Raw genomic sequence first — 71,543 nt, forward strand, 5'->3', positions numbered from 1 at the left:
AGGCCGGGCAAGAAGTTATTATCGATAAAGACGAAACTTATTGCGAAAACTGCCCCAGTGAGATTATAACAGACGATTTACTACAGCAGAATTCAATGTTTTGTAGTGGCTGCAAAGCACTAATCGCTGATATGTCCAAGTCGCTGTGCGCTTTGGAGGGTAACTGGCACCCACAATGTCTGAAATGCCACGCATGTCAAAATCTTCTCACCAAAGGTAAATTTTATATCTAAAATATCCTCCTCTAATATAAAACGTCTGTTGTTTAACATATTTTGTCTGGCTACTTTATTACCTATAAATAACTCTGTGCTCGTAAATAACCCAGATAGCATACGGCGAAGTATTTACTTATAACCGCCAAGATTATAACCCGGTTGTTACCTGTGTTGGTTTCTGTGTTTAGAATACTTTGTTCATGGTCGTAACATTTACTGCGAGAAGGATTATCTCAAACAATTCGGAGTGAAGTGTAACAATTGTGGCGAGTATATTGTTGGAAAAGTTATCGAAGCAGGAAGTAAACGCTACCATCCCACCTGTGCAGTATGTTCGGTCTGCAGCGGAATATTTGCCGAAGGCCAGGATATGTTAGTACATGGAGACGAAGTCTGGCATCCCGGCTGCAATTCTAGACATAGCAACAAATCCAGAAGTACAGTTAACGATTCCTCATTCCACGATTCTTCAATATACACGACTGACGATCTCAATATAAGCGACGATTTGAACTCGATAAACGTCGTCACTTTAGACTACTCAGTTCCAGACGAATTGCTCTCGCATTTTGAGACTCCCACAACCGAGCGCAATTCATCAATTTCAAACCGAAATCCCTCTTTTGACCAACTTAGTAAGAGTCCGGCGCCCAAAACGCCTCCCGTGATTAAACCGAAACCGAGCAAAACTCCTGACCTATACGAAAACATTGAGATACCGTACTTGAAGTTCCCAAACAGATCCGCTTCATCTGCTATTCCACAAAACTCTGGCTCTAGTCAGTTCATATCGCTTTCACCGGAATTAAGACCTCCACTTCACCATAAATCTCAGCCTTTTCCGACCACTGCAAGTTTGTATGATATTCCCTACGGAGATGACGCACCTGATTTTATTCCAGAAACACCAGCGACTACCCCGTATAGCAATGTCACCCTTGAAACTGCAGACTCGATTCTCAATATGCCGCGATCTAGAAGTTTTGACAGAAACAAGCAATCGGCAATTCCTTTCGCGGCTCCTGTAATGTCCGAAAATATGTTTCGATCAAAATCAAACGACAGATTGAGAGTGTTCCAGCCGAAAGGGTCTGATGCATATATTGGCGGTTACCTCAATCCAGCAGATCCATCTGATTTAGCTCCTGGACTCTTTCATCGATTTCCTAGTTTGAAGAAACAACAATCCTACGATAAGCACCGACAGAGGCAGTCTTCCTTTTCCCAACCTCCAAAGGCTCCTGAAAACGTTTTCACTCGTCCGGGCAATTTAAACAATCGAGGAAGCTATCAACGAAGCGGATCTCTGGTCTCGCAACCCGAACCCTTCAAATATCAACGAAGCATTTCACAAGCTTCAAGGCTTAAAGATGAAGTCATGCAAACGGCAACGTATGAGGCACCGAGATCTAAATCCTCATTTGACCTCGGAAACAGAGCCAGACGAGTTAATTCTGACGATTATACAGAGAACAGCGCAAAGTGTTTCTATGACAAAGAGAGAGCCAGCAAGAGTTCCAGACTTGGCCTGGCTTTTCCGACCACACCAGAAGAAGATACAGTGGCGTCCAAGTTTGACCAGCATCTTCAGAAATCGTCAATTGGCAAAGAGTATCTTCAGAAAACTAAAGAGAAAACTGCAAAAGAGAAGTTTGAGGACAATCTGAAAGTGTCGGATGATCCGAGGAGCGCGTCGCGTGATCCAAGTGCCCTTTTGCCTCCCCAAAATCCTCTCAGATACAGGAACCCCTACCAAGCCTCTCCCTCTCGCATTTTGGGTTACCTCGAGATTGATGACGAAAGCGATGAAGCTGAACATACCTCGGAGCTTGCCGAAGTATTCCGATCGCGTAACAAGAAACAAACTGTGAAGCCCCACCGAGAGAGACAAGTATCAGCAGGCGCTACTACAACCGATGACTCGGGTCTTGATTGCTTTTCAGAACCAGAAGGGAATCGCAAATCCACGTCAACCTCTCGACTCTTGGATTCACACAAAGGTTACAGATCAGACTTCGAACCCGCCGAAACTTCCAGAAAACAGCGAAAGAGCAACGAACGTCGAGCGAAGCTGCTCCATAATAATTTTATCAACTACATGAAAGCAGTGAAACATGGGCATGTCACTGGCTATGCAAGTGAAGATAATTTAGACGATGCAGACACGCTGAGCGCACTTTCAGAAGCTCCCTTTCCGAGTACTACATCAGCACGAGAAGTCAAAGTTTACAGATTGAATCAAATTCAGACTACTAACAGACGTCTTCCTAGAGATGTGAAAAGAAAGCACTTAGAAGTGCATTTATCAGAGCAAGAATTCTACGTGACTTTTCAAATGAGTCGAGGCGCGTTCTATCAATTGCCGATATGGAAAAGGAATATCTTAAAGAAATTCAACTATCTTTTCTAGTTTTATCCTATCATTTATTGGGGTTAAAATTTTTTATGCTACTGAAGTCAGCTCTTTTTGCTGTACGTTTAGTTCTCGAGATTTAAGATCACCCGTCTAACATCACACATGAATTTGAAGTTGCAATAATTACCACAATTTATTAATGCTGTAACAATTGAAGTTTTATTTACTGTGTTTTCATATTCACTCAATATTGATTTATCGTATGATCATCTAATGTCATTCGTTGATGACTTGATTGCGACCATTGGTTTAGAAATCATTGTTCAAAAATTCATCAAGCGAAGCAGATTCTTTGTTAAAATGAGTTTATTGCCAAATGAAATACATCTTTTCTAGTACTCGAAAAACATATTTAAGCCATTTGCTTTCTAGAGCTTTTTTCTGTTACCGGAAAATATTTTGGCTGTACGCGGCTTAAATATTAAATTGAAGCACTCAAACTCACGAATCCATTGTCAGAGTAACCAAATTGTTGAAAAAATTGCTTCAGTTGACGGAAAATAAGGAGAAAGTAATTGATGAAATTAACGAATAGGAGGGGGACGCTTAACTCAATTAGTGGACTGTTGATTCAAATTAGAACCATAGCAGCAATGAGCCAAGTAATATATTTACATCATTGGAAAAACCACTGTAACAATACTAGTTATAGTCGTGTTGAATTACGAAGATTGCTCCGAGTGATGAGACGCCACCATGCACAATTAAGCAAAATTATCGGTAAACTTGCCGGTGCGCAATATTTTCTGAATTTGCTTTGCTCATTTGTGCCCATCTGATCTTCTAGTGTCATATCAGTAGACATTGGCGATCATGAGTTTTCCGCGCACTCTTTCAAAAAAAAACTCGGAGCCCGTCCATCTCTGGATTTGATTCATCAGCATTTGTCTCTGCCTTCCATGAGTTCGCTTTCCAATGATTTTGCCTGTCATCGCCAGATGTTCTAGCTCTTCTTTTCTCATGGGATGTTCGAAAAACTTCACTGGTCGATTCTCTAGCCATTGTAGTAACAGTCTGTTCCTGATCGTCTTATTAAAAAATTATTGTTTTTGTTGTCAAGCCAATTCTCTCCCTTCTCCTGAGGAACATTTCCGCAGCTTCAACTTTCGCTGTGCCAGCTTTTGATTGTCCTTGATTGCGAGCCATACAGAAGGATTGTAGAAACACAGCAAAAGAGGACGCGATAAAGGAGTGTGAAAGGCATCTTGATGTTGCATAGAACTCTTTTCATGGCCATGAAGGCTTGTTTAGCAATCGTGGTTCAAGTAAAATGTATTTTGTGCATCGTTCATCCGAAATCATATTTAATCTTAGATATTCTAAGTAATCCTCCTTCTCGAGTTGCGCACCATCACTAGAGACTTCAAGTTTGTCGGGACTCCTGTTGCCTTCGGATTTTTTTATTTTAGTTTTCTTTGTTTTTTTTTTCATTTCAAATTTATTGCAGTTGTCATTGACTGATATTACGATATTTTGTAAATCTCCCTGGGAGCTCGCAAGATTAAGATGGTGTCATCAGCATACCGAATATCCTAAGTGTCAATATTTCAGTGCGGTTTTAAAATTATGTTTTGAATATGCGGTATTTTTGTACTGTTAGTGAATGTACTGTTAACGTCGTGTGACGCCCTCTTTTTCGGTTCTACATTTCTTCACGCCGCAAAGTTGAAACAGTGAAATTTTCTCAATGACTGCTTCCTCTCACTAACGGCATTTTCTTGCGTGAAGTCACTTATCACTCTCTTCAGCCTACCACTCTCTGGTCATTTGCGTGATTAGATTTTGATCATACGTGACTTGCCTCACTCAAGAAAATGACTTTTACACTTTAAAACTTAAGTATAATTTCATTTAGTGTAAGTAACTCGTATATGTAATATAGTTCCTAATGAAAAGGCTTTGTGGAGTATTTTTTATAAAGCATGATTAATTCTGCTTTTTAATGTTAAATAGTTTTTGGAGCGCCGTCGATAGGTTTTTCAACTTATATCTGTATCTGTATTATTACGGTACGCAAGTCGATATTTTTCGCAGCTAATCCGGCAATCTGCCGGCTATGTTTAACGATGGGGTGGTAGTTAGCCATTGAAGATCGCCAGTTCTAAGATAATTTCGATCATTTTTTGTTTCCGTCTGTTGAATTGCTTAGTTTTTTTTGTAAAGCTAATATTAATCTGTATTTTTCTGCAAACTGACTATTGCGAGAAACTTTTTTGATTAGCATGGGCGAAAAATTTTTCGTGGCAATACAAATGCTTGAGTTCATTTGAAATAAATTATCCGTTGACTAATTTGTGAGTTGTGCCTCTTTTTTTCATTTAAATTTTGCTTCCTTATTTAAAAAATCTTAGTGATTTTGTTTGATGTTTTCAAGATGTTCCTGACGAATGCAAGCGGAAGCTTTTTCCGGAGAAGTTTCGAATCATTAAATTTAATGTTCTGTCTTTGGGATTTTTGGTCTTAAAGGTTTACCTCCTATCTATTTACCTCCTACCTCCTAACTGAATTTTTAGGCTAGTTTTTCAAATTAAATCTAGTGAGAATAATGCTCAAAATAGAATTTAGTTACTAGATTTTCTCATATAGGTTTCTGACGGATGATTTTGTTTTTAAAATTGCTTGCTGAAATTTTGGTTTTGTAGAAAATAAAACAGCTCGGTTCATTTGATTTTTGCTGCTGAAAATCTGTCTGAGAACTTTAAAAATATAAGACATAGAATTTTTAACATGCAATTTAATATTCCATTCAAGTTTTTTAGTTTCATGATACCCTGTTTTTCAATTCAAAATGACAAACTGGTTTAAACAGTGGAAACGACAAACTAAAATGAAGAGTTGATGATAATGGTTACGCTATCAGCAGTTCTGATTCCTACAAGAATTGTTTCCTCGTAATTTCACCAGAAGTGCGAGGCTGGGAAATGGTGACCGTTAATTTTTTAGGCCGCGAGAATGGGCAAAATTCGGAAAGAAGTCATCTCTTTATTCCGTTTAAAAATGTATATTTTAACATCTGATTTTTGCCTGAATGCATTTGACAAGCTGTATTTATCTTAATAATTGTTTTTTTTCTTATCAACAAATCGGAAGATGATTTTTATCTGCTCACGATTATACTTTGACGCATCACTGTGGCGTGTGTCTTTCAGAATTTTTGCATGATTGTTTTCTAGAATATTTTTCTCTCGCTTGAGGAATGTGACTTTTTGTCGAAATGAAGGACATAAACTGGTAAAGCCCGATGGCTTTAAGTTGCTGTGTAGTTCTTTCAGACCCTTAGACTCTAAGTGGACGATTCACCGAGGAAACAAAACACAAATTGAGAATCCGGTATGTTTTTGGACCCCGCCACCGCACGTAGCCTGTGCGGTTGACCTTCCTTAACTTCAACCTTGACAAAGCTTTATCATTTCAAGCATAATGAATTTGAGAAACACTTTGATGTCCAAAAAATGTTTTGAAAAAATTTTGTTCAGTATGTTTGTTCAAATTTTTTTATTGTTTTACTGGGCTTTTTTATGTGATGTCATTATTTTTTTAATAAATGCTATGCTGACATAATCTTCTTCGAGAGGGCAATCTCGAAGATTTTTTTATGACTAGTCGCCGAATCGTACTAAATTTTCTTTGCAATGGTATCATTTGATCAACATTTTTATTGCCTACATTTTGTTGACATTCCAAATTTAAAAATTCTGTAAGTTTTCTCAATCTTGCCAAAGCACATAATTATTCAACTTTGGCTGACGTTTGCGGTATTCTGGCCATTTAGTTTCCGATGTACGGCCAGATTTAGTTTGTAGATGAGTGCTGGCTCTGTTGGGGGACATTTTGTTCTGCAGTCAACTTTTAGTTTGGGTTTTTCAGTTTAACCGAAAACTTTGAGTTGAATGGTTAATTCATTTTCGATCTAGACAATTCTTGTTAGTTGAATATATTTTGCCCCCACTCTTCTTTTTACATAAGTAAAATTTATTCACACTGCAGTCATTTTTTATCATTCCGTTTTTAAACATCGGCTCTTTGGCTTCAAGAAAGCAAGTTGGTACAGTATATTCTCAACATACGCTGATTTGAGTAGAACTTTTTTAACAGCTAAAAGTATACGTCATCAATGAAGCTTGAATTGGTATGTTTGTGGCTAAGAGAAACTTAGAAAGAGCCAGTTTTTAACAGACGACGCTTTGAATGGAGGAAACATTCATTTCTCTATTGCGGCCCTGTGGATTTCCTACAATGATTCTACATATCAGATCGCACTGCTGGATTTGTTTTCTACTTATCCCGATAATTAAAAATTGCGGTCTGTAGACCATTAAAATAGTAATCGGACTTACCTTTTCTTAAGGTGTTTTTTTCATGAACGGCATGTATGTGTATGTTCTACATTTTTGCCTGATTATCTTGTGGTGTTGCCTAATTGATCTTGTTGTGGTTGGATTCACATGGAAGGCAAAAAAAGAGTAATGTCAAAATAGTTATGCGGTCATTATTAACAGTTATGGAAAAATGATTTTTTTTTTGGGGGGGGGGGGGGGCTCTGATTTCTGTTGATATTAATAAGAAATTTAGTTGATTTTTCTGCTGACAGCGAGGTGTGAATACTCAAACTCGAGGAATCAATCCAATATGCAAATAAATCTGCAAAAAAAAAATTGACACAAAACCACAATAACAAGCATACCAATGATTTTATTTTGTTACTAGTTTCTGCTAAAATAAGCAAATTTGAAATTTGCATACAGCGTTTTGCATTTGACGGGTTGGAGCATAATGAGTGAACGCTCATTAACGATCCTTGTTCCCTCTATGAGACCTACTGTTCATATCATCTATCGCTGTAAAATGTTTAATGACCTTCATTAGCTTCCTGTTATGCCGGATATTTTCCGTGCGTCATTTTGTCCTACTGATATTCAAGTTACTCTCACTGTTTGTTTTGGCTCTGGTGATAGATGCGCGATCTGAAATTCTGCTTCACGCTGGCATCAATTAAATCACTTGACTAATTTTTGAATGTGCCCTATAATATAAATTGAAGGATAGATAATCCTATTAGAATATACTACATGAAACTTGCATAATGAACTCCAATTATGTCAAATAGAATTTCTGGAAGGATAATAAACGGGCCTATAGCTCTTCAAACATTGCCCTTACTTAATCTACTGACGTATGTAACTTCAATAATGCCCCTAATATTGTTTCACCAATCAGTGTTCATTATGCAAATTTTCTGAAGCCTCAATTCGATAATTTTGATTTGTGATTAGTCAATATGTGATCAAATTGCTGAATGGTTATTTGTATTATTTAATTGCTAAGAACCAGCTCTAGACTGAGAGCAATTAGTCCTCCCTGTCGATTATATTTGCATTAATTTTTGCATATTTCCAACGTCCCTTCTACTTATCTTTGGGGCTCTGAACTTTTTGAAAGGGGACTGTTTAATGTACAAAATTGATAATTATGAAGGTTGCATATGATTTTACAGGATTTAAAATGTCATTAATTCGACTAGTTCTGCAAAGTATCGAGGAGACAATACTGAAGTCTCTGGCACCGTCATCAGCTCCTGTTTTTGCATCAGTACCCGATTCTCACAGGAGCAGTCTAATTGACGATGTTTGGTCAAGTCTTCGAGATCCCTTCATCCTAATGGCTGCTCCCAAAAGTCGCAAATCAGCTTATACAGTTCGACAGAGAAGGAGAGCTCCTTCGAAGTTGATTCCAAGACGACCTGACTTGGAACCGTGTTCTGTTTGTGGAAATACTAAGGTCAAATTCTACCTATGTACCCATTGTTACACTCGAATTATGCAAGAAACTAGAGAAATACAGGCAAAAATGGCTGAAGTGTACTCCAATCCCTTGAAGGCGGTTACGGAGGAAGTCACGTTGTTGTATGACGAAATTCAAAAATCTACTGACAATCGGAAAAAATTAAGCGGCAATGATGAGAAAACGTCGGGCTCTAATGACGAAACGGTGCTTCAAGATGACCAAGCTAGTTCAAATGAAATTTCAATTCGCATGCAGAAGAAACGACCATCGTGGTTTTTCTAAATTTTCATTCAGTCTGCTTTGTTGCGTCAATTTATTTTTGGAGTACTGCTACCGTTTTTAGATTAGATAGCCAAATACAGGAAATGGGTGTAGGTGCTACAGTCTGTATTGATGCTTTAGTTTTTGCTCAAATAACGCCGATAGTTATGTCTCATTGCTTACGTACTTCACTTGCGTAATAAGCTTTCTCTCCTTCAGCAGAGACGGACTAAGTGTCGTGTCAAATGATTTCTGTTATAACTAATATGCCACGTTCACAACACAAACGTTTTGTCATGTTTAAAGCATGGGGTTAAAAAATTGAATGAGGTACGTTGTGAAATCTTAGTTTTGAGAGAGAGAACTAAAAAATTTAATCCTTTTAGGTAAAGTATGGATGACAAAACGATTGAGTTGCTGGTAGTTCCAAATCTGATTTCTGCTTATGAAGACGCAAACAAATCTGAACAAATTTTAAAGCACAGAGAAACGTCAATTGTGCAGCTAGAAAGCCTGCTTCAGTTGTTCGAAATCGAGAGCACACAATTTGATCGTGTATTGACGTCCGCTCAGCAAACAGCCAAGCTAATTTCTGTTCTGTTGCAGTTCTATGAAGCATCAGAGTGGTCTACGAAAGATCATGAACAAATGTCTCGAAAGATTTTGAACCTTATCTGTAATAGCTACCGAGTTGAAAATTTAGAAGAGCTTTTTTCCATGCAACATGAATCGAATGCGCTATCGTCTGCCAAAATGGCCGCTAATAGTTTCAAATTTTTCCTGAAAAAGGTTGGTAAAGATAATTTCGACTCAAACCCGGCCGCTTGTAGTGCATGTATCACGATAATTTTGTCAACTCACGGAAGGAAAGTTGAGTCTTGTTTATCAATGTTTATGCCTTTTACCCTAAATCATCTAGACCATTATTTACCAGGTAATAAAATCAAAGGAATGAAACTGCTCACTCATATCTTGAAATGTATTACCAGTTCTGAGCTGCTTTTCACTGGACTTGGCGATGTATTTTATGAAACGCTGCATAGACTTGTGTTTTCAAACGAAGTTGAAGTTCTTGAAGTATTATACCCGTGTATGTTTCAACTATTGAGTAAAATATGTCGAAATCCTTCATTTAAAGAGACCTTCTGTGAGTGGAACAAATATGATGAATTAGTTACACTAACATTGCAACATATGCGTTATGAATCAGAACAAAGAAAACAACTTGTATTCTTACAGTCGATTTTGACCGCCTTACAAGTAATGACGGTTTCTATGAGTAAACATGTTAAATTACTGCTGCAGGTTGTAAGCGAGTATTTTGACGGAAGTTTTGTTGTTTCAAATGAGAGCGCACTGCGATCTCTTCACGTTTTGGAAGAACTTGTTTTCATACTTGGCGGGAAATTGGATCCAAGCTCATGTGAAGAACTAGTGAAGTGTTTATTCCAAGTGGTTGTTGAGCTGGAGAACAGTTTACAAGTGCGTGAAAAGTGTACTGAACTGTTGAACACTTTGTACAGAGAGAATGTGTGTGTGAAGAAGGCGTTGGAGGGTCTGAATGTTGGGAGAGAGGAGGATAAAGAGGGAAGTTTGAGTAATGTTTGTCCGCATTTGGCACAAGTTGTGTTGGAGGTTGTCAACTCTAACCGCGAAAAGTAGTTTGACGTTCATAATCCTGTGGAATGCGTCAATTTATTTTGAGCTGTGTTATGCGTATCGAAACGAATTACTCTTCCATGGGAGAACGGCATCAGGTTAAAATCCTGACGGGGAAGTTTTTGGTGAAGACATAGCAATTTGAGTTTGGTGTTTTTGGGGACCATTGCCTAAATTTACCTAATTTTTGTATTGAAGTGTTTGATTGTTCATGAGAACAACTGATTGTATGTTTTGAGGCTCCAGAATTATTGTACCACTGATTATTCATGAGAACAACTGATTGTATGTTTTGAGGCTCCAGAAGGCACCAGTCCCTGCGCTTTCTCAGAGCCTCCAAAAATTTCTTGAAAAACTTGAGCTGATGAAAAATTGTAGGGATAGAATTTATAATTGTTTTCACACTAAATTAGTTGCAAATTAAATTAGAAACTGCTGAAAACTCCTGATTTTTGCCCGAACAAGCTTTAAGTTTCTGAATTTGCACCTTGTCAGTGAGTAGTCCTGTCCAAATGGTCGTAGGTATTGACTTATTGACTTTTAGGGTAATCATTTCAGATAAGTTGGATGCTGTCAGCAGGACACGGTCTGTATGGGACATCAGAGTGTGACTTAACAGTAGTCGTGTCTCTCTTGTGAGCAGAGCAGCTTAGGACAAAAACTATCAGGCGCAACATTACTGCAATCGACCTCCGTCCTTAATTCTGTGCAAAATCTGCCCTAACGTGCACTGGGGAGGGAGGAGGCGATTCAGCTGCAGTCAAGGGTAAGATTCATACCTCTTCTCTAAGTCAATTTTCTTTAACTAAAGTGATAACTGACTGTAATACATGCTGCTCGAGGAAAAAATTGAATTGTTGATTTTTTTCAGTTGCAAACTGATAATAAAAGTTGAACTCATTGTCAATTTTTTTGCAACGAAAAAGACTTCCTGATGTCCATTGACCTACTGGAGCTGTCAGCAGAAGGCATGTCGTTTACTCAGAGGGTGTTTAAATTTGGCCAATTTTCAAGTGCGAAAAAATGATTGTATTGGATATTGTACTCCCGGTCTTAGGTATTTTTGCTCCCTCCTATCATCCCTCCAGATAGAAAAACAGATAATAAGGATATACATAACAAGGAGGCTCGATAATCTACGTCCACACATAATGTTCTACCGCGCTTATCCACAATTGTGGCTGAATTGTCACCAAATGAGGAATATATAGAAAACTATCAAAAAATCTCACATATTGATCAAACATAATTGGTGGATGAATAGAAAATAGAACTCAAATCACTTAGAAAGGTAAATAATGCTACATTAATGGGCCGATGAGATCTGCCAATATCAAGGCTACGAGATAAGACAAACAAAAAATCAAATAACAACAACAAACATACATTCCAAACCCAATGTCTGTTTAAAAAAAATTACAAAGTAGCGTCAAAGTAAACTTAATCTAAGAAAATAAGTTTGTACTTCAGTAGAAAAAACAGAGGACGAATCCTTTTATGAAATCAAATAATGAAAACCATTAAATATCAATTGAAACCTTTCAATAGGTTTATGTTCATTCATTCCTCCTGTCTTCCTCATTCATCCTATGTCGCATGTCTACAAAACAACCGATAAATTAGACAAAAAACACAAAAAATCCGTTAGTTTTGCATGAAAACGGTGTCGAAGCTGTTCCGTAAAGAATACGATATAATAAATTCCTGGTCCATTGAACACTAAGAATGAGACATGTGACCTCTGAAAAATGAGACAAAGTAACAAGTTTTGAAAACAAGAAAATGGGAAAATTTATAAATACATTTCTTCAGGATATGTCATACGTCTACAAAATTATCGATGAAATACGTTCAGGATGTCAAACGTTGACAACTTGAAGTCATGAAGAACTTTAGCTTTTATCTGACAGCAGTAAAGAAGGTTCTTTTTTATCCATGTGAAGCCATTAAGACCTGCTATTATCCAGAATTTGACTTACAGCTACAAAAAGATTGGCTAATAAAGAGAAAGATAAAAAATCCATCAAATTCTGCTGGAAGACTAATATCTATTCACTGAGAAACTGATATGTTCAGTTGTGCTCGCTTTTTAGGCACCAACGCACCCGTAACGTTTATATGAAACCGAACTTCAAAGACAAAAATTACCAAAACCGAAAAAAAGTTTTGTGCAAACTCGTATCACAGCAGAAAAACCTTTATTTAAAGTGTACAACCACAATGGATATTCAATTTTAACGCATTAGAAGGAGGATGCTAACGGGCTTTGCTATCCTTAAGCTTCAAGTTGACAAAAAGTCAAAAAAATATCGCAAAGCCCAATAATCCATATTGCTTATTTTGAAAAGTCCTCAAGCTTCCTTGAAACTCCCTAGGAAACCACTTGGACTTGCCATAAGTACGCCCTAATTCGAATTGTTCTTTTCTGCAATTCACGAAAAATTGCGAAAAGAATTTTAAAATCAACTGGTTACAATGAGAATTTTTTGGGCTTCAAGATTGATCAGACCAAAACAAGCTTCACTTTTGCCGCTCGTTTATTGGGAACAATCGTGATTGTTTCGAATATTATAGATGTAAATAGTTTGAGAAAAAAAGCCTACATATCAAAAATAAATATATGTTTTGAATAATTATCGAGTTAGGTTAGCAAAAACAGGCTAATAATTTTAAATCAAGAACATTCCAAGAATGCAAAAGTAGAACACCAGCCTTCTTTGGAGTTAACGGAGATTGTTTTTGCAGTTTTTATGCATGTTAATATGGAAAATTTAAACAAAATGGACTGAATTTTGAAAAAACTTTGCTAAGTTTTCAAAGGTTATCAAAAAAGTTTTAGCCAAAAAATTTGATCAAACAGTTCAACAACAGTCTTCTTTTTTATGTAAAACCAACTTTTGTTACAAATTTTAACATGTTTTTTCTTGAAATTGGCAGGAAATTGCGTAACAATGCGGAAAATATGAACAATAACAACAAAAATCAGTCAAATGTTCAGAGAAGTTTAATTCTCGATGACTCCCTGGCAGAAGCGAAATTCAAAAAATCTCGGTTATTTAATCTACGCTGGACGGGCTTCCTAATGATACCACCCAGAACCATCTACGATGAATATATCGATCGGCCAAACTTGACTGAACAAAAAAACATTTGAGTATTTGGTTCCTTCACCACTAAAGTGGGTCAGAACAAAGATTGAAACATGAATTCAATTTGAGATCGATTAAAATTAAAAGCGGGGAAAGGGAGGAATTAAAAGCGGAGAAAGCAAGCATTGCAAGTCAATTAAGTTAAATCAAGTCAAGGTCCTAGCGGAGAAGTTAAATCGAAAAAGCAAAAGGGAAATGCGATTCATGATATACACGTGAAAGATTTACGTTTCATGGATTGGGCAAATTTTATTTTACATCCTATAAAATATTTTACTTAACACAATTTCACTTCTAATTATATAGAGGTCATTTATATACTTTTGTTTACACTGGCTCCTTGAGTTGAATATCCATTCCTGATTTCTGCTAGAAGTTTTATGTTTTACACGATTTCTGCTCTTGTTGGTTTCGTTTTTTATGTTTTCGTTGTTAGATTGTATGTGGACTGATTGTCAATGGAATAATTATTAGATTGTAGGTTTCAGCGAGTAATTGTTGCCTCGACAGAAATGAAAAGAATTCGGACTTTCTAGTTTTTTTCGTTATATAACTTTCCCTTTATCAAATCTCAAATCTTTTTGTTTGCACAGTTTTACAAGCCAATTCTATTGAATATTAGAACCACAGGTAGCATACACTGATTTTATTTGCAAAATGTAATTTTGCAGTTTTTCCTCGAAAATGGACATAACAGGGAAAAAAGAAGTATGAATTGTTCCATGTTTCGCCATTTTGCTGGAAAAATTACCCAATTTTAGTCGAATTGTTTCCTCTATTGAATATAAATACTATTGACAACAGTTATACGTAGAATCTGATAGTATGCAGCTGTTTATTTAAATACTGCTCATATATTCGATTGAAAAACAGTTTTCACAAAAAAGTGAAAATCTGGGTAAAGTGAGATAGTTTTCACTTTGGATTAATTTTTCGTCTTTGCTATTATATAGTTTATTTCGGAGGAAGTTAGGTTTTCCAAAGAAGATTTTTCTAAAGAAGAAAAAAAGCTACCTTGATTAGTACCGGTCTTATAATATCAACAAAAGGAATTCTGTTTTGTTCAGAGCTCTAATTCTTTTTATCTGCCTATTTCAATATGATTTTTTTTGGAGTAATAACTAATGCTTGAAGCTGGAGAATGCCCACAATCAAAATGAAGAAAAAGGAGTTTGTTCCCAAAACGTCCCCGAGTTTATCCTCTGAGACAAACGCATGGACGTTTTGGGGGCTTCTCTCTCCAATGTACCGTTTTCCTGATGCAGACGGAGTAAAATTAGCTCGGATCTCCTCCGGAGTTTTTAAAAATTTCTCTGTGCACAATAACATTGTATTGGGTTTTTTATGGTACTCTCAAGTTTAAATAGAATAATGAAAGTATATATCTTTTACAATTATTATAATTGAATATAGGGAAAACAAACAGTAGCAAAAATGACTAAAATCGACATCATTCTGCAGAACATCACATCTTTTGGAAAGAATTCCGATAAACAAGAAATTTTCAGAAGAAAGTCTTTATTTTCAGTCATCTATTTTATGCCTGACTAAAACCTGGCTGTCAGATCACCAAATCCTTGAGATTTGAAAAATTGATGGCCATCGAACACCCCTGACCCGCAATAGTGCACAAAAGTAGGCGGATATGCTGTTTATGCCCGAACGGGTTTGAGATGCTAGGTTATGAAAACGCAAAATAATGAAATAAAACTTTTTGTAACAGTGGTTTACATGCTACCCAAAGCCTTGACACTAATTGGAAACCACCTTTAACTTTTTTTGAATCATAATGATATTAATATTTTTCGTGGAGATCTAATATTGAGCACTTGAAAAACAAAGCCGTGCTTTAATAGATATTATTTACTGTAACAACAACTTCTATCTAAAAGTTAAGGACACAGCCACCACCGATCACTATTTAATTTTTTTTAGATTATACCAATTATACAGTATTAACAGACTGGAATTGGAAAATTTTAACAAAGCATTGTAATAAGTATAACGCTAATTTCAGACAATTGAAAAAAGTCGATAAAATTTGTCCCAGAGCAATTGAGAAAAAGTAAACAAGTGTGGAGTATGAAATTCAAAAAAAGATTATACAAAAAGTATGTCAGCGACAGCACGGCACCAAATGGGCATCAATACTATAATATTAGGAAACAACATTGCGCACATTGTTTAGAAAAAGAAACAATTTCACCATAAAAGTTTTATAACCGCCCAGAACAAAGCAAATAACAAAAATTTCTTTGAGATAGTTAATGAGTTGACCCGCTTCTGAACCGAACAACTGAACCTTGTATTGAGTCTAACCAATGTTTTACATCGACTGCCGAAAAAAATAGTGCAAAAAATTTGAAAATGAAAAACAGGAAGGCAAGTGTGATCAAGTTTGCTTATCTTTTTATTTGGTAAATGTGACAACTGGCAAATATGCAAACATTTTCATCATTGGCCGCTATATTCATAAGCGATTGCTATGAAATTAGCATTTTGCTCCTCAAAATTATTTTTGAGCATTTCTGATACCTTAGAGTTGTTAATAAACAGAGCAGTCGAACACAAGAATTTTCTAGTTATTTGAAGAAGTCAATTGTGATTTCGTTATTCAGGTATGGACAAGTATCTGATGCTAATAATTATGAACCGACATCATTATACTATCGGCATTTTATAAAATTTTTGAAAATTGTTTTTATAGGATGACTTGCTTTTTAACTCATATCATCCTAATCTTTTTCATGACAGACAGTTTGGATTCAGAGAAAAGTTGGTTACAACAGAAGCAATAAAATTGCTGGTGGATGTTATCAGAAGCTCTCTTATTAAGTCGGTAATTAAAATCTATGCTGTTTTTACGACCCGGAAAAGCAGCCTTTGATACAGTGGACCATAATATGCTATGGAACAAATTTTATGGAATGGGATATCGTTGTCTGATTAACCAGTCGTCAAAGACTTACCTGACAAACATTTTGCGAAAATTAAAATGGAGGGAGAGAAATCACTTTTTTTGACCCTTACAATGTTGGGTACCTTGAGGATCAATATTGTGACTGCTTTTATTTAGTATGTCGGTGACTTACCAACTGAAGCATTGCATGTTCATGTGATCATAGTTCATGTGATCTGTACGCTGATGACGAGGCATTAACCAGTTTTGACAAGATATACTGTATCAGGTTGCAAAAACAACAGATTAAAAAGAGGAAATACAAGTCCAATTCATCTGGAACAAAATCCAATCAAATGCAAAATGTCTTAAGTATCTAGGTGTTATTGTTGACAACGAGTGTTTCATATTGAGAGACCATATTCAATTTTTGCTGAAAAAAATCATTCAAATTTTATATACTGAGAAAGATTTTTTATTAAAGTCGGATGATATATGCATACAAAACATATGATCAATCAATTATGCAGTAACATGGTTTTGATATATGGGACGGCTAAATACGTGTCATTGATCAACTCTAAAAAAGTTAACCACCTGGTTAGGATTACACAAAAGTAGGATTACAGGTAGGATTACAAAAGTGAATTGTTTCTGTAATTAACCTAAGTTCTGTGTGAAAATTTACAATATGAATGAACTACATCTTCATGAACAGCTGAAAGCTATAATTAAAGAAATAATTATTTTCAAGAAAAGACTCGGCAGTTAGGGTTAGATAGAGAATTGTTCAATTGAGGACAAACTCGAAGAAATCGTGCAAAACATGATAAATTGTTTCATAGAACCACAAGTTGTTACAAGATCATTTCAAATCGTGGGCAGCCACTCTTCGGCATTCTTTAATAAACAAGTCCTCAGGGAAATTTCAATAAACAGTAAATATAATGACAAAACGAAAGTGCCAAATTTTTGTTCGATAGTTTTTTTTAACTATTATTTTTCATTTTAAAGTGCTTTTGTTGAAAATAGGAAATACGTTGCTACCAAGAAAATTTGAATGTTTTGAGTCCGGCCTTAAATAAAGTTTAAAATATATAGGTACAAAATAGTTTAAGTTAAAAGTGTAGGCTAGTCAAGAATAAGGAAATGCTCCGAGAGTTTTCAAGATATTTTAAGGATCAGGGTTCAAAATTCAGGGTTCAAGTTCCAAAAGGTGTTACTAGAGCAAAGAGATAGATAGAGAGACAAAGAGAAAATTTTGAAAATTCTGTTATGAGAATCTCTGCCACGCAACTGATCATTGATAAATTGTTTCATCAAAACGTGTTTTTCTTTTTTTCTCATCTTTGATGATCATTTAGTTTTGAACGATAGAACGATAAAAAATATTTTATGAAAGATCTTTTGAAGCAATGTGAGTTCATGTTGATTTTGTCGTTCTGAGACAGTTAAATAAGTATGTCCAATCAATCTCAAATTGCGTTATGAACGTTTCAAAAAGTTAGCTTTCTTGAATTTTATTCTTGAACTTTTGTAGCGTGAAAGACAATTTTTTTAGTTCTGTAATTTTGAAATTTAAACTCGATTAATGCAATCAAGCTCCGCGTTGTCTTCTTTTAGGGTCATTTAAAGATTTGATTTTATGCATTTCGATTGTCAGGGATGTTCGATGGGATAAAAATGAAGACGTAGATCTTTAAGCTGATAGTAAAATTTTAAAAAGAATTCGTACTTTCAGTTTTCCCATCGCAATGTTTATCTAAACATATCACTCTTGGGGTTTTTCCCAGAATATTTTTATTTAGTTTTAATTTGAGGAATCCATTAAAAAGTTAAATTTTATTGAATTTCATAGTTTTTTTGAAAACTTATCCCTTTTTTTAAAGAAAACCTTGATTTTCAAGTTTTTTCATTTATTTTCAACACAACGATTTTCAAAAACTCTTTTAGCTGCTACCTTTCATGTCTTCCTCGGGCGAATATTTAGGGGCATCTAAAATGACAGAACGAAAGACAGGCTAGCATAGACAGGCTGTCATCATTACACGAGGTCAGAACAAAAAGTGAATAATCAAAGCTGGGCTTAGTAATTCTTGTTCTAAAGTGGAGATGTCTGAAAATACTGAAGTAATCAGAGTAGTTTTCGAAAATCCTTAATTAGATTTTCCGTAGCTTTTTAAATAAGAACCTGCATCATCAAGTTGGTTTCATGCTTTCAGGGAGGATACAGCCACAGGTTGCTTCGCTTGTGGTGTTTTGGTGTGTCTTTGTGTCAGTGAAGTCACCTACAGTCCTGGAGGGCGGAGGTGTTGCTAAAGGGGGTGGAGGCGGAGTTGCCGGTGGATCGGTTGGAGGTGGAACCGGAGCTGGTGGTATACCATCGGGGTCTCGGCAACAAGGTACATTTAAACTTTGACATTTCAATGAATTTATGGATATTTAAGAAAGCAAAATTATCTATCATAGTGTAATTTTCTACATTGGCTGTATACATTAGATTTATGCTTAATTTTGCCGGGTAGCGTTTAGGCAAAAATTTGTTTATTTGATTGTTTTCGGCACTAGCATTTCGGAATTTCGTTTATTGAGCTGTTTCTTTTTTACGCCGTCTAAAAGCACGAGTGAGATAGGCATCAAGAGCATTTGCTTCCAAACGAAACAAAGTTTCAAGCAATTATATTAGAACTGCGGTCTTATGCGATTTTTCGCTTGACCCTCTTAACTTTTCGTCCTCAGAAACGGGATAAACAGGTAAAACCCGGAGGTAATTAAGTTGCTGAAAACCTCTCTGCGAGCTCTACTAGTCTCTAAGCGTACGATTCATATTAGCTGCTGGGAGGACACAATCAGTGCAAAGGGAAGTTCTTGATAGGTTTGACCCCCCCTCTCTCTCTCCCCTCTGCTTAAAATATGAGCTGCAGTAATCGTAAACTTTAATTTGCCATAGCTTTTGTAAAATCGTTTGTCTATAAATCAAGGACTGATAGCAAATCGGAAATTGATTTGAGATAGTGAGATACTTTTTACAAATTTTAATTACCTCAACGCTATACGATGTTTCTTTTACTACGTTTAAATTAATATTTTGATAACAAAAGGAAAGTTAGATATCAGTTGCGCTGATTTTGTTGTCCTGCGTAGGCAGGACAACAAACGAAAACAACTTGAATGACAAGAATTTGAATGACAAGAATTTGCGCTCATTTTGTTGTCCTGCGTAGGCAAAGCTAGAGTGTATGCTGATGTGTGCACGCACAAGCCAAGAGACTATTGGGACTACGAGAACCACATCATAGAGTGGAGCAACCAGGACGACTATCAACTGGTCAGGAAACTGGGAAGAGGGAAGTACAGCGAAGTAAGTTCCCTTCTTATCCTTCTGATAACTCAACTCAACACAACTGAGCAGGCTTTTATCAGCTTGTATCCCCCAGTCCCAAGACAAAATTAGCCATTCGTTCTGTTGCCTTAAGGGTGCATTGCTGTAGCATGCCTAGAGCAGCAGTCTTGGCCAATTATGATATTCTTTTGGCAATGAGTTGTTGCGATTTCGGCCTTAAAGCACACATTTGGAGTGACTCAATTGTTTGGTGGAACATGAATACGAATTTTATTTGTTTGCTCGTGCAAACGAATTGCATTATTGGGGCAATTTTTTTGGTAGTGTCAGATTGGATAATCACTTCATTTTCCTTCAAAGAACTTTCTGAACACGATTATTCATTGGGATTCATAGGTGTACCTGTGTATGTTGGAAATACAATAGATGTGGGAAACCAAATGAAATTGATCTTTTAGGTATTCCAAGCGATCAATGTAAACACAGAAGGGGCAGCAGAAAATGAGACATGTGTAGTGAAAATTTTGAAGCCTGTGAGCAAGAAGAAGATCAAAAGAGAAATCAAGATATTACAAAACTTGCATGGAGGTCCCAACATCATCAAGTTACTGGCTGTGGTCAAGGACCCGATCTCTAGGACACCCGCTATCATTACAGAGTTTATCAATAACATCGACTTCAAGTCCCTATATCAGACACTTCAGGATTACGACATAAGGTCAGCCACAATCCGTACCCAACTATGTTACTTGCATTCATCTGTTTTTTATATCATTGTGCGGTATCGTCAACGACAAGTCACTAAATATACCGGGCACTGCTTTTTAATTTATATGGACGAAATTTCATGTACTGTTTAAGTGCTCTTGAACGAAGTGCATAGCAATTATTGTAAACGTGTTGGTCTTTTTTATGCTAATTTTTTGCTTGACCATTTTGCGCTTTTCTTCTAGAACATTCTTTGACTTCTTAAGTGACTTTTTCACGCTTTCGTTCTTCATTTTTGAGTGATCTCTATTGCTGTCACTCCGAAGTAAAGCTTGTTGCTAATATAAAGTCGATAACAGCATAGCAAGAACAAGGGACTGATAGCCGAGTGGTCAGTGTATCTGGTTATGGATCGGGAGGTCAGTGGGTTGAATCCCGGCGGGGTCAAATTTTTTTCTACGCGGCTGTCGTCCGACATTAGTCGATGTTTAATCACTGTTTTCTTGAGTTCTACTATAACAAAGTTATGTATGTGTTCTAGGATTGCAATTGTCTGAATCCATGAATGGGGAGGATTGTTTTATTTCAGTACGGGTTTCTATAAAATATTGGACATTTTTTGTGTTTAGACGTACTTCTACTCCTTTTCTTTTATTGATCATTTAGTCGGGCTAATGACAGGTTGACTTGGCTTCCTGATGTGTCAGTATAAATTGTGTTCCGCTGCTATTTTACAATTTCACAACTCTAGCTCAATTGTACTAAAAACATTTTGATTTTGCTGGTTTTCGTATCCTATCTCCTTTTGTTTTCATATCACTTATTGTCCTTAATGGCAGGTTCCACTGGCTTTCTATGGAGGATTTTTTAGCTGCGAAGCTGTAAGTTGAGCGTAGCTATATTGCAGTGTTCGTGGGTTTTTGTCGACTCGAGAGAAGTAATGGTGATATATTATTTAAAAAATCGTTGACTTCTGTTTTTAGAGTATGTGTTTCAGAAGTCAAATGCTGCAAAAACTTTTGCAGCAAATATTGAACTTTGCAGTTTTGAGCAATATTTGCAATTTTGCCCTGTTGACGTTTTTAGCAGTTTTGTGAACTGCTTTTGTTATGTCACCAGTGAAGTTTTTTCTTGGTTGAACTTAGTTGTTTAAGTGCTTTAGGCTGCTTCGATAGATTATTCGATTCGATAGATTTTTTAAGTGGTATTCAAAGAAAATTGAATAACTCTAATCAAGTTTTGGCCCATTTTCGTTTAAGATTTTGCCTATTTTTTCTGAATTTGAGCTTTTCGCAGTGGTTTTTCTGGAGCTTTTATATAGGTTTCAATTTATATTGTTACTAAGAGTGGGCACTTCAAGTGTATACATGGCCATTTTTTCAAATAAATTCTGTACATTTATAATTTCTATCGGATCTTTATCCTTGTTTATATTTTTGATTGCTGAATGTTGTTTTTCTCAATAGCACTGGGCTGTTCATTGATCGAGCATCAGGTTACTTTAAAGGTTTGTCTGAATAATTGTGGGCAGGTGGCTTTTTTAAAGCAATTTTGTAATAATTTCTGATTTCTCTGTATGTACCCGTGTCTGTTGTTTTTATCAGATGGTATTTATTTATTGAACGATGACTATCTGACTTGCAATCTGTTTTGCCAGTAGTTTTTTCGTTGTCGCAACTTGTGAAGAAATTGTATCAGATTTTTTTCGAGATATCAATTTTGACTTCATTCATGTTTTTAATTTTCCTCACTAAATGTTTCAAATTGATTAGTGGGTTGTTTAATTGGCTCATTTCTTTCCTTGGGGGATGGCTATGTTCTTTGCTAATGCTTGCTTTGAGTTGGTTCGCAGTCTTCCGACTATGTTTTGTTTGGTCGTCTGACGTTTTTTTCGTTTTACGTTTATGCTCACAGCAAAGCTGAAAAATTTGAATGTTCTGAGTGACTGCAACCTCACATTGACGGCGTTTGCTAAAGTGAAATCACTTATCACTCTCTTTTGCAAGAGTTTTAAGGTCCTTTGCTTGATTAGAGTTTAATCAAACGTGACTTGCCTCACTCAATAATATGACTTTTGCACTTTGAAACCTAAGTTTAATTTGAGTTAATTTAGGGTCAAAGAAACTCATATCTGTGATAAAGTTCCCTAGTAAAAAGGCTTCTGCGGAATGAATTTTAACATACTTAATTAATTAAATTGCTAACGTTTTTACATAGCTTTTTCAGCGGCGTCGATAACTTTTTTTAACTTATATCTCTTTCTATGTTTATTATACGGCGCGCATGTCTATTTCTCAGCTATTCTGTCGCCGGCTATGTTTAATTTGTTGTTGTTGTTTTTTGTTTGATTGTAATTGAGCGAATTTGATTGTCAGGATATACCAGAAGATTTTTTTTTGCATGTATTGGTAATTTTTTGTTTTCTCAGTTCGTCTTATTAATGCGAGGTTGCATAGGTTTTCGTCTGAAACTTAAGTTTATTAATTTATTGGATATGGCCGTGTAGTTCGGCTTTTAGAATTGGGCAGTTCGTCAAAAAAATTGTCACGAGATATTTGTTCTTACGCTTAGTGGTTGCTTTTTGTTCAGCGATCTCAAAATATCAATAGTTACAGAGCTTGTTGGTAAACCTATTCCAGTGCATAAGTAAACTGTTTCTTGAATAGTGGATTGCAGCAAAAGGGGTACATGCAATCTAATAATATAAAACAAAAAAAGGTTGGAATAAAATTGCAGAGAACTGAAAAATATTTGATTTGTTTTCGTTGCATCTTTCTGATCATTTCGTCGCAAAGATTTTTTGTTACGGCCATATGAGGTTATATTTTCTTCAAATCTGCCTTTTTGTTTGTTTGTTTATGCAATTGCAAATGAATTGGGCGTGTGACCTTTTTTTTCGATCTTTGTGGAGCGATTTTTTTGTTCATTTGTTCGATTAAGTTTTTGGTCCCTCGAAACTTTCACTCTCACAAATGACTTCCTCAATCTGAAATTGATATTTTTTTGAATTCAAAGAGATAAGGTCAATGAGTGCTTGTCACTCTAATTGATGGTTATTTGAGAGTAGCTAATAGAAGCAGCAACAGATTCCTAATCAAAATTTAACAGCTCAATGTTTAATAAAAAGTGGTTTCTTTTTTGGCCTGTTTCTATTACTATCTTTTTGAGACTGCAGATCTGCGAAACTATTGTGTTTATTTACTGGCAAATTGCCAGCTATGTTATTTGTTGGTTGATTTTTTGGTCAATTGAGAACATGCCATTTGCTTTCGATTGTGGCAACAGAAAATATAACTTGTTATTAGGTTTTTTATTGCCTTGTAACTTCATCTCAATAATGGCAGGCCACGGAGACCTCTCTGATTAAACATAAATGTATTCAATTAATGATTGAAGCAATTTCTTGGCGTTCTTTAAGATATGGACAATAAAATTGATTGTTGGATTTTTGACTTTTGCCCGCACTTTTGGTTGTCTCCATGTCTCAATTATGTTTTTGTAGAGAAACCAAGTGAAATGACCTAATTTTTGTGAAATTTATTGAGAAAGTTAATCATTAATGGGAAAAAGTGCTGAAATCGCAAACTTGGCTGCAGTCAAATCAAAAATTTATTTCAATACCAACTGGTAATTCTGTTGGGTGACTAATTGGCTTCAATGGAAGGTCTTCGCAAAAATTTAAATTTTGCTTTTAATGATAAAACTAAGGAAAACGATTTTTACACGAAACCAGTAATGATTAATGGAAATCTGTTTATAAAATTTTAGACCAGAGTGTATGCAAAGATGATAGTAACTCTATGATATAAAGCCTATTTTTTCTCTTGTTTTTTTTCGTTGTATACTTTTTGTGGTTACTCTCTGAGGCGCTACTTGATTCGGCGCCAATTTGTCTGATTTTTTTTGGCAGATTAACGAAATATTGGTCCAGAATGATTGATATAGGTTGGCACAAAACGGTTTTAGTAGCTCTGATTATTAGATAAAACGTAATTGTTTTAGAAACTAATTTCTACATTTGTTTCTACAAAGTTGGCCATAAATTCCTCTAATTGTAAATAAAATTACGGTAAAAAAACTCAAATGTTCACAAAAACAACTTCGATAACTCCACAAAACAGACGAAATTCAAATAACCGTCATTTAAACGTAGACTCTTGACGCGCTTTCTGGGTATATCATACAACTTTATACGATGAATAATATCGATGTACCAAATTTGACTGAACGAAAAATAATTGAGCATATAGTCAGAACAACGAATTTGTTTTGTAACATGGCCCTTTTTCACATAGTTGGCGAAATTAACACCTTGGCACAATTTTTAACAGCTTTAATGGAAGTTATTGTTTTTTGTATCATTTTTGTGGTGTTTGTTAAGGTACTACCTATTTGAGCTGCTGAAGGCTCTAGATTTCTGCCACTCGATGGGCATCATGCACAGAGACGTGAAGCCACACAACGTAATGATAGACAAGGAGACCAGGCAGCTCCGACTCATAGACTGGGGACTGGCAGAGTTCTACCACCCCGGACAGGAGTACAATGTCAGAGTTGCCAGTCGATACTTTAAGGGGCCGGAGCTCCTGGTGGATTACCAGCTATATGACTACAGTCTAGGTTCGTTCTTTCTAAATGAAACTCCTGCTGAGACTATCATTTGTTTAAGTCTTGGCACTTAGATCATTTTTCTTTGTTTAACTGTACCATCATAAAGTGAGCCCATGTTTGTCTTGCCTGTTACCGGTCGTACCTTTCTGACGTGTTGTAATTACATGTTGTCATTGGTAGATCTCGGCTTACATGTTGTGGTTTATTTTGCAGATATGTGGTCGTTGGGTTGTATGGTGGCCAGTATGATATTCAGGAAAGAACCATTCTTCCAGGGCCATGACAACTACGACCAGCTTGTAAAGATTGTGAGAGTGCTTGGTACTGAAGAGTTTTATGACTACATCGACAAATATTCCATCGATCTTGACGTCAGGTAAACAATTTAAATCCTCGACCTTAATGAAGTCATAGCTATTATTTGTGTCTCGAATGGAGTGTACCTAAACGAACATCTCAAGTCAAGTGCGCCACTATTTTTTAACTGATAATCAGTTTCAACAAAGATTGAGTACTTAATAGCGTCTATTTGAGGTTCCGTACCGAAACGACCTCTAACCATACCACCGTCGAGCGCTCAACTGGGCATCGTGCGCTTGAATTACTTAATCTGAAAAATCTTTAAGAGCAAGGAAGTCTGGAAAATTATCTGGAATTTGTTTGATCATGAGTAACTTTAATCTGGGTTGGTCTGATCAGAAGTGGTCTTGGACGCACGAAAGTCTGATCTGAGGTGGTTTGCAAGCGCCCAAAAGGCTGATCATGGGTGGTTTGAAGAGCGCGATCATGGATTCAAATATCTTTAACATATCTAAAATATCTTAATGGCCGCAAAGCTATAACTAGAGCTATTATTGGCCTTCTCTTGATTTTTTCCACAATCCTAAGTATCTTTTGAATTGCATTGATGCGCTCTTTTTTTAAGATCTGTTCAATTGTTTTGGCTGTTTCACGTCAATGAGTAGTCAAATTAGAGTGGTGATTTTAGTCGGGAGCGAAAAAGCGAGGCAGTTTTGTGTAATTGTTTCAGTTCAAAGCTAATGGTGTCTTCTATGACTGACACAAAGTTATCAAGTTTTTGAGGTTTGCGAGTTTTGTTTGTTGACTTTGTTGTCTTAATAGCACTTTGTTGTCCCAATAGCACTTTGTTGTCTTAATTTTTGTTTCAATTTGTGTTGTCTTAATAGCCGCCCTCGTATTTCAGCAGGCTGTTATTGCGCGCACTATTTTTTTTTACAATTCAAAGAATTTGATTTGTATTGGGGCTTTCTTGCCTGTGGTTTTTTGTTCACAAGCGGCAATTTGACTTTTATTTTTGCTTTTTATTATTTTTATGAACGCATTTTTCCCAATTCATTGATTGTCATTTTTGGGTCTATTTTTTTTCTTTTAGTCAATGAAAATTCTTTGAATTGTTTCAGGACTTGTCCTGCTGTATTTTTGTCTTCGTCGAGCAAAAAGTTGTTTTGCTTTACCTCATTTTACCACTTTTTCGACATTTTCTAGGCTATTTTAATTTTTTGCTCATTCTGCTCAGTGTTTTTTAACAGCAGTTGCTCATCAAAGCAATTTAAAGTGAACAGAATAAGTATCAAAAAACGAAATCAATGTTGATGCCGGAAAAACCCTAAAAGCCCAAAAGCAGGAGTTTGTTAATTAACAGCGGAATGAAATCAAAATAGTTCGCTCAAAAAATTTTTGTACTTCAATCAATTTTTTACATTTTTTCCGTTCTGTCAATCCTAATAGGAGTTTTGAGAATCAATCTTGGCTATAATTCGGCAATCTGCTAGGTTTTGAAATTTACTTTGAATTCAGATCATTCATGTTTGTTTTGGCAAATCCTATATAATAAACGCGTGAGCTCTAAAATTGGACAAAATTTTTGCATGTTAAGGGGCCTCTCCAAGCGCATGTTTAAGAGCCGCATTGAGCAGCATGGTTAAGCAAACATATCGAGAGAGGTCAGTGGCCTTAAAGGCTAAAAGTAGATGGGTGAGTTTAAGAGGGCTTGAAAGTATGCTCGCCCAGAGGGATGTTTTACTGTGCTGGGTACTACGTGTTTTTTATTTGCTGCCGAACTAAGTTTGAAGTTCTAATTGTAAACGTTTGTTTTTTGCAACGTTTTAGCTCTACAGATTCTGCGCTGTTCTGGAACACTCTTAGCTTTCAACTATGTTTTTCACGCGTCTCATTTTGTTTTTTTTGCGCGATCTCAAATGCTCTCAATCTGACTCAGTTTATTGATACGATAAAAGCGATTGTGAGAAACGGTGGTATATAGTCGTTATAGCAGAGTTGGTAAGATGCTATTCTGAGGGTGGAGAATTCGAACTCGTCTTGGGTAGACATGAAGAAAAGGTCTAATCAACACGATTTGGTCTGTTGTTCGAGAGCAATTCTTGCAACCGGAGTCGGTTTATGTTTCCGTTTGTGTTTTTGGCGGATGAAAAATGGTAATCCTATATATTAAATGCGTCAGCTCTAAAATTGGACAAAATTTTTGCATGTTCAAGGGGTCTCTGAGTGCATGTTTAAGAGCCACATTGAGCAGCATGGTTAAGCAAACGTATCGAGAGTGGTCATTGAACCAAAAGGCTCAAAATAGATGTATGGGAACCGAATCTGGGTAAAAGACTGTTAATCAGGTGTAGTCATCACGAGGCTATGAGGGCTTAGAAGTATGCTCGCCTCGAGGGAGGATTTTTTGACCTGCGTTTTTTAGTAACCGCACAGCGATAGGTGGTTTGTAGTTGTTCTGGTGCAGTTCGTAAGATGGAGGACTTCTAATCTGAATTTTTAAGTATTTTTCTAATACCATTATCCCTAAAATTGCTGTGAAACTAAGTTTTGAGCAGTTTTTAGTCGTATTGTCTAATCTTCCTTTTTTGATTAAAGATCAGTCGTAATTGAGCACAATGGTCAACAGCGCTCCTATCGTAACATGTTTTAGGGCTCCTTAATCATGCAACATAGCGTAATAAGTGCGTTTTGAGACGCGCGTTACAATCCTATATATTAAACGCGTCAGCTCTAAAATTGGACAAAATTTTTGCATTTTTAAGGGGTCTCTGAGCGCATGTTTATGAGCCGCATAAGCTTTGCTCTACAAATTCAGCGCTTATCTAGAATACTCTTCGCTTTCAACTTATTATTTCACTCTTTACTTTTTGATGTTTGCGTAATCTGAGATGTTCGGAATCTGAAATATATTTGTTGATAAGATAAAAGCGATTGTGAAAAACTGTTGTTTGTAATGGTTACCAGTTCGTAAGATGGAGGACTCCTAATCTGAATTTTGAAGTATTTTTCTATTTCTGTTATCCAAAAAATTGCTATCCTATATGTTAAACGCGTGATCTCTAAAATGGGACAAAATTTTTGCATGTTTAAGGTGCCTCTCGAAGCGCATGTTTAAGAGCCACATTGAGCAGCATGGTTAAGCAAACGTATCGAGAGTGGTCATTGAACCAAAAGGCTCAAAATAGATGTATGGGAACCGAACCTGGGTAAAAGACTGTTAATCAGGTGTAGTCATCACGAGGCTATGAGGGCTTAGAAGTATGCTCGCCTCGAGGAAGGATTTTTTGACCTGCGTTTTTAGTAACCGCACAGCGATAGCTTGGCCTATAATTGGCCTTCTCTTAATTTTTTTTTCATTTCATCGTCAAGATTTTTTACGATCATATGATGTCACAACCACTTCAAATCTGCTTTTTGTTAATTCGTTCATGCAATTCCAACTGAAGTGTGTACGTGACGTCATTTTTGGCTCTCAGTGGATCGAGGTTTTTGTTCATTTGCGTGGGTAGATTTTTGGTCACACATGACTTACCTCACTCAAAATGACTTCCTCACTCTGAAATTGACTTTTGTTTACTTTAATTCAAAGTGATAAAGTCAAATTGGTGTGTGTCACTCGAAATAAAGGATATTTTATAGCAGCTAATAGAGGCAGCAAAAATTTAAACAAATTTAAATGATTTTTAATCGAAATATAACGTATAAGCCTTCAATGAAAAGACACATTTTTTTGTTGTCTTTTTTACTGGTTTTTAGACAGCAGATCTACGAAGATGTTGCGGCTTTTTCCTGGCAATCTGCCAGCTATGTTTCTAATTGCTCCCGAACGAAGTTTGAAGTATTCAATGTAAATGTTTGTTTTTTAGCAAAGTTTTAATTGTTAGATTCCGCGCTAATCTACAACACTCTCAGCTCTCAACTGAGTTTTCCACGCTTTACTTTTTGTTGTTTGCGTTATCTCAGATGCTCTCAATCTAAAAATGTTTATTGATAAGATGTTAGCGATTGTGAAAAACGGTGGTTTATAGTTGTTCTGGTGGAGTTCGTAAGATGGAGGACTTCTAATCTGAATTTTGAAGTATTTTTCTAATACCATTATCCCTAAAATTGCTATGAAACTAAGTTTTGAGCAGTTTTAGTCGTATTGTCTAATCTTCCTTTTTTATATTAAATATCAGTCGTAATTGAGCACAATGGTCAACAGCGCTCCTATCGTAACATGTTTTAGGGGTCCTTAGTCATGCATCATAGCGTAATAAATGCGCTTTGAGACGCGCTTTACAATCCTATATATTAAACGCGTCAGCTCTAAAATTGGAGAAAAGTTTTGCATGTTTAAGGGGTCTCTGGGCGCATGTTTCGGAGCCGCATAAGCTTTGCTCTACAAATTCAGCGCTTATCTAGAATACTCTTAGCTTTCAACTTATTATTTCACTCTTTACTTTTTGATGTTTGCGTAATCTCAGATGTTCGGAATTTGAAATATATTTATTGATAAGATAAAAGCGATTGTGAAAAACTTGTTTGTAATGGTTATGGCCCAGTTCGTAAGATGGAGGACTTCTAATCTGAATTTTGAAGTATTTTTCTAATACCATTATCCCTAAAATTGCTGTGAAACTAAGTTTTGAGCAGTTTTAGTCGTATTGTCTAATCTTCCTTTTTTATATTAAATATCAGTCGTAATTGAGCACAATGGTCAACAGCGCTCCTATCGTAACATGTTTTAGGGGTCCTTAGTCATGCACCAGAACAACTACAACGGTGGTTTGTAGTTGTTCTGGTGCCGTTCGTAAGATGGAGGACTTCTAATCTGAATTTTGAAGTATTTTTCTAATACCATTATCCCTAAAATTGCTGTGAAACTAAGTTTTGAGCAGTTTTAGTCGTATTGTCTAATCTTCCTTTTTTGATTAAAGATCAGTCGTAATTGAGCACAATGGTCAACAGCGCGCCTATCGTAACATGTTTTAGGGGTCCTTAATCATGCAACATAGCGTAATAAGTGCGTTTTGAGACGCGCTTTACAATCCTATATATTAAACGCGTCAGCTCTAAAATTGGACAAAATTTTTGCTTTTTAAGGGGTCTCTGAGCGCATGTTTATGAGCCGCATAAGCTTTGCTCTACAAATTCAGCGCTTATCTAGAATACTCTTCGCTTTCGACTTATTATTTCACTCTTTACTTTTTGATGTTTGCGTAATCTGAGATGTTCGGAATCTGAAATATTTTTATTGATAAGATAAAAGCGATTGTGAAAAACTGTTGTTTGTAATGGTTACCAGTTCGTAAGATGGAGGACTCCTAATCTGAATTTTGAAGTATTTTTCTATTTCTGTTATCCAAAAAATTGCTATCCTATATGTTAAACGCGTGATATCTAAAATGGGACAAAATTTTTGCATGTTCAAGGTGCCTCTCGAAGCGCATGTTTAAGAGCCACATTGAGCAGCATGGTTAAGCAAACGTATCGAGAGTGGTCATTGAACGAAAAGGCTCAAAATAGATGTATGGGAACCGAACCAGGGTAAAAGACTGTTAATCAGGTGTAGTCATCACGAGGTTATGAGGGCTTAGAAGTATGCTCGCCTCGAGGGAGGACTTTTTGACCTGCGTTTTTCAGTAACCGCACAGCGATAGCTGGGCCTATAATTGGCCTTCTCTTAATTTTTTTTCATTTCATCGTCAAGATTTTTTACAATCATATGATGTCACAACCACTTCAAATCTGCTTTTTGTTAATTCGTTCATGCAATTCCAACTGAAGTGCGTACGTGACGTTAATTGTTAGATTCCGCGCTAATCTAGAACACTCAGCTCTCAACTGAGTTTTCCACGCTTCTTTTTGTTGTTTGCGTTATCTCAGATGCTCTCAATCTGAAAAATGTTTATTGATAAGATTATAGCGATTGTGAAAAACGGTGGTTTGTAGTTGTTCTGGTGCAGTTCGTAAGATGGATGACTTCTAATCTGATTTTTGAAGTATTTTTCTAATACCATTATCCATAAAATTGCTATGAAACTAAGTTTTGAGCAGTTTTAATCGTATTTTCTAATCTTCCTTTTTTATATTAATTATCAGTCGTAATTGAGCACAATGGTCAACAGCGCTCCTATCGTAACATGTTTTAGGGGTCCTTAAGCATGCACCAGAACAACTACAACGGTGGTTTGTAGTTGTTCTGGTGCAGTTCGTAAGATGGAGGACTTCTAATCTGAATTTTGAAGTATTTTTCTGATACCATTATCGCTAAGATTGCTATGAAATTAAGTTTTGAGCAGTTTTAGTCGTATTGTCTAATCTTCCTTTTTTGTATTAAATATCAGTCGTAATTGAGCACAATGGTCAACAGCGGTCCTATCGTAACATGTTTTAGGGGTCCTTAATCATGCAACATAGCGTAATGAATGCGTTTTGAGACGCGCTTTACCATCATTTTTAAGCTCCTAATATGCACAATTTTTGCGCTGAATAAGCATGCGGTGTAGCAAAAACAAGCAAGTGGCAAACGACACTGTCCAGAAATTTACTGTAGCAAGAGCAAAAGACAAGTGCAATACGCATAGATAGCTTAAGTGGTGAGACCTTTGGCTGTTAAACGAGGTTTAGGGTTCGAGCCGGAGTTGGTGCGAAACAGGAACCTTTACTTCTTTTAAACCTTCTATTCGTGTAAATGATTTTCTTGTTATGGTTTTGTGGACCTGCTAGTGTCCATAGCTAAAAGTGTGCTAAAGTAGACTGGAATATCGGAGGAACACATTAAAAAATATCGAAACGAATCAGTTTCAAATCATATCATATGCTGTGTCCTGTCATACTGATTACCAGGTCACCAATAAACCATAAGCGCTGTTTACTGCGTCAAAATTTGCTAAACGCAATTACAGAAATTCAATGAGCTGCTCTCGTAACAAAATTTTGTCCTGGTCTGATCAGAGTTAATTTGAGTGCATAAAATGAATTCCTGTCTGTGTTGTGTGTGAGCGTTTGTTTGTGGTGTATCCTTGTCCGCGTTAGCGAAAGAGACCCCTGCATCTCTTAAAGAAATAAAATAAAAGCCGGTTCTCCGCCAGTCATTCGAGAGCACTTCGTGGTCAGTCGGAGGTTTTTTTTCAAGTTATGACTGCTTTGCTTGTGTACGAGATATAAGTTTGATCTCTGTCCATTTTCTTCTCACGGACAGATAAACTTGTTTTATCTGGAACGCACGCCCTGAATCTTCCCTATTTTTCTGACAGTAATCTATAATATGTAATACAATTGACTTTTATATTGCAAATTTGGTCTTTGAGAAATCACATTTTCGTGTGATTTTTGAGTCGATTTTGGCACGCTGAACCAATAAGTGGAGCGAAAAACCTTAAGGTTTTGAACATGAAATGGGATATTAGGCGAAAACTTAATTAATCGGATGCATTTTTTATAGCCATTTGGCGAAAATTCTAAATTGAAATTTTGTGGAAATTAGGCGAATACGAATTCAAAATCTTAAAAGAAGTACTTCAAAATCCTCTAGATGCTGTAAAGTTGTCAATTGTCCCGTACAGTCGTCTTAACATATAAAAAAGTTGTTAAACAGCACATTCAAAGTGTACCATTTTTTAAAATTGTTTTATAAATCTCTTTTACTCTGTGTCATCACGGCAACTAATCTTGATTTTTAAAAACGAAAAACCGGAAAAAATAGCGATTGCTAAATAATTGTAAATGATTTAGGATTAAGGGCTGAACAAAAGCACGGATAATGCGGAAGTTGGAGTTAATCCAGATCGTGAAAATGCTTTAAATTCGTGAACTAGTCAATCCTAATTGTTTTTGTATTTTTTTTAATGAAGACAATTGTTATGGTCATTTGACTACACCATATTATCAATCTGATATTACATTACCTCCTTTAAGTGTTTTAATTGGTGTTCGCCTAATTTCCACGAAACGATTTCTCCGAACTTCTGCCTAATGGCTCCGAAAATTCTCTTAGCCTAATCGAATTTTCGCCTGATATCCTGCGTTCTTTTTTCACATCCATTTTCAAGTGGAGAGAAAGGCTTTGGTAAAATTTTTTTATCAGAGCTTTTTTGCATGTGGAAATTTGACTTCTGTTCTTCAATTTTTTTCGTATTAGTACTTAATTTAGTGCTTATTTATATTTTGATAGGTACTTGCTAGGTCAGGTTTTTGGCTGGAATCAGGCTGTTCTACCTGAAATTTTCTCTAAGTGCTGTCAAAGTGAAGTGCGAAAAAACGTTAGAACAAATTTTTGGTTTTGGAGAGTTATAGCCGCCGTCAGCCTCTCAACGCCTATTATTTAGGCGCTCTCTTTTATTTTTAAATTCGCTTTACCTTTTGATCACGTTTTTCGTTCAACATCAGTCACAATTTTCACGCTTGACTTCTTACTTACTTCACTCGTTGTTTCAACTGAATGGATTTTTAATTGCTCTTGAACGAAGTTCATAGCTATTATTGTAAACGTGCTGGTTTTTTTGTTCATTTTGCTTGACCGTTTTAGCGCTTATCTTCTAGAACATTCTTTGACTTCTCAAGTGACTTTTTTACGCTTCCGTTCTTCATTTTCGAGTAATGTTTTGCTCTCACTCTGAAGTATCTAAAAACGGTTGCAGCATGAGAAAAAGTAGAGCCTGATAGTCGAGTGGGCAATGCAGCTGGTGATGGTTCGAGCCCCGGCTGGGTCAAATGTTTTTTCCACCCGCCTCTCGTTGAAGAGCAATTCTTCTGACATAAGTCGGTTTATGTTTATATCTTTCACGCATTCAATTACGCAATAATATGAGTACTGTCAAAGTCAAATGATCAAAATCAAACGAACGGGATAACCGATAAAGCCCGGTCATTAAGTCATTGAGAATTGGGTTATCAGAATTCAGAGTGTTCTCTAGCTGACATTGGTGTTAAGCTTATTAGCGTTCAGTTTAGAAGCTGAATTAAGTATATATTTAGAATCCAACGGAAACTGAACGCCAAATTAGGACACTTTTGGACACTGGAAAAAAAACATTAAAAAAGTTTTCCCAATCTATTCATAGATCATTCTAAACCTAGTTTTTTGTTTGAACCAAACTTCCATGTCTCGCTAGTGAGTTTTTGTTCACATGCGGCATTTTGACTTTGATTTTCTGTTTTTTTTTTAAATATTTTTTATATGATTTTTTTAGATATGGTTTTCCCAATGCAATCATAATCCGTTTTAGTTCTAGATTTTTTCGTTTAGTCAATGAAAATTCTTTGAATTGTACGTCAGGAGTTGTCCTGCTATGTTTTATTTCGCCGTGAAGATTTTTGTGACGTCATTTTTCTTTCTTATTGGAGCTAGTTTTTTGTTCATTGGCGTGAATAAATTTTTGGTCACACATGACTTACCTCACCCTCAAAAATGACTTTCTCACTCTATATTTGGCTTTTACTTCACTTTAATTCAAAGAGATAAGGTCAAGTGAGTGTCACTTCAATTGAATGTTTTTTGAGAGCACTGAATAGAAGGAACGTTAGGATACACAATCGCTTAGTAAGAAATTTAACATCTCGGCATTTAATAAAAAGGAATTTTAATCTTTTGGTCTGTTTCTTTTACTATCTTTTTGAGACTGCAGATCTGCGAAGCTATTGCGGCTATTTTCTGGCAATCTGCCAGCTATGTTTTTCTTTTTCTGTTTCAATGGCGATCTGCATCAAGTTTTTTATGCAATTGAAACTGAATTGGGTGCTTGACGCCTTTTTTCAATCTTTGTGGAGCGAGTTTATTTTGTTCATTTGTGCGATTAAGTTTTTGGTCACTCGTAACTTTCAGTCTCACAAATGATTTCCTCATTCTTAAATTGAATTTTTTTAAATTCAAAGAGATAAGGTCAAATGATTGCTTGTCACTCTAATTGATGGTTATTTGAGAGTAGCTAATAGAAGCAGCAACAAGTTCAACAGTTTCTAATCAAAATTTAACAGCTCAGCATTTAATAAAAAGTGGATTCTTTTTTGGTCTGTTTGTTTTACTATCTTTTTGAGACTGCACATCTACGAAGCCATTGCGGCTATTTTCCGGTAATCTTCCGGCTATGTTTGTTCATGTGCTGCTCTTTGTCTTGAGTTTTACCGTTTTTTTAATAATTTTCAATTGGTTTTTGCAAGTAAAACAATTGTCCTGATAGTTTTGTATTTTCTCATTAAGAATGCTTGTCCTGATGTTTTTGTTGCATCGTCTGACCCTCTTTTTTTGTTTTGTCATCACTTCTCTTTTGTGCGTTAAGACCATTGTTTTACTTGTTAGCAGTGTGCTTATTTTTTAGCTGAATGTGTGATTAGTTTTTGATCATAAACTACTTACTTCACTAGATGACTTCTAACTCTTGAAGTTGAATTTAGCGTGCTATTAAACATTTCTACTTTAATGAATGACTACATAATTAAGGTTTTTCATAATAACATAATAAGGAACCGGTTTGAATTTTTGTAATAAGTTTTTAGTAGATATAGATTCCGTAGATAACTTTAATCCAATTCAGTTCTGGATCTGTTGCTACTTATACGCTGCGGTCCTTTAGTCTATTGTGGCAATCTTCCGGCTTGTTTGTAAATTGTTTTGACAGTTTTATTGCAATGACTATTCATTACCGATTTGATTGATCGCTCGCAAACAAAATTTGCTAGAAAAATTTGGGTCCCCTTGTCCTTTGCGCAATTTTTTGATTGATTTTCTTCTTATTCATAGACTTTATTGGTTGGTTTCTTAATTTTTGGCTGATCTTAGGCGCTGTTATCCAGATATTTGAGCTGCTCAACTCCATTGCGCACGCTAATTTGTGACAGTTTACTTCAGAAGTGAAATCGAAAAGTGCGCCGAAATATTTTTTACTCAATTTTAATCAGTTAAATGTCACTTTAGAACAGTTTGTATTAGGCTACTAGCTATCGAGTTGTAAATGGTTTGCAACGGTGCCGAAGGCCGAGTACAAATGCGAAACCACTAATAATAAGTGTATAAAGTAGTAGTCTATTGTGATTTTTTAATCAGTTTGCGTGTTTTTGTATGAGTGCGAATGTGTTTGTATGGCTATACTACCAACAAAATTCTTCATCGATACTGAAGATTTCGTCAACTGTCATATAATACAATTCTTTTATTAAACAATTTACGTAACAGCTACTAGTGCTGGACAATTGACATAGCATGCAGCTGTATTAATGGATTGTTGATGTAATGTTGTTTTGATCGTAGTAATTCTGTATGAACGGATACAAAATCGCACACATCTGTAAATGCTCTCCATCGAAGTTTGTAGCAATTTTATTAGTGGTGTGACCGTTTTTTCGTCTGACCCATGTGACTTTTTGTCCTGGATAAACAGGCAACGCTCGGAGGGCATTAAGTTCTCTTAGAGACTTAACAGTCTTAGAGCCTTAATGTAATGAGCACGTGCGCGATTAACTCCTAAAGAAAAATCTGCAATTCAAAAAGAGAAAGTTGTCGAAGATACAATTTTTACTGTTTTTGCGTCCTGTATGTTACTTGTTGCTGACTGGAAGTCTTTTTGGGTATATTGGGGCAAGATGAAGAATGCCAGTCCCCCGGTTAGATTGATCCTAATTTGATAGTAATTGGTTGCTCGTGCGGTTGTTTTCAAGCAAAATACCACCCCCCCCCCCCGCGTTTGTGTTGTTATTCATTAAAAAGAAAACAACAAATTCTATTAACCTGTATTAAGCGACCCTACTTAGATTCTGATATTGAACAGAGGAACATCTATGCAACAGTCGGCAGCCCAAAGATAATGCAAGAGGAATTTGAATCTTATTTGAAAGAGCGTTTCTTCTTATCAGCAGCGAAATTAAATGTCTTTCGGTATATAAGCTATTCTTTTTATTTGGAAAATAAGAACGAGAAATGAGAAAGAGAACAGTAAACAAAATGAAAGCCCCTTCAGCTAACAATCATGAATGTACAACAGTTGATAGTTCTGGCTTTGTTGAAATCAGTGTGTTATCAGACACTTTAAGTGAAGGGAACCAATCCTCTGAATTAACGCAGTCAATGAGCAACTTGACAGTTGATGACTCTGACCCCCCGTTTTCAAGTTCCTGTTGATACAGTGCTGTTTTATCCTGATAACAAAGACAAACTTTTTAAAATAACTGAAAAGCCACTAAATGAAACGCTACTAAAACAACAAAACTGAGATCAGTTATTCAAGTTGGGGACCACATTTTGACGAATGGGTGTGCTCACAATCCATTTGGGCATACGCTCAATTTAGCCAAATAGTTCTGACTGACGAAACAGAAACAATTTCAAATAGCACCTGGAGGGCAGTCCTGGTGCATCAAACATGAATCCTATTGAACTGCCAATCTTGGAAACAATTTGCAAGAAACAGATTTCAACATACGGTACATACCTGCCAAATTGCGGCTCAGTTGGTCTGACGTTCTCACCAAAACTATCGAGGGATGTGTCTCACAGCCAAACTGCACAGAAAACTGGAAGAAGCTATTTGCTATTAATAAATGCATTTTACGAGCATCTAATGGGGGTGGAAAGAAACACAAACCAATTTCGGAAAAATTATGGTCGAAACGGTTTGAGCGCTGGAAAGCGGGGGACTACGCCGGACTTTGGTATGAAGCTGCATCGACAAAGCAATCAGGAAAAAAGTTATAATGAATCCATAGAAGCACTTGCAGCTCGTGCTAAGACGCTGTGCCCGCAAGACCAATTCAGGAGAGCAGCAAAAATTCTTTCATACGATGGAGTAGCACCAGATAATATACAAACATTCAGAGAGCTAAGAACTCTACACCATCTGAAGGAAGAAACTCGGCTGCAATTTCAAGATTACAGCTCCCAAGCTCATTAGTTTGATGAGCCAACTGTATTTGGCCAAATAGAAGCGTTCCCAAATTTCTCAGCTGCTGGTGCATCTGAAATTTAGCCCGAACACATTTTGCACGAAGTTAGTTGCGCTGCTTCTGATCAATCTAAACAAGCTATTAAAGCATAACAACGCTAGTGAGTTTGGCCAGCAGAGGTCATCTCCTTGTGCCAGTGGCACCAATTTTCTGCGGTATTTCTTTTACTGCTTTAAAGAAATTAAAAGGGGGCGTCCAATAGCTGTGAGCGAGTTCTTGCGACGTTTGGTTGCAAAATGCGAAACGAACACAATCGGAGTCGGCCGAACTGTTCTCGTTCGCAACAAATTGGCGTAGGAGTCACGGGTGGTGCTGAAAGTATCATAAACGCAACCAAGATTACATTTGAGAAATTGAAGCTTTCCCAGGATGCAGAAATATTAGATCGATTTAAACACGCCTTTGACTACACTAATGAGTCAAATTCTTATTGCGGCTGTTACCTTAATGTGTCTTGCATCATTTGCCATAAATTGCTACTCACAGCACAGTCATCTTCATTAAAGCAAAAGATCTGTAATAAGTCAATCTGGAGTGCAACAAGGAGATCCCTTGGGTCCTCTGTTGTTCTCCCTAACCTTGTGGCCTATAATAGAAGAGATCGAATCAAAATAACCTAATCTGACCCAGCATTTTTGGTACCTTGACGAGGGTGTTATTGCTGGAACAGAAACCGAACTTAACGAGGATTTAGATATATTGACTGTCTCGAGCAAAACTTGCGGCTTATAACTCAGAAGAGACAAATGTGAGGTCTGGTCCGAAGGGACTCTGAACACGATTGATAGCAGTATTAAAAGAAACAGTGGAGAGGGACTTGAAATACTGGGTGCTGCTGCTGAATCATCCAGATTTGTTGCTTCCTGGGTACAGAAACGTGTTCAAAAGATCGGAAAACTACTGGAGAACCTAGAGTAAATAAACGATCCACAGTGTGCTCCTGGTATTCTACGTAGTTGCCCGGTTGCACCAAAAATGTTGCATTCACTGCGCTGCAATACACCATCAGAGGAAGCCGTAAAAAGTTGAGGAATTTGATTCGCTTCAAAGGACAACTTTCGAGAACATACTGGGTACAGTTTTTTTCCAATGAGTCATGGTATCAAACCTGTTTGCCTATGATTGAGACTGTAATTGGAATCCGACGAGCAGCTGACTAGATCAAAGCAGCCTATATTGGTTCGATATTGCATTCTGCTACATTGGTAAATCTTATAACGGGGTAAAGTCCGACAGCAGATCACACCTTTCACAAAATTATTGATGAATTAATTGGTTTTCAATATTGCAGCTTACTCAAAGAAAAATACAGTAAGTCCTTGACGAAGTTGCTCTCAACAAATTTTTTGAAAACCAAACTTCGAAAGAGAAAGCTCTATTATTCTCTCTCTCTCTCTCTCTCTGCCTCAATCAGGAGCTTGATTATCGGCAGCTCCCGTACCGGCTCTCGTCCTCCATCTCTTGCCAAACGAGTTTCGTGCAGCTGTGAAGTACAAACATAGCGCTCCCGTATAAAAAAATAAGAAAGTGTCCGTATTGTAAAAGAGGATTTTTGTATACACTGTGATCATGTTGCTACATGTCATGGGCGGGACGATATGATTTCGCGACACGACCGGCTAAGGGACAAAAATTTTTCCGCTTGCAGCGCTGCCAACCTGTCACTATTTGGCGAGCAGAAAAACCTGATACCAGAAACAAATTCTCGACCTGGAGATATGTATTTACCATGTTGGTCAACCGGACAACCAGCAGCTCTGGATGTAACCATTACCTCCCCACTGCAACCCAGTGTTATTTCAAATGCGGCGAGGAAATCTGTTTTTGCCCTGAAAGCTGCGGAAGACAGGAAGCTCGAGCAGTGTTCCCAACAATGTGCCAACATAGATGTTCAAATTATTCCCATGGCTTTCGAATCATTTGGTGGACTCTCTGAATTGTTCAGAAAGACATTAAGCGAATAGCTCTGCTCACTGACCACCGAAGTTTATACTCAGGTGGTTTGTCAGTTGCTTTCGGCAGGCTTGTTCAATCGGTTTCAATCACACTAATGCGAGGAAACGCTATAATTTTGATAGCAAGAAGTGCAGAACTGTGAGCCAGTTGCAAGTCAAAGTAGCCTCCTTGATGTCTCGTGACCTTTGATTGTGTGGGTTTCAGTATCCCAGTTGCAAACCAGATTGTGTGGATTCCACTATACCAATTGAAAGCTCCATTGCGTGGGTTTTATTATTCCAACTGAAAACCCGATTGTGTGGGTTCTACTAATCTAATTGAAAACCCCATTGTGTGGGTTTTGGTTCACATAATAAATGATCATGAGAGTGACGAGCAGCCATTAATCCGAGAGTTGCTGCGATTCCAAACTTGAATAATGACTTTGACCTGATAACTAATGACATGACAATGAGTTAATAAAGTCGACTAAGGTTTTTTTTACGAAGACATATATTAATTTAAGCATATCAATAATAAAAATCACAAAAATTTTTGAGGATATAATTTCATCATTGTCTCCCCCCTCAGTCAAACCCCCCCCCCCCAAAAAAAAACACCCCGTCCACCCTCATTTATATGACTGCATATCTCAGCACCAGCTGGGAACTACTGTAACCAACCTCTCGCCGGTCGGAGTGCAATTCGCCCGCCGTTATTCGGTTATTTAATCTTTTAACGCCCTCTAATTGAACGGATTTGATTCAATTAGCCTATTGTTTAATGTGGAAAATTTCCAATGGAGTGTGCTTTGTTTGTGTAGGTTCAACGATATCCTTGGACGGCATTCTAAGAAGCGCTGGGACCGATTCAGACACAGTGAGAACCAACATCTCGTCTCCGAAGAAGCTATCGACTTCCTCGACAAGTTGCTCAGGTGCGAACATAAATATAATAAAGTTTCTTGCTTGACAAGCGATAATATATACTAACAGAAAGAATAAAAAAAGAAAATTTTGGCTCCAAAATTTGTCATCAATAATTTTTATCAGAATAATGTAATTGCAATTATCTCTTCAAAACATTGAATTCAGTCCGCCTGTATTGCAGTAATTGTAATTATCCGCATTTAAGTTATCAATTGCTCTCGAACAAAGTTTGAGGCAATTGTTGTAAACCTGTTGGTCTTTTTACGACTCAAATTGTATAATGTAATTGAAATTATCTCCAAAAAGTTCAATTCAGTCCGCTTGTATTGCAGTAATTGTAATTATCCCCATTTATATTTAAGTTATCAATTGCCCTTGAACAAAGTTTGATACAATTGTTGTAAACGTGTTGATCTTTTTACGACTCGAAGAGGAGTACTGGTTTTCTTGCGGTTTTTTGCCGGAACTACTATACGTTTGGGCAGCGCTTTGACCGAAAAGCGAAAGTGAGTAAAATGTCATGCGCAAAAGTTTTGGATCATGTGCTGCGTTTAGTTAATGACTTTTGGACTCTGAAAAGTTTGTGCTTATAGATTACCATTTTTAGTCGTTTTTCATCCATTTGACCCAGTTTTTTTGTTTGTAATTAATAGCCGCCGTCAGCCTCTCAGCGGCTATTATTTAGGTGCTCTCCTTTTCCTTATTTCGCTCTAAATTTTAATCACGTTTTTCGTTTTACATGAGTCACGATTTACTATCTAACTCACTGTTTCAACTGAGTGGATTTTAATTTCTTTCACGCATTGAATTAAGCAATGTAGTGAACGCTGTTAAAGTCGAAAGAGCAAAATCAAAAGAAACGGGATAAACATATAAAGCCCGGTCATTAAGTGATATTGCTTTAGGTTATCAAAGTTCATTAGAGTGATTGCTAGCTGACATTAGTAATAAGCTTAATACCTTTCTATTTAAATTGTCAAATTCTATCTCTTTTTCTGTTTCAATCCCGATGTGTGTCAAGCGTGTCAACGGTAACTATTTTCCGGCAATCTGCCGGCTATGTTTTGTTTTTGTTTTGTAGAAATAGTTATTGACCGATTTGATTTTCTGAATTTGATGCCAAAGTGTTTTTGAGATCCTCATAATGCGTTTCAAGCGCAAAATTGGCATATTTCTAAATTTTTATCTAATTTTTGGCTTTTCATAATTTTTAATTGCCGCAAAGCGATAGGTAAGGCTATTGCTGGCAGTCTCTCGGTTTTTTTGGTCGTCCAGATATTGGTTACGACCATATGAGGTCTGAATTGGGTGTTGCATTTTTCACTCTTTGTGGAGAGATTTTTTTGAGCTTTCGCGCTATTAAGTTTTTTTTCACACGTAGCTTTCACTCTCACAAATGACTTCCTCAATCTGAAATTGACAGCAATAAGTTCAACAGATTCTCAATCAAAATATAACAGGTCAGCATTAATAATAAGTTATTCCTTTTTTTGGAGACTGAGGATCTATTGAGCTATTTGGGCTGTTTCTGGTCAAGCGGGTAGCGGTGTTCTCTTTGGATATTTGAGTGAGTTTTTTCTAAGAAACTAGCGTATTTGGCAACGTACCATTGACAGTGCATGCACTGGACACTTGTTTCGTTGTTGTTTTTGTTCAAAAAGATGTACATATACTAATGCGATTTTGGCAAATTTTTGTTCAACTTTTTCGGTGTTTGTTTTAGTTTAAATTACTAGCAAGTCTTTTGCACATTCAGGGCTTTAGCTTCGTTTTATTATTAAATGTTTTTTATTTTAAAAAATCTGTAATTGCATTTTTAAAAATACTTTGAAATTGTTGTTTTATTTTGATTCTTTGAGCTCAGTTTTAATTTTTCATCTATGTAGGAGGATGGATATACTTTTTTCGTTTTGATTTTTTCAACTTAGAATTAATCAGTCTTTATTTGTTTTTTTTTTACAAAATATACTCCACTTTGTAGCATGTATCATTCTAGTGTTCTGTTGAGATCTATTTGTTTCATCTGCTCTGCGTTTATCAGTTGTTTAAAACTTTTAATGATTTTGGCCTTTTTTTAAGATGTTTTCCTTTCTTTTTTGGTTTGCAATTTTTTTAATATAATGCATAATTGACTTTCCTAGATTTGCGTTTAAGAGTTTTGAGTGATTTTTATTTTCAGCAAAAAGTTTTGAGACCAGGTTTTTGTAAAATCGATTGTTTTTTTGGTTTTTGAGTTCTGTTTCCTTTGTCTTTTCATAATAATTTTGCAACTGTTTGAATTCATTGAGTGTTACCTTTAAATCTCAAACAAGAATTAATTTATTTTATTTTTGTGTTAATTGCTTTGAGTCCAAATTTTAATCCCTGGTCTTGTCTCCAACAATTTTTCATTCAATTTCTACTAATATCTGCCTTATGCTCTCCCAGTATCTTTTGGTCCACAGAGATATTTGCGAAGCTCTAGTTTGTAAGACCGTTATCGTGATTTATTCATGTTAGTTTTTAGGCTGGTAAGTTTTGGGATTCTCTCCGTGTTTTGCATCCTATGAATTAGAGCCCTTTTTCAACGTCACCAGATATGTCTCCTTTAATACTAAACTTTGCAGTAATCAAATATTTAACAGCAAGTTTTTTTCGGTGCAAACTGTGTCTTGAAAACTAATTATGCGTGGAGCATTTTGTTTGGTTTTGGATTTATGCCGCAACTTCTTTGCTTGTTTCAACAATGTCAATGCCCAAATTCCTCTAGTTATGAAAAGTGTAGTTTTTTGCCAAATAATTTATCAAATCTGGCGAGGTAAAGAATTAATATAAGACAAAGGAATGGTTTTAGCTCCAGTTAAGGTGTTGTTTGTGAATTTTCGTTTTGTGTGATCTGAATTTCTCTCATTCTCAAGATTCAGCAGCTGCGCTCAATTAACCGAAGTTTACTAATAAAAGTGAAATGAAAAGGCGCTGAAATTAGTGTTTTTTTAATAGCCGCCGTCAGCCTCTCGTGGCTATTATTTATGCGCTCCTTTTTTTAAAATTTGCTTCAGCTCATGATCACGTTTTTTGTTTTCCGTAAGTCAAGATTTTCACGTTTTACCCCTGGCCTACTGAACTCACTCTTTCAACTAAATGGATTTTAAATTCTTTCATGCACTGAATTACGCATGGTAGTGACTACGGTCAATGTCAATCTAGCAAAATCAAAAGAAACAAGTTAAACCGACAAAGTCCGGCCATTAGGTCATTATCAAAGTCCATTGGATTGATTGCTAGCTGATATAAGTATTAAGCTCGAAAGCTCTCAGTTTAGAAGCTGAATTAAGTGTAGTTTTAGAATATAACTGAAACTGCACACCGAATTAGAAACTTTAAAAATTTTTTCTTGTTCCGTTTCAATCTCGATGTGCGTCAAGCATGTCAACGGCGGCTTTTTTCTGGCATTTTGCCGGCTGTGATTTTTACTTTAAATTTTCTTTAGTTGAATGGTTTTACTTGAGATTTTCCCTGCGGATCCTGCTAGAAAAATTGGTAGTATGTGTACAATGTTCATTCTGCAAAACGTGGTTTTGATGATTCCTGCTCAGACTTAGCGAACAACATTTCGGCAGTTTTGGGTAAAATTAAAGGCATAAGTTGGTCTTGTGAAAATTGCGAGCAAAAAGGTGAACTTCCAGTAACAAAAGCCGATTGTGATTCTTTGTCGGATAATATTCAATCACACACATTCAACAAGAGTTGTCTGAAATCAGAATTTCTGGAAGCAGTATTTCTGGATCGTTGAAAATTGCCAATGCTTTCAATAAAGATTTCGCATCTGTTTTCAAAGAAAACGCGAGCCCTCTTTCAGTTCAACTTGCTTCAGCAGACCCAACAATTTGTCTAAAAATGTATTTCACTAAAAGTGAAAAAAAGTCAATGATCCTAAAATGAGTCGAGAATTGCCATAAAAAATTGCAGACCCTGTTGTGAGCGCTTTCCCTAATTTTTGAGAAGTTATTGTATAGAAAACTTAGGGATCGTTCATTGAAAAATTTAGACAAACGTCAGCATGGTTTTAGGTCCAAGCATTCTACAATTGCCCAAATGCTCGTGGAGTACTGTGCAAAATTTTTCCGCTGTTTGAATCGTCTGCATTAAGCATTTATCTCGATATTGCAAAGGCGTTCGATACAATATATCTATAAGATGAGTTAGTATAAGATGAGACGATACAATATATCTATAGATAAGATGAGTTTTCGTCAGAGTTAACTGTTACAAGTGGTGGTCCACAGGATTCATTATTTGCGGGTTCAGTTTTATGTTAGCTGTTTTATGTCATATCTAATGGAGAACGGCACATATCTTTGTGCCGATGACACGAAAATTTTTGGAAGTCAAATGAATTTATTTTCGCTACATAATGATGTAAACAAAGCCATCAAATGTTCAAAAGGAAACAGGTTGGAAATCAACAAAGCAAAGTTTCAGGCTATGTTTTGATGTGAAAAAGTTAGATCAGTGTAGTGTCCACTTGTATGCAGATGATACAGAAATTACATGCAAATCTTCGGTGAATGATATTGGCATAATTATTACTAATAAGTTGAAATGGGTCATATCAATCAGCGGCTATCGAAGGCACAACAAAAGCATTTTTTTCTTGAAGGGACCTGTTCCCTTTTCTACAAGAGTAAAAGTAAGTACGAAAGTTACATTTTATCAATTCTCCTGTACGCGTCAAATGTATGGTTTTCGAATTGGCCAAATTGCAGAAATTTAGAAAAGATGCAAAGACGAGCGCTCAAGTGTGCTTTGAATAAGAAATTGTTTACTGATAGTGACTACAATCAGCGCCTCATTTACCACAATTTGTTGCCAATCTGTTTTCTTTTGGTCCGAAATGATCTTATGCTGAACAAAATTTGCAACTGTGTTGCTGCCCTTAAGTTCGATGATTACTGAAAAGTTTTCAAGGGACCACGCAGTAACCGTTCTGCAGCAAGACAATTTTTGAGGACAAATTTTAATTTGACGAAATCAGTCAAATCGGAAGAGTTTTTTGAGAGTTGTGAAATATGCAAATGTTCTCACCCAGCGAAATGACATCTCAACTTTTGACTAGACATGTCCAACAGTGTTATTTCGGAAACAGTTGAAATCTCATTTGAAATTAAAAGATGTGAACTTTAAATACTATCAGTATCCTGTTAATTAGTCCTGCTTTTGTAATTAATTAACAAAGTGATTCCCGTACCAAGTCAATTTAATAATGATAATAATAATAGCGGTAGTTAATGACCTCTAATAAAGTCAATTGAAACCCCCTGAGTGAATTAAGTTACTTCTTCCTCCAGCCTTGACTGAAGCAGGCTTCAATAGATTCCAACTCCCATTAATTGTTCGAGGGCAATTCTTCCGGCGTTAGTCGGTTATGTTCTGTATACCAAACTGAATAATGAATACCAATTTAAATAGCGTTTTGACGATAGAATTGGTTATCATCACAGTGTAAAATTTAATTGGCTCCCGTTTTACGTGTTCGGAAACTATGGATCCCTTTATAACTATCATATGTTTTAGGTACGACCAATTGGAGCGACTAACCGCTCGAGAAGCAATGGACCACCCTTTCTTCCAGCCAGTGCTAGAGAGAAATTGCGCGCCCCCTCCGCTGCCTGCTGGGCTCAATGGCAACGGCTCAGGCAACCCTTCCACGTCTGCAATCCCCGGAGGTACTGCTGGCAATAATGGGTTGAACGGAAATGGTGGTGCAACTTTGAATGCGAACATGCTTGCCTAATTCAGCGCAATCGAGTTAATTGTTGATCGAAATTGAATAGAAACTCCCACGTAGCCTACCTCCTTCTGTTTCCTGTAATCTCTTAGTACCAACTAAGAACTACACCATCCAATGTCCCTTCAATTGTAGCCATCCTATGGCGGAGATTCGGATGGTATATAATCGGCCTCCATTCAGCATTTATTGCATCCCCTTAACCATTTACAAGTAACCTCAACACAATTGAAAATTGCCCAAAACCCAATACCTCCAAAAGGTTTCAATTTGTACCCCAGATGAAAGTCTCCTCATTTATATCATATTTGTTGCTATTTGCTTGTTTTCTGTGCTCACAGCGCCCTTATTAAGTCAACGTTTGCTCTCTCTTCTCTCTCATGGTTCATGAACTAGAAATGAAGTGTGCTCTTATCGCAATTTGGTCATTCCGATTACCACCTAACGTCCCAAATTACAATTGTTTTCACTCTTTCTTTGCTGGAACAGCTGTTGTTATACGAATGCCCTCTCAGAGAATAAGTGCAACTAAAATCAACCACAGAACTAACTTGTACCTCCAGTGCTCTACCGATATCCTCCAAATGCGTGACGTCATACCAGCCAGCCTTCCTGTCCCACTTCGCCCCTCCAAATTAAAACATGCTGAGCACTCCTTACCATAACCCCAAAAACCTGATTGTTGCATTTGTTGAGAAATAGGAATTTCTCCTGGACCCAGTGAACAGTTTCAAATTGTAAATTATACGTCTAGAATCGGAGTTGTAGATTGGTTCAATTTTGACTTGCTAGTTGTTATTTTGATAGATGACTATGCAATAGAATTACTGCAGGTTTTCCGTCCATAATCATATGTAACTAAATTTACTCCATATTAAATACTAATTCGGAAAACTGACTTTCTCGCCAGTTATACTAACTGGTCATAAACGTGCTTTGATTTTTACTTTCCGATTAATGGATTCAGTATAAATACGTTAAATAAATTTTGTGGAATTACGCGGTTTTTTAATGTTACTCCCAAGGCGATTGTTACTCCTAAAAGTGCTCAAAACTGTGGTTAAGTGTTTCGACTATGATCAAGTGAAACTGGAAGTTGTTCCGGATTACATTAGCGTATTTTTTAGTAAGAGGTTTTCACATTGTCATCGGCGTCATTGACCGAGGTGATTCTCAATGGGCAGTTTTAAAAATAAAGTTTGAAAAGTAAGCAAGTGTAACCAGATTAATCATATTTATAAAGTAAAAAATAACCTCTTCGAAGAAAATAACGTTAGCCAACTAACTTCCAGATTTTCAAACGTTGAATATGTATTAGGGTGATGAAACCAATGGTGGTTTCTAATTTTTTGGTGGTCGTTAACTTTTACCTTCCCGACTTCCTGCGTTTTGTGAGTCAAATTAATCTCTCATTCGCAATTTTAGCTGCTGAACTTTAGTCGGTTATGATTCATCATGTTTACGTTAGTTTTCACATCTTTTTATTTTCACACATATTTCAATGAATTTGATCTTTCCGAACGGGATAAACAGGTAAGGCTCTGTGGGCATTAAGTTCCACTTGAGGCCCCAAGCTGCCTTTAGTAGCCTTTCAAATGCTTACAAGGGTGCAGTTGCTTGGAAAGCCTTAGTTCAACGAGCTATATGATATGGTACTGCAAAAAAACACGAAAATTGATACTAATTTCTCCATTTTTTTCACAATTCTTGTCATTTTTGAGTTATGCCCACCCCAGGGGCCAGCGGAGCTCTTCTTGGGTTTGCTCAAATGTTACTGCATAGTTTCTAGTGGCGATGGTCTGGTTTTCAACATTTAAATTTTTACCAGCCAGCCTTAATTTTAAAAACAAATTTCACCCATTTTAAAAACACTTGCAAGTTTTGATGTTTTCAATTTGTTATTTTGCTGTTCTCAATTTGGTAACTGGTTTACTGCAAAGCCTCTGGAAACAATAAAAGTTTCTAAATATATAAATATTACGAATTGAATCAACATTTCATTAAATAAAGCAATTGTTTTCTCATTTTCGGAAATTTATATTGTCATTTTCCGATTTTATCGATCTTGACGTTTCACGAAATTTTTTAGGTCTTGCACATGGGTTATTGGACAGATTCCAGAGAAATGGTTTTGAACGTCTTTTTGCGAAATCAAGAAACTTAATTTAAATTTTGCGATTTTCATTTTATTGTTTGCATAATTGTCATTTCTGATTTGGTTGCTAAGATTCTGAAGTGCTACTTCTTAAATCGTTGTTTTGGGTTGGGCTGCTATTAAATCGCTAATGATGCGCTAAGTAGCCCTCATAAAAATAATGTTTTCAAAGATAACTGCTGTCAAATGTAGTGAAAAATGTTAGGGATATCATTATACAATTAAAGTTTACACGAAGTAGAGAAACTAAACAGCAGACGTATGGATGTGCTTGGCATCGATCTTATGTAGAGCACAGATAGTCAATTTTAAAATTGCAAATAAGACAAGCACATGAAATTCCTTTTTGTTGGTGTCAGATTTGGTGGTTTGATTTTTAGGGTTAATTCTTGATCTTGGCATGTTTGTTATAGGATTCCATGAAAACGTTTGAGTTAGTATGATAACTAAGAATCATTTATGAATTTGCAAGATTGCTAAGAATCCTCTTTTTATGGTGTTAATCACGGGGATTTGTCTACTCGGATTGTCATTCGTTGGAAATTCAGAAGCGCTTAGAAAAAATATTCAATTCAAGGAATTGTAAAATAAATATGTGAGAATGCTCTTTCAGATAAATATGCCATATTATTGTGTCAATTTTTATATGCTTATATGCTTCATGATTTGCATAAACTGCTATTATTTAGTGCAAGCGTGTAATATAGGTTTTGGAGGTCCTTCTTCATTAAGGTATGATCAAGTTTCTTCTCAGATTACCTTTACGCTTGGATTTGCGATTTTTGTAATATGATTTGCTCTTGCTTAAAGTTTTCAAATGTTAAGCTGAAGTTCGCAAGCTAATTGACAACCTAAAATCATTGGACGGATTTTTCAGTCCTTAAAGAGTAGTTTGAAGCAAGTTGGAGCCGTATTTTTGACTTTGATGACTGGAACAATGATGACTGGAACAATTTTTTATACCTTGAGTTAGCTGGGCAAAGCCTTGTTTTAAAATGAGACCTTAACTCAGTATGGGCTGCTATGTCGGGCGTAGTTCCTGCTTTTTTCACTTAAATTGTCGAGTGTTAAAAAGAGGCTGCGTTCAAAATATGATTTTATTCTATAATGTGGTGTTTGTGATGCAATAGAGGCATTTTCCATTGATGGGCATTTCCTCTATTTGTTTTTAACTGAATTCAATTTGGTATCACAGTTATCACCAAATTATTTTTTATTAAAAGATAGTAACCATATTTGCTAAAGCATTAACGCAATCGATAATTACCGGGTCTTGGTCATTCGGGCCACTGAAATCACTTCAAATTTACAAAAACTTAATAAAGATAAGAACTAAATTAACACTACACTTGACACAACTGGGAACAAAAACGGCTGATAGGTTTAAATTATCCAGAACCGTAACAATATGGGAGATATTGTGCCTCTGTCATTTCTCTGATTCTTTAATCGTTTTTCTTTTTTTTTCTCAAGAATGTGTGTGTAGCCACAAATATTGCACCTCTAACTGATGCCTTACAGCTCGAACCGTTTTTATTCCCTGCGCCATGGAAGTGAAATTAGGGATTTGTTTTGTTTCAGCCTACTTAGATGTGGCTTAATAGCAAAAAAGCAGTTAAATTATGTCCCCAATATATAAAGTTTAAAAGCACATCCCCGTGAAACCTGATATGTCCAAAACTCAAAACAAATCCCGAATTAAGTTACCATTTCATTGATTCTTACTGAATATAATATGTGCTGGTGTTTTTTGAATTCATCTCTTTTTTGAGCGCTGTGTTTTACTTATCAATTGCTCTAATTTTTTACTCGTGATGCTCAATTTTCATATCGAAAGGCTCATGAATTGGTTCATATTTTTGTCTTTCTTCCTCTTGTTTCATTTCGTCAATTCGCTTTGTCGTGCAAAACATGCATATTGGTAGTGCAACAACCAAAATGCAAAGTGCCGTACACACCCATAACAAGTTCACACTCCACCCAGCACAGTTCGAACGACTCGGGCAGTTATCGTTAAATAATGACGTCATTATTGCTGCGGAAACTATGAGCCAAATGCATAATGAGAGTCCAGTCAGAGTCATTCCACAGAACAAAACCTGGTTGTACAATTTCATGCAGAGTATGACCATAGGTGCTATAATTAGTGGCACGTTGTAGATTTGGGCCATGATGAGGAATGCTCTGGCTGCGACGTATGAACTGTACTCGTCACCGCGAAGAATCTCTTTAATTGCTGACTGGTCCAGCAGTTTTTTGTTCACTGCCTCACAGATTGCTGATTAAATACAAATGTCAAAAATAAATACAAGCCAAAAATCTTCCTTTAAGCAGATATGTTCTCAAAAGCTATTTGAGCAGTGTTTTTTTTTTTGCTTAACCACATGTTAGTTAATCCAAATTTTCTACTAAATATTTACTAACATAGCCGACTAACGTTGAGCTTTCAAACGACGGGCGAATGGTTGGCTCCACAAATAGCTAGCTGGGGCTCAGGAACGCTAGTTGAAACTTAACTGAGATTAGTGGAAAGAGTAGAAAAGGGCGCTCATTAGAGGGAGTTGTGATCCTTTCGGGGTTAGGGGTGGATTGAGGTGAGGTGAAGAAGGCGAGTTTAAACCGCGAAAAACTGTTCTTTCACCATGATTTGCATGATTTTGTCTTCTCAGCAGCTTCGGTTATTTGAACACTTAGAGACATGTAAAGCTCAGCGACCTAATACTTTTCGGGGATTACCCGTGTATCCCGTTTTGTGGACGAGTTGAATGGTCAGACGATAAAAAACCGTAAGATCAAAGTCGGTAGTTCTATCGTACTACCGACTTTCATCTCATAGGTTTTATTGTATAAAAAGACCAACTGCTATAATGTCATAACTGACTAACGTCGGACGAATTGCTCTCAAAGACTAACGAGAAATCGGTTTTGCTTAATCTTAGCTGAGAACGGGGGAAAGGAGTAGAAAAGGATGTGACTAAAGGGTCCGGACTGTTTTGAGGCGAGGGGGGGTTCTTTGCGCTTGCGGGGTTTGTGGCTGTATGAGGGGAGGGCAGGCAGGGGCGTTCGCAAAAACTATCCCTCACACCATTGTTTTGTCTTTTGTGTAAATTCGGTGATTTGTTCACTCCAGATAGTAGTAAAGCTGTGAGAGAACTGATCAGCGACCTAATGCCCTCTGGACTTTCCTGTTTTCCCCATTTTTTGCAAAAAGCGAAAGTTGGTAGTACCAAAAATTGCAAAAAAAGCTCAACAGCACTAACAAAGTTGCAACCGATCAAATTTTAGGTCTTCGCTTTTAGGTCAACTTAAAAAGATGAACTGATTTAGTTTTCAGCTATGGAATCCATTTTTGGACTCATTGGTTTGACGTTTTTGTTTGAATTTCTTCAAGTTTTGTAAGGTCCAGTACGTTATTTTTGCGCCAGAGATTGTTTAGTGAAAGAATTTTTTCAATCAGCTATTTAGAACTTTTAAGGTTACTAAAAAACAAATGTTTGCACGCTTTTTGGCTCTTACTGGGAAGTATCCGGGGAAGTATAGTAGCGAGGAATGATGTTTTATCCACATAATCAAACAAATTTTAAATGCTAAGCTTTACTCTTTAACATATATTACCCAATTGGATGGGAGAACTGTATGCCAGCCCCACTTTTTGCTCGGGCACTTTTTGACCCTGGTTGAGAGAATCACAAACCAACATATATGGTATCAAATTGAAGCTCCCTGCGTCTAAAATTTCACCACAAATAGAAATTCTGCGCTATTTTGAAAATGTTTATAAACATATTTTTACTGCAGTTCAGATTCCACAGCATTTCCAAATTTTACTAATAGGTTTTGATGATATGTTTCTTGAATACTTTGGCCCCATTTCTTTTCTTTTTGCAGTGCTTTTGATGTTTCGCAAAAAATCATTTGTTGTGTTCGTTGTTCATTGTTTATGTGGTTCTGAGAAAAATCATAAAAATTAATGAGGATTACCAATATCGATCTGTGAAAACCTAAAAGTAATGTATTTTAGAATTCTATCATGTTAAAATCAGACTTGTGAAAGCATGGAGAGCTCTAAATTAATTGAAACATAGCGTTCCTTACGGTCGTCCTTCTGGTGTTAAGTTAAATTTATATAAAGCTTGCGTTCTATCAGGATTGTTATATGGCTATCCTGCCTGATACCCTGACATTATCCATATGCGCAAATCTTAGGTGGTGCTTTTGACCTGGTGACTATGATGGCTCGTTGATTACATCGAATTCCCTGCCAGTTGTATATCAGCTGATTGAGAATGATTTACATTTCTTCTCTGCTATAATGAACGAACAAAATTGTCTATATTTTAATGATTTCTTCACAATTGAGACAAGGAGTGTAAATACTCGTAATATGGACCTGGAACGAAATATGACTTTAATAATACGTGTACTTGAGCTTTAAAATGTAGATGTAGTGTTTGTACAGGATAGGCAATAATTTGATGTTTGAGTTCATTTTTTTGTAATTGTTAACCTTGTTTTCTTTTGACATGAAAACAATGCTTACTTTATTTATAATGCTATAATATCCTATCAAAGGTAATAGAAGTCTTTTTACTACTGCTACTACTACTACTACTACTAACTTGGTCCAGAGGCACAATTTACAGGGAAACTATCGAAAAATTTAATTGAACAACTATTGCTTTTCGTAGCTTTGAAATTCGAAAATATAACGTAGATACTAAAATTTTTCCGGTTTGTTTTTTTAATGCTGGATTGATTTTTTTCAGATGAATTTTTATTCAACCAGTCAAAAAACCATCAATATGAGCTGTTATAAGTAGCGTTAATTACGCATGCGGCTATGATTAAGCTACAAATGTTACCATTCGTCTGATTTGGATCTTACTTGAGTCGTCTTTTTTCAATATCTGCTCCTTTTTGGTTTATAAGCTTGTCATTTTAAAATAAGACTCTTTGTGTGAATATATTCAAGCCTGAGAGTTGACTTCCAATGTTTTTTACTCACTGTTCACTTCACGTATACTTTTCTATAAAAGGAGAACGCGCCATTTGGGTTTTGACGCACATTTTTTAAAATCTGCTAAATGTTTCGTTCTTTGGTGACTTGTCTATTGACAGTAGTAACAGGTTTTATGTAGTAATGAGGTAAAGTTTCATCTACTAATGCTTGTTATTTAATAATTGAGACTTCGAAGTAATTTGCCTAATTTTGTTTTATTAATAGCCGCACAGCGATAGCTGGGGCTATTATTGACCTTCTCTTGGTTTTTACGACTCGAAGAGGAGTAATGAGATTCTACAGGTTTTTTTTTTAGCAGAAAGCAGGTTTGTTCATGACTTGAATTTTGACTTCTTTCTGTTCGAGCATTTAGTTCCGTTTTTGATTGTTGACTTCTGTTTTCGGACATTGGACTTTAACAGTAGCTTCGTTTGTAATGTATAGTAATTAGGAAATGCTGGTTATGTTCAAGGTGAAGAGGTCATTTTGAGATTTTTTGTTCCTATATAAGTCAACCCTAAATATCTAAACTACAACGCACAACCCCCCCCCCAACTCTGTACCCCCCCACCTACCCCTACCCCCTCCCTTCACCTAGCTACTCCCAACAACTACCCCAGCACTACCCACCTCCCCAACCTATCTACCCACCCCACCTTGCTCTCCCCCGCACCTAAAAAATTGTCGGCATTTTAAAAACAGTTTAATGTGGTTTGTTTTTATCTTTTCTCTATTTTGATGTTCTGATTTCAGTAAGGTTAGGTTAGAGATTATAATGCACGACGATTCGAGTCGTTTCCGGTATTCTACCGGCTATGTTTTTTTATTTCGTCGCGATTTTTGTTACAACCATATGACGTCACAACCACTTCAAATCTGCTTTTTGATCTTTCGATCATGCAATTTCAACTGAGGTGCGTGCGTGACCTTGTTTTTCGCTCTTAGTGGAGCGAGTTTTTTTCAGTTCATTTGCGTGATTAAATTTTTGGTCAGACTTGACTTACCTCACTCTCAAAAATGACTTCCTCACTTTGTAATTGACTTTTTTTTCTTCAATTCAAAGAGATAAGGTCAAATGGGTGTGTGTCACTCTAAATGAAGGTTATTTGAGATCAGCTAATAGAGGCAGCAATAACTTATACAGATTTTTAATCCAAATATAACAGATCAGCCTTCAATGAAAAGACGAATTTTTTGGTCGGTCTTTTTTTACTGTTTTTTGAGACTGCAGATCTACGTAGCTATTGCGGCTATTTTCTGGCAATCTGTCAGCTATGTTTTTTTTTGCATGTTAAGTGGATTTGTGTTCTGCATCTGTTTTCGCATTGGGGGCTGTGCTTTTCTTATTGTTGAAAGCTCGTATGTTTTAAAAGACATCTTAAGATTAGACGTAAATTGTTTAGTCCTTTTGATTTTTAATTCCGACACCCATTGGAGAAACTGACCATTTTTTAAAGTTCCTGTTTCTTTTTCATTTTGTCTCAAAACCCATTAATTTTTCTCTTATAATGTGCTTTATACGGGTTTGACACGTCTTTGTTCAAATGTGTTTGAGATTGAGTTTTGCTGCAAACACCTTGTATGTTTCTTGTCGCATAATAGTTTTTTATTGAATTTTTTTCTTTATAATTGTAGATTATTTAATCTTTTAAAAGTTGAAATGTATTTCTGTGATTTAAAAAATTTAAACCGAACAAATGGCAGGGAGTTGGTCAGAATGATTACCACAAATAATACGAAAACAACTGCTTCAGAGCTTCAAAGTAACATTATGCTGGATGATTGAAGCAGCAAGGTTTTATATAGGCTGTGATGTGAAAGTTCAATGAATGTAGGAAAGGTTAAAAAAAAATCTGGACATCGAATGTTCTATTGTTTAGCCAATTGGTACAGACAGTGAAAAACCCAGGGTGTAAAAATCTTTTACATTGAATTGGTTATCAATATTAGTTCAACCACTTTGATACCTTCTGTTTTCGGAATTAAGTTAATAAAGTTGACATTGACTGAGAATCCTAGTCATATTAGTTTTTGTAGGTAGTGTTCTGTGCTTTTTAATTCTTTGGACTGTTTGATATTTTTTGGACAATTTCAGAATGTATTGGGGTTTCACTAAATTGATTACACTCAGTGTTATCAATCTAATTGATTAGACAGTTTGCACCCTTTTTGTCCCCCATTGTCTTTTTGTTTATTTCCAAAGAATGTAGTCTGCTTACTGGAGGTCTTGAATATCTTGTTTCGCTTGTTTTTTTTCTTCACTTCAATTATTCAGGTTCTTTTCCTTCCTTGAAAGACACGAGTTCGTATTGTAATCCGTCATGTATGTAATCGAGCTAATTGTTTACGAGCTTTATTTTTCATCGCAAAGATTTTTTATCATTCTTCCTGCGTCTTCAGTTTTGTCTATATGCGTGCACTCACTTAGACTTCTCCATGCGATTTTCATTCATGCATTCTATTTGAATGCTTTTAAGCAGAAGTTGCTGAGCAAATAATTGGCACCAATTAAAACCATATTTTAATTTAGCTGTAACTTTAATCAACAATTGATTCAGTGTACACTAATGCCGCATTTTTTGAGCAGTCTCATGGCTATAATTAGGTTGTTGTGAGAAAAGTTTACTGATTCAAAGACGCGGTCCAAAAATTGTTTCCAATATTTTTCATGTTTTCTGGTTGGTTTTGGGTTATGAAGATAAATTTTTGATACCTTAGTTTGTTTCGAAATTTTCACAGTCACTTCAGTTTTTGACTACAATGCAAAATCAGTAATACACGATATCATTTACAGGTAATTTTGACTTCGGGGCCAACTAAAATGAAGTTGCTAGATTTCTCAATATCAGTTAAAAGTTGTAACGACCTGATGAACTGATGGAAAAGTAAAGCCGTCAACAATACCAGAAATTGGAATAATTGCCTCATTTTTGTATCATAGCAGTTCTTCTTCTTAAACCTTATTTTCAAAATATTAGCCGGCAATTATGAATTCCTTTGGAATATAGCAAATTTGCGTTTTTAAAAGTCTTCTATCTTTTAGCCAAATTGTACGGGCAGTAGAAAGCCTAGTGTTAAAATTGTTTACATTGATTTGGGCTTCAACCTTATTTCAACCTGTTGATACCTTCTGTTTTTGGATGTAAAAAAGCATTGGCTGAGACTTCTCGTCATATTCGTTTTGTTTTCTATCTACGTTAAATACGTAGTGTTGTGTGCTTTTTAATTCTGTTGATTATTTGATAGTTACAACAATTTCAAGATTGTATTTGTGTTTCACTAAATTGGGTGACATTTTGCACCCTAATTATTTAACACTTTGCACCCTTTCTTGTCCTCCATTGTTTTTTTTTGTTGTTTATTTATAAGCTTGTAGTCTGTGCCTACTCATGACACTAAATTTGGTGAATATTCTCACAGGAATTACTGGGAGCTTTTGAATATCTTACTTCACTTTTTCTTCTTTTTTTCTTAACTTCAGTTGTTCGGGTTCTTTCTTTTGGTTGAAAAACAAGATTTTTTATTGTAATGGTAATTTATATATTTAAGCTAATTGTTTAGCTCCTGTTTTTTGTCAAGAGTTTTGATCGTTCTTCCTGCGTCCTCCGTTCTGTCTATTTGCGTGAACTCATTTTGACTTTGCATGCTGTTTTCATTCATACTTTCTATTTGAATGCTTATAAGCAGAAGTTGATGAGCAAATAATCGCCAACAATTTGAGCCATATTTTAATTTAGCTATAAATTGATTAAGTGTACAGTAATGCCGAATTTCTTGACGAAAATCTCATGACTACAATTAGGTTGTTGTGAGAAAAGTTCACTGATTGCAAGACGAGCTCCAAAAATCTGGTGGAGCTCGTCTTGCAATTCTGGTGGAGCTCGGCTTGCTTTTTCTGGTCGATTTTCGATTATCAAGCAAAATTTTTTTACCTTAGCTTTTAATTTTTCTCAGCCACATTTGTTAGTGTTTTTTACCACAGTTCAAAATCAGTAGTACACGGTATCATGTACAATTAATTTTGATTCCGGGGGTCAACTGAAGAGAAATTAACATTGCTAGATTTCTCAAAGTCAGTAAAAAGTTGTAAAGTGTAAAATGGGTCTTAACTGCCGTTTTATTGTATATCAACTCTTTTTCTTAGAACTTATTTCCAAATTATTGGCCGCCAATTGTGAAATACTTTGTTATAGGGTACTCTTGCGTCGTTTTCCTCTGTAAACTGCGGTATTGTTTCCCTCCTTTTTTCAAACCCGAGTTTTAAAACATTTTTGCAGAAGCTTGCTATATTTGCAGAAGCTTGCTATATTTGCAGAAGCTTGCTATATTTGCAGAAGCTTGCTATATTTGCAGAAGCTTGCTATATTTGCAGAAGCTTGCTCTATTTGCAGAAGTTTGCTATATTTGCAGAAGCTTGCTATATTTGCAGAAGCTTGCTATATTTGCAGAAGCTTGCTATATTTGCAGAAGCTTGCTATATTTTCAGAAGCTTGCTATATTTGCAGAAGCTTGCTATATTTGCAGAAGCTTGCTAATACACAAATTTATTGCCAAAGCAAACGTTTCTGTTGTATCTTTCCAAGTTTTATGATATTGTGCATAGTTAGCTTTCAAATGTGAATGTGGGAACTTTTTGCGCGAGGCACAGAATCGTGCAAGCCTTCTTGTTTATATCTTGCTTGTGAAAAAATTTGGCATCTCAAAGATATTTTTGAGTATTTAATAAAGCATTTCGTAAAAGCTAGTTTTGAGCCACATGACCTTGTTTATTGTACAAAATTGACAAGATATTGATTCTAGTTTTAAGCTAAAGTGCTATTTCATAAGTATTGTTTCAGCTCACCTTTTTCTTTTGTATTTGTGCAATAGTACCAAATGCCTCCATGGTGGTCTGTCTCGCTCTTTTTGTCATTCCATTTAAAAGCATCATTTGTGTGTCCGAATACGCTCAGAAGGCCGATTAGGAAGGCCACCACCATGTAGACGAATATAAGCACCATCAAGTACAGCTCGTGTCTTCTTATCATGTCTTCCCATTCATTCTAAACCGCACAGAACTGAAAATGGGACACTTCAACCTATCTAAACTTTTTTTCTGATACTTAGAAACCAGACCTAACCAAAAAGGTCTGGTATAGATTAGAGTTTGGTTCAGATGCATTTAAATTACTTCATCTGCATCGACGTGTACTGTTTTCATCAAATAGCCGATGGTTTTAACGGCTTCGACACCGTTAAACTCCAAACGTATTTTTACATTTGCCTTTTTTGTTTTGTCTACTTGTTGCCTAGTAAGAAGAGGTCCTATATCTTTTCTAGTGAAGTACAAGTTAGTTTTTTTACCTATATTTTATGTGTTGCTATTTTGACTTTGTTATTGACTGTTTTGAAAAAAAATAGACATTGATTTTTGGTCGCACCTGGTCGAAGTAACGGCCCTCAAACTCTGTCTGTCTAGCTACTGTGATTGATTTGGTAGACTTTGCCTGTATTGGGCGTCTCTCACTCCCACTATGAAGTGTCTTCGTGTCCTGGACAGTTGCTCTGGCTTTTGTCGAGCTCCGATCTGTTGATGCGTTCATTATCCCTCTTATTGGTCGCGTCTTAGCTATTTTTACTCACTCACTACACGCGCAATTGTTTCATAAGGCACCGTCAATCATATTTTGTAAAAAAAAACTTTTGAAATTTTAATCAATAATGAGGTTGCGATCTACGGATACCGAGACTGCAAGTAATTACGCCATTGTGACAGATTTGTATACTGAGCATCAAAAGAAAGTTAGGACCCCTAGCTGATCCTGTACGCTAATGGTGTTGCCTATCAATGAAATTCAGATAATACGAAATGGTAACTCACCAAATGCTCGATCCAAATTTCACAGTAAAAATTGTCACGAAATTAAACATATTTCACATCCTTTTTCTCTAATATTTAACGCAAATGAAAACTCAATCATAACTAAACAAACGTGAAAACGTCACATTTTGAGACAACTTTCTTTTCACTGACATTTGAATTCCGCGGATAGGAAAGACCATCAGCGTGCTGAGCTGTAAAAATTGTTTTCGAAATTTGATTACAAGTTGCTATAACGCAATAATAAGACGAGTATTATTGCGTCATAAATTGAGTTTTTATTTCGTAAAACTAGGGGGTGCAAAACTACTTTTGAGGGTCAGGATAAAAACTTTACTGTTCGTGTCATCTTCATACTGTCTCTCTTTTCGTGTATTTCATTTGTCTCAATTGTGACTCTTGATGATTCTAAATGAGCTGTGTTTGACATCTCTTAAAGATCATAAAATGTACTCAATAAATTCTGCCAAATTGGCTGAAGGTATGAATGATGTACATATTAAAACTTGTTTGTGTTAGACGATAATTCTTAATCGCCCGCCGGAGGACTTAGTAACCCGGCATTAGGGAGCTTGCATAGACATTCACTGTTTTCCTATAAAGATGCGTTTAACCAACTCGCGTGGGTATTTCCCATTATAACCCCCCCCCCCATATGAAATTATAGTCCCCCATTATAGTATAATTACCCTGATGGGAGACAATAGGTTATGTGACCGCTAAGCGGGGGGGGGGGATATAATGTGAAAGACCATTCTCGTTGCGAAAACAAACAGCAGCAGTAGTATAACTTCTTATCGATGGACCAACTTGTCAGCGACCACTAAACGCAGCAAAATTTGTCCTTTTCAGCTGCTCTTGCATCGCCACTGTTGCGCAATTATTGAAGTCGCGACGATAGTTATTTTAGAACCCTCACAATTATTTAACGACTCCGCTTGGCCTCGGAGTTTGATAGATATATATCGCGTGTTAGTATTGCTCAATCAACTGGTGCAATAAATACAAAGTAAAATTTAAAAATGAAGTGAAATGTTAAGGCCCAATCAACACATTGTAAACAGTTGTTCAGCAGTTATGCAATCGGAGTACAAATTAATGTCATTGTTTATCGCCTTTGTATACCAACAGTCGCATAAACTTGTGGTCTAACCAACAAATTTGTGGTGTAAGATTTGCAACTGTTTTTGTCACAACAGGAATTTGTTAAGGAATTTGAAAGGGCAACAGTTATTGTTGCCCTTTCAAAGTCTAATGGCAATTTATCGTTGCCTTAGATTCGGGTAACTTTCAATGTTGATAACAACAGTGTGGTAATATTCATCAATCAACTCCGGATACGATAGCATTTTCATAGCGTTTAAGCTGAATACTGTTAGAATAAAAATCATTTTCGTTTCCTTTTCATTTTCGTTCCAAAAAACTATCTACGATTTGATGGAACTATTATTTTTGTGCTCTTCTTTCAGTTCTATACTAGGGGATAAAAATATGTTGCAGCACCATTAGCACCGTGAACTTAGTTGTTAAGGAATAAAAAAATCATCTATATAGATGGCCTACGTGTATATTATACTACCGCTTTTCAATGTCTCAAGTTATTAATGGATTGAAACGAGGCTGGTAAACTGAGTGAAATCGGTAATAATTAGAGCCGGACTGCAGTTTTTTTTACTGCATTTGATGTAGTCTCTTTTTTAATTCATCCATAGCGGCGATTTGAATGGGGAAATTTTGCATTTGCCTATTTTCTTTTACTTGTATAATATTATAATAGTTGTTATTAACGTATAATTGACGCAATTTCAATTTTATTGCACAGTTATTCCCCTTATTGCTATACTAAAGGATACAAAATTTACTTCCATTTGTGTATGATTTATTATCGGTTTTTCATTTTCTTAAATTTATTTATACTACTTCCAATTTTTTTCGTGTAAATAACAAAGAATTTCTGGGAGCTTAGACAATTGGATCTGAGAGACCAGTGTGTTAGCAGGATTACGAACACTGTAGCGCAACAACTCCGATGAGGCGGGACGAGTTTTGGCACGTTAGAGATTGAAGCTGTTTAAGCTCAAAAGATATTTGAGAGAATAAGAATTAATTTTAGGAGATTCAAAAGAGAAGAAAATTGTGAAGATTTTAGCAAAAATCAGTGGTATATAAAGTCTAAAAGATAAATATAACATTTACAGTGTACATTTGTTAAAAGGTTAATGTATCAAAAATCAGGCGATTTTGGGGCGTATGAGTGGGCGTCATTTCATTATTACATGCAAAATTTACTTCACTTGAGATTGTTCACAAAGTTGCATTTCCTATCCAATATTAGTAGATAAATATCAATATTTGACAAACATACAGATCTAAACTGATTTACATTCATTTTCTAAATTGTGAGCTGCAGTTGTCGTTATAAATCTGGTAAGTTTGTTTTCTTTCTGAGTTTATCAACGTAAGTTAAGTTTCTAAGCTCTAAGATATTTTCTAAGTTCTTTTCTGTGCTCCAATGCCCCCACTCAGATTGTTGCCGCTAGGTAAGAATCTGGACTCGCCCAATAGTTGTTCTCGATGTTGTTCTACTTTCTGCTGTGGCAAAGATTTTGTCAGAAGATCTGCTGCCATTTCATCTGTTGGCGTGTAGATCAATTTGATTGAGTTGTCATCAACTCGTTCTCGGATGAAATGATATTTCGTGTCGATGTGTTTGGATCGTTTGTGAAGCACCGGGTTAGTTGCAAGCTTAATGCAACTCTGGTTGTCCTCTCCAATGGTTGTGAGCTCAAACTGTTCGTACCCTAGTTCTCTGAGAAGACCACGCAAGAAGATGGCTTCTTGCACCGCGGCAGCTAAACCCTGGTATTCTGCCTCACAAGATGAGAGTGATACTGTCGGTTGCTTCTTTACTTGCCAACTGACAGATCCCCCACTGTCTCCCAGCTTGAAATAGTATCCTGTGGTCGATCGTCTATCATTCACGTCTCCACTCCAGTCTGCATCGGTTTCGCCAACTAGAGTGCTGTCGCTGGTTGATGGGAAAGAGTCTAAGAGATTTAGTATGTTGTGGGTATCAACACGCGCTTGCCAGCATTGAAATGCTCAACAGTTGGGTCATTCCTGAAGCGTGATAAGACATTTGTGATCCACATGATATCTGCTCTAGTTTGCTTAGCTAGGTAAAGTAATGAACCTACTAGACTTCTAAACTCATGTGAATCTACTCTTACTGAATCTTCCTGAGCTACTTCAAGTTTTAGGTTATTTTCTGCTGGCGTTTTGCTTGGTTTGCAGTCTTGCATATTGAACTGTTCTAAAATGTTTTGAGTGTACTTTTCTTGATCTAAAGTTATTGCTTTTTCTGTTTTCAGAATTCGCATTCCGAGAAACCATTCAAGATCTCCTCTGTTGTCCATTTTAAACTTTGATTCTAGTGAACTTTTCAATTTGTCGATCTCGGTTTGACTATTTCCTGCTATTACTAAGTCATCAACCCAGGTTAGGACATTAAGTTTGTCATCTTCTTTGTCTTTTTTAGAAAAAGACAGTAATAGTGTTTACTTCTCTCAAAACCTTGCTGAATTGGAAAATTTGAAAGCTCCTGATACCAAGTTTTGGCTGCTTGCTTCAGTCCATAAATTGATTTTTTAAGCTTACAAACTAACTTGTTGCCATTGCTGTCTAACTTTTCAAAACCTTTTGGTTGCTCTAGATAGACTTCTTCGTCTATTTTAGGATGCAAATAAGCTGCTTTTACATACATTTGTTTTAAAAAGAAGTTTTCGATAGCTGATAAAGTTAGTAGAATTTTAAAGGCTTCAGGTTTGCTTGTAGGAGCAAAAGTATCGGAATATTCAATTCCCTCAATTTGTTTAAAACCTTTTGCTACATAACGAGCTTTAAACTTATCGATATTTCCGTTTGAATCGTATTGAATTTTGTACACCCAACGGCCAGGAATAATATTTTGTCCTTTTTCTTTTGGAACTAAGTGCCAAGTTTGTGTTTCATGTAAACTTTCTATCTCTGTTTTCATTGCTTCAAGCCATTTGTCTTTGTTCAGAATTAATAGCGTTTTCAAAGTTTTCAGGCTCGATGAAATTTTTTGTTAATGTGCTTTGCACAGCATGAGAATAGCTTTTACCAAAACGTTCCTGAGGCGCTCTAGGCCTATCACTTCGCTTAAGTTCTCTATCTTGAGCTGCTTCCTTTCTCAATCTTTTCATTTCATCGTACTCTGACCAAAGTTGGAAGGTCTTTTGGTCTCCTGAAGGAATTGCTATTTGACCTAGCTTACCTATCATTTGCAGTCTTGAGGGTGGTTTTACTTTTTTCTGTTGTGAGTTTTTGACAGGTACTGGAATTTTTGAAGGCTTTCTTTCTATGTTTTTTACTGCGACATTTGGATTAAACTGTACCTTAATTTTGGATTTTGGTTTGACGCTAGGACTGGGTTTTTCTTCTTTAATTTCTTGATCAACTTCAGAATCCGCATTGTTTTCACTTTCTTGAACGCTCTCTGTTTCAGTTAATTCAACCTCTGAACTTAACTCACTTGAGGTGCTTGTATCCTGAAGTTGCTTTTGGATCAAACTTTAAATTCTTACTGGCATCACGATTTTCTGAATAGGCTACACAACCAAATACTTTTAGATGATCGCCTCTTGGTTTTCTACCGAAAAATTTTTCGAAGGCTGATTTGGTATTTTTGTCTTTGACAACTAAATTTCTAGCATAACATGCTGTATCTACTGCTCGAACCCGATAGCTTTCTGGCAATTTTGAATCTATTAGAAGGCATCTTGCAGCCTCTACTACTGTTCTATTAAAACGTTCTGCAACACCATTTTGCTCGGGTGTTTCAGGAACTGTGAACTCACGAGCTATTTCTTTGCTTATGCAAAATTTTTTAAAGGCTCTGTTTTTGTATTCTGTCCCATTATCAGTTCTCAAAAATTTTGGTCGGCCATATTGTGCAACATACTCATTGAAAGTTTGCAATGCCTGCGTTTTGTATTTCATAAATTTTACTAATGCGTAGCCACTGAATTCGTCTATGAAACTAATTGCATATCTGTTGCCACCTATACTTGAAGGACTAACTGGTCCAATAACGTCAGAGTAAACTCTTTCTAGTTTTTGAGTTGCTTTATTATCGCTCACCTTTGGAACAGGTTTTTTCGAAATTTTTCCTAAAGCACAAGTTTCACAAAAATCTGAAGCTTGGGAAGCTTCGTCTGTTGTATTTGCTACATCTCTAAAGTTCAAATGTCCAAGTCTCTTGTGCCAAAGTTTTGCTTGACACGTGCCCCCACTTAAGTTTGAGAAGTGGTGCTTATTTTCTTTTCTATATGGTAAGAAGAACAATTTGCCTCTTCTTATCAGTCTGAAGCTTTCTTTGCTTCTGAGTTTTAGAACTGACTTAGCTTTTGTGTGAAATAATTCGTGTTGCTTTTGAACTAAACTTGAAACTAAAATTAATTTTGTTTTGTACTCTGGTACATGCAGAACTTTTTCAAAAGTCAATTTATGTATCACACCTTTAGTGTCGTGCTTCCACATCTATATCTCCTATTCCTTCAACTTTTGTTTTCCCTCCATCTGGATTGTTAACTGTGGTTTCTAGTTTTTGGTAATTTTTAAACCAAGTTTTATCTATCATCATGTGATCAGTACTGCCTGAATCTACTACTAAATCAGTTTTTGAAACTTCAAATGAGCTCTCAGCGCTTAAACTAGATGCTAAGCCTTGAGGGCTTTTTTGTTGATGTTTACTATGAGGGCTTTTTTGTTGATGTTTACATGCACTTGCTAGGTGGCCTTTAGCCTTGCATATACTACATACAGCCTTGTATTTTTTGTAACAACTTGCTGCTAAATGTCCAGGTTTGTTACATACAAAACACAATCTAGGGCCTTTGGAACTACTAGGCTTAGAAAAAGTCTTCCTAGGATGTGATTTGAATGAAGAGTGTATACCAATTTGATGAGAAGCATTTTTTGCTGACATAGCAACGTGCTGATCCTCCTCCACATCATCTCTCTGTCTGGGGCTCTCCTCAAAGTTGGTGAGACGCTTCCTCAGTTCCACAAAGTTCTCTGCAGGATTGAAGCTCTCCTGCACCACAAAATGCTCGTATCGTTGTGGAAGTCCGTTCAATACCATTGCATTAAACAGCGTCTCAGAAAGCTCCTCACCAGCATGATGCAATCGGGTGACCAGTTCTTGCGTTTGATGAAGTACTGGTGGATGGCTTCGTCCTCTCGAAGTTGTAGCCTGGCCAACTGCCTCATCAGACTGATGACTGTGGTTGTCTCGTCGCTTCTGAAGCGTTGCTGGAGAAGTTGCCACGCTTTCTGGCCATCTCCGAGACCCTTGCTGCTCACACAGTCATGTCGGATAAGCATGAGGCTGCTGGCATCTAGTGTCATTGCCAGGTAGCACCAAATCTGATTTTTGCGGCTCTCATCTTCCTGTACAGCTGTAGCTCTAGCTTGTGTCTGTGCCTCGTGTTCTCTTGTTTGCTTATCATTGGCATCTTCCCTCAGTGGTGCTGGCCTGTCAGGTAGCTCAACTGTGTCTGTGAGCGTTTCGAAGAGGCCTGTTGGTTTGTGCAAAGGCAGAGAAACGAGTGCTCCATGTTGGGTAGTCCTCAGCCAACCCGCTAAACGTCATCCACTTCAAACTATTGTTTGATGGTTCCATTATGAAGTTTAAACTTCAACTTTTCTTTCACAATTTCTGATTTAGCTTTTATTTACGAGGGAAATCTCAAATTTTTTCATCCACTTCAAACTATTGTTTGATGGTTCCATTATGAAGTTTAAACTTCAACTTTTCTTTCACAATTTCTGATTTAGCTTTTATTTACGAGGGAAATCTCAAATTTTTTATCTTAAAACTCTCGTCAATCTAGAAGAGCTAAAACTGCCAGCACTGACACTACAATCTCAACCAAAACTCTGTTAGCTTTTCAACGGTCTGATGGCTGGGCCCATAACCTGTTAGCAGGATTACGAACACTGTAGCGCAACAACCCCGATGAGGCGGGACGAGTTTTGGCACGTTAGAGATTAAAGCTGTTTAAGCTCAAAAGATATTTGAGAGAATAAGAATTAATTTTAGGAGATTCAAAAGAGAAGAAAATTGTGAAGATTTTAGCAAAAATCAGTGGTATATGTAGTCTAAAAGATAACTATAACATTTACAGTGTACATTTAATAAAAGGTTAAAGTATCAAAAATCATGCGATTTTGGGGCGTATGAGTGGGCGTCATTTCATTATTACATGCAAAATTTACTTCACTTGAGATGGTTCACAAAGTTGCATTTCCTATCCAATATTAGTAGATAAATATCAATATTTGACAAACATACAGATCTAAACTGATTTACATTTATTTTCTAATTTGTGAGCTGCAGTTGCCGTTATAAATCTGGTAAGTTTGTTTTCTTTCTGAGTTTATCAACGTAAGTTAAGTTTCTAAGCTCTAAGATATTTTCTAAGTTCTTTTCTGTGCTCCAATACCCCCACTCAGATTGTTGCCGCTAGGTAAGAATCTGGACTCGCCCAATAAATGTTCTCGATGTTGTTCTACTTTCTGCTGTGGCAAAGATTTTGTCAGAAGATCTGCTGCCATTTCATCTGTTGGCGTGTAGATCAATTTGATTGAGTTGTCATCAACTCGTTCTCGGATGAAATGATATTTCGTGTCGATGTGTATGGATCGTTTGTGAAGCACCGGGTTAGTTGCAAGCTTTATGCAACTCTGGTTGTCCTCTCCAATGGTTGTGGGCTCAAACTGTTCGTACCCCAGTTCTCTGAGAAGACCACGCAAGAAGATGGCTTCTTGCACCGCGGCAGCTAAACCCTGGTATTCTGCCTCACAAGATGAGAGTGATACTGTCGGTTGCTTCTTGACTTGCCAACTGACAGATCCCCCACTGTCTCCCAGCTTGAAATAGTATCCTGTGGTCGATCGTCTATCATTCACGTCTCCACTCCAGTCTGCATCGGTTTCGCCAACTAGAGTGCTGTCGCTGGTTGATGGGAAAGAATTTATGAGATTTAGTATGTTGTAGGTATCAACACGCGCTTGCCAGCATTGAAATGCTCAACAGTTGGGTCATTCATGAAGCGTGATAAGACATATGTGATCCACATGATATCTGCTCTAAATTGCTTAGCTAGGTAAAGTAATGAACCTACTAGACTTCTAAACTCATGTGAATCTACTCTTACTGAATCTTCCTGAGCTACTTCAAGTTTTAGGTTATTTTCTGCTGGCGTTTTGCTTGGTTTGCAGTCTTGCATATTGAACTGTTCTAAAATGTTTTGAGTGTACTTTTCTTGATCTAAAGTTATTGCTTTTTCTGTTTTCAGAATTCGCATTCCGAGAAACCATTCAAGATCTCCTCTGTTGTCCATTTTAAACTTTGATTCTAGTGAACTTTTCAATTTGTCGATCTCGGTTTGACTATTTCCTGCTATTACTAAGTCATCAACCCAGGTTAGGACATTAAGTTTGTCATCTTCTTTGTCTTTTTTAGAAAAAGACAGTAATCGTGTTTACTTCTCTCAAAACCTTGCTGAATTAGAAAATTTGAAAGCTCCTGATATCAAGTTTTGGCTGCTTGCTTCAGTCCATAAATTGATTTTTTAAGCTTACAAACTAACTTGTTGCCATTGCTGTCTAACTTTTCAAAACCTTTTGGTTGCTCTAGATAGACTTCTTCGTCTATTTTAGGATGCAAATAAGCTGCTTTTACATACATTTGTTTTAAAAAGAAGTTTTCGATAGCTGATAAAGCTAGTAGAATTTTAAAGGTTTCAGGTTTGCTTGTAGGAGCAAAAGTATCGGAATATTCAATTCCTTCAATTTGTTTAAAACCTTTTGCTACATAACGAGCTTTAAACTTATCGATATTTCCGTTTGAATCGTATTTAATTTTGTACACCCAACGGCCAGGAATAATATTTTGTCCTTTTTCTTTTGGAACTAAGTCCCAAGTTTGTGTTTCATTTAAACTTTCTATCTCTGTTTTCATTGCTTCAAGCCATTTGTCTTTTTGTTCAGAATTAATAGCGTTTTCAAAGTTTTCAGGCTCGATGAAATTTTTTGTTAATGTGCTTTGCACAGCATGAGAATAGCTTTTACCAAAACCTTCCTGAGGCGCTCTAGGCCTATCACTTCGCTTAAGTTCTCTAACTTGAGCTGCTTCCTTTCTCAATCTTTTCATTTCATCGTACTCTGACCAAAGTTGGAAGGTCTTTTGGTCTCCTGAAGGAATTGCTATTTGACCTAGCTTACCTATCATTTGCAGTCTTGAGGGTGGTTTTACTTTTTTCTGTTGTGAGTTTTTGACAGGTACTGGAATTTTTGAAGGTTTTCTTTCTATGTTTTTTACTGCGACATTTGGATTAAACTGTACATTAATTTTGGATTTTGGTTTGACGCTAGGACTGGGATTTTCTTCTTTAATTTCTTGATCAACTTCAGAATCCGCATTGTTTTCAATTTCGTGAATGCTCTCTGTTTCAGTTAATTCAACCTCTGAACTTAACTCACTTGAGGTGCTTGTATCCTGAAGTTGCTTTTGGATCAAACTTTAAATTCTTACTGGCATCACGATTTTCTGAATAGGCTACACAACCAAATACTTTTAGATGGTCGCTTCTTGGTTTTCTACCGAATAATTTTTCGAAGGCTGATTTGGTATTTTTGTCTTTGACAACTAAATTTCTAGCATAACATGCTGTATCTACTGCTCGAACCCGATAGCTTTCTGGCAATTTTGAATCTATTAGAAGGCATCTTGCAGCCTCTACTACTGTTCTATTAAAACGTTCTGCAACACCATTTTGCTCGGGTGTTTCAGGAACTGTGAACTCACGAGCTATTTCTTTGCTTATGCAAAATTTTTTAAAGGCTTTGTTTTTGTATTCTGTCCCATTATCAGTTCTCAAAAATTTTGGTCGGCCATATTGTGCAACATACTCATTGAAAGTTTGCAATGCCTGCGTTTTGTATTTCATAAATTTTACTAATGCGTAGCCACTGAATTCGTCTATGAAACTAATTGCATATCTGTTGCCACCTATACTTGAAGGACTATCTGGTCCAATAACGTCAGAGTAAACTCTTTCTAGTTATTGAGTTGCTTTATTATCGCTCACCTTTGGAACAGGTTTTTTCGAAATTTTTCCTAAAGCACAAGTTTCACAAAAATCTGAAGCTTGGGAAGCTTCGTCTGTTGTATTTGCTACATCTCTAAAGTTCAAATGTCCAAGTCTCTTGTGCCAAAGTTTTGCTTGACACGTGCCCCCACTTAAGTTTGAGAAGTGGTGCTTATTTTCTTTTCTATATGGTAAGAAGAACAATTTGCCTCTTCTTATCAGTCTGAAGCTTTCTTTGCTTCTGAGTTTTAGAACTGACTTAGCTTTTGTGTGAAATAATTCTTGTTGCTTTTAAACTAAACTTGAAACTAAAATTAAGTTTGTTTTGTACTCTGGTACATGCAGAACTTTTTCAAAAGTCAATTTATGTAGCACAACTTTAGTGTCTCGTGCCTCCACATCTATATCTCCTATTCCTTCAACTTTTGTTTTCCCTCCATCTGGATTGTTAACTGTGCTATCTGGATTTTATCTATCATCATGTGATCAGTACTGCCTGAATCTACTACTAAATCAGTTTTTGAAACTTCAAATGAGCTCTCAGCGCTTAAACTAGATGCTAAGCCTTTATGAGGACTTTTTTGTTGATGTTTACATGCACTTGCTAGGTGGCCTTTAGCCTTGCATATACTACATACAGCGTTGTCTGTTTTGTAACAACTAGTTGCTAAATGTCCAGGTTTGTTACATACAAAACACAATCTAGGGCCTTTGGAACTACTAGGCTTAGAAAAAGTCTTCCTAGGATGTGATTTGAATGAAGAGTGTATACCAATTTGATGAGAAGCATTTTTTGCTGACATAGCAACGTGCTGATCCTCCTCCACATCATCTCTCTGTCTGGGGCTCTCCTCAAAGTTGGTGAGACGCTTCCTCAGTTCCACAAAGTTCTCTGCAGGATTGAAGCTCTCCTGCACCACAAAATGCTCGTATCGTTGTGGAAGTCCGTTCAATACCATTGCATTAAACAGCGTCTCAGAAAGCTCCTCACCAGCATGATGCAATCGGGTGACCAGTTCTTGCGTTTGATGAAGTACTGGTGGATGGCTTCGTCCTCTCGAAGTTGTAGCCTGGCCAACTGCCTCATCAGACTGATGACTGTGGTTGTCTCGTCGCTTCTGAAGCGTTGCTGGAGAAGTTGCCACGCTTTCTGGCCATCTCCGAGACCCTTGCTGCTCACACAGTCATGTCGGATAAGCATGAGGCTGCTGGCATCTAGTGTCATTGCCAGGTAGCACCAAATCTGATTTTTGCGGCTCTCATCTTCCTGTACAGCTGTAGCTCTAGCTTGAGTCTGTGCCTCGTGTTCTCGCGTTTGCTTATCATTGGCATCTTCCCTCAGTGGTGCTGGCCTGTCAGGTAGCTCAACTGTGTCTGTTGGCGTTTCGAAGAGGCCCTTGGTTTATGCAAAGGCAGAGAAACGAGTGGTTCATGTTGGGTAGTCCTCAGCC

General features: G+C 36.5%; 5 protein-coding genes across 8 annotated transcripts in view; 4 read left to right on the forward strand and 1 right to left on the reverse strand.

Moving 5' to 3' along the window:
• LOC142344672 (uncharacterized) overlaps positions 1-2,805 on the forward strand; it is a 7,200-nt gene extending 4,395 nt beyond the window's left edge. Inside the window, exons 1-2 of the mRNA XM_075396510.1 lie at positions 1-216; positions 407-2,805. The exon at positions 1-216 is cut by the window's left edge and continues 4,395 nt beyond it. Of these exons, the coding sequence (XP_075252625.1) occupies positions 1-216; positions 407-2,628 (2,438 nt within the window). The 3' untranslated portion in view covers positions 2,629-2,805. The remainder of the gene's footprint in view (positions 217-406) is intronic.
• A 5,132-nt stretch (positions 2,806-7,937) lies between these two features.
• LOC142344675 (large ribosomal subunit protein bL32m-like) lies at positions 7,938-8,749 on the forward strand. Its single transcript, XM_075396512.1, has one exon. The coding sequence runs from the start codon at positions 8,104-8,106 to the stop codon at positions 8,698-8,700; it is 597 nt and encodes a 198-aa protein (XP_075252627.1). The 5' UTR covers positions 7,938-8,103; the 3' UTR covers positions 8,701-8,749.
• Positions 8,750-9,068: 319 nt separating this feature from the next.
• Positions 9,069-10,783, forward strand: LOC142344673 (TELO2-interacting protein 2-like). The gene has a single exon (XM_075396511.1). The coding sequence runs from the start codon at positions 9,073-9,075 to the stop codon at positions 10,339-10,341; it is 1,269 nt and encodes a 422-aa protein (XP_075252626.1). The 5' UTR covers positions 9,069-9,072; the 3' UTR covers positions 10,342-10,783.
• A 7,604-nt stretch (positions 10,784-18,387) lies between these two features.
• Positions 18,388-47,899, forward strand: LOC142345014 (casein kinase II subunit alpha-like). Its single transcript, XM_075397098.1, has 8 exons — positions 18,388-18,406; positions 18,609-18,788; positions 19,611-19,747; positions 20,188-20,447; positions 24,819-25,057; positions 25,262-25,424; positions 41,028-41,141; positions 46,687-47,899. The coding sequence occupies exons 1-8, from the start codon at positions 18,388-18,390 to the stop codon at positions 46,904-46,906; spliced, it is 1,332 nt and encodes a 443-aa protein (XP_075253213.1). The 3' UTR covers positions 46,907-47,899.
• A 2,235-nt stretch (positions 47,900-50,134) lies between these two features.
• On the reverse strand, positions 50,135-60,343 carry LOC142344071 (uncharacterized). 4 transcript variants are annotated; one of them, XM_075395549.1, is made up of 4 exons: positions 60,225-60,343; positions 59,475-59,818; positions 58,898-59,096; positions 50,135-51,333 (listed from the first exon to the last, which is right to left on the reverse strand). In XM_075395549.1, the coding sequence occupies exons 2-4, from the start codon at positions 59,634-59,636 to the stop codon at positions 50,861-50,863; spliced, it is 834 nt and encodes a 277-aa protein (XP_075251664.1). In that variant the 5' UTR covers positions 59,637-59,818; positions 60,225-60,343; the 3' UTR covers positions 50,135-50,860. The 4 variants fall into 4 exon arrangements, with proteins under 4 accessions (XP_075251664.1, XP_075251663.1, XP_075251666.1 ...); XM_075395548.1 differs by having other exon boundaries at positions 60,252-60,339; XM_075395551.1 differs by having other exon boundaries at positions 59,475-59,782; positions 60,252-60,329.
• Positions 60,344-71,543: the final 11,200 nt, after the last annotated feature.

The sequence above is a fragment of the Convolutriloba macropyga genome, chromosome 8 (assembly GCF_964194025.1).
Source record: "Convolutriloba macropyga chromosome 8, txConMacr16.3, whole genome shotgun sequence".
Lineage (NCBI taxonomy): Eukaryota > Metazoa > Xenacoelomorpha > Acoela > Convolutidae > Convolutriloba > Convolutriloba macropyga.

Excerpts from the sequence above, each read along its gene's own strand:
- LOC142345014 (XM_075397098.1), top strand. Across the intron at positions 19,748-20,187 it reads GAAGAGGGAAGTACAGCGAA|GTATTCCAAGCGATCAATGT; the intron begins GTAAGTTCCCTT and ends TTGATCTTTTAG. Across the intron at positions 20,448-24,818 it reads CTTCAGGATTACGACATAAG|GTACTACCTATTTGAGCTGC; the intron begins GTCAGCCACAAT and ends GTGTTTGTTAAG.
- LOC142344673 (XM_075396511.1), top strand. The coding sequence starts at position 9,073 with ATGGATGACAAAACGATTGAGTTGCTGGTAGTTCCAAATCTGATTTCT.
- LOC142344675 (XM_075396512.1), top strand. The coding sequence starts at position 8,104 with ATGAAGGTTGCATATGATTTTACAGGATTTAAAATGTCATTAATTCGA.
- LOC142344071 (XM_075395549.1), bottom strand. The coding sequence starts at position 59,636 with ATGAACGCATCAACAGATCGGAGCTCGACAAAAGCCAGAGCAACTGTC. Across the intron at positions 59,097-59,474 it reads AGGGCCGTTACTTCGACCAG|AATGAATGGGAAGACATGAT; the intron begins GTGCGACCAAAA and ends TGTGCGGTTTAG. Across the intron at positions 51,334-58,897 it reads CACAAATACAAAAGAAAAAG|CAATCTGTGAGGCAGTGAAC; the intron begins GTGAGCTGAAAC and ends GTATTTAATCAG.